Below are 70659 nucleotides of genomic sequence, written 5' to 3' on the forward strand. Positions count from 1 at the left end.
TTTCTAGGGCCTCCCTATAAAACTCCCCACGACGGGAACTCGCCATATTTATAACCTTTGAGCAACTATGAGACACCTTTCCAAATCGACAGCACTGTTCAGATTAAATCTTGCCTCTTATATTTCCACAGCTCGAGGTGGCTCCCAGCTTACAGTCCTCAATACATCTGACAATGTTTAATGTTTTCTGCCTTATAGTTCCCTCACCAGGTCCCAGCTCTTTTCCGTTATGGCTCCGTGGTTAACAAATCTGACTAGGAATCATGAGGTTGCAGGTTCAATCCCTGGCCACGCTCAGTGGGTTGAGGATCTGGCGTGGATGTAAGCTGTGGTGTAGGTGGAAGATGTGGCTCAGATCCCGAGTTGCTGTGGCTGTGGTGTAGGCTGGCAGCTGCAGCTCCAATTAGATCCCTGGCATGGGAACCTCCATATGCTGCAGGTGCAGCCCTAGAAAAGTCAAAAAGACAAAACAAACAAACAAACACAAAAAACCAACACAGATTACTTGGAGTTTCCATCATGGCTCAGCAGTAATGAACCTGACTAGAATCCATGAGGACGGGGGTTTGATCCCTGGCCTCGCTCAGTGAGTTAAGGATCTGGTTTTGCTGTGAGCTGTGGTGTAGATCAGAGACACGGCTCAGATCTGGCGTTGCTGTGGCTGTCGTGTAGGCCGGCAGCTGTAGCTCCAATTCGACCCTGAGCCTGGAAATGTCCATTGCCAGGGGTGTGGCCTGAAAATGAAAAAAAAAAACAAAAACAAAATAGCATCCAAAAAAACAAAACCAAAATTACTGTATCTTAATCAGGTGTCTCCATGTCCTCACATGTAAAACAGAAGAGCTACTGGAACTGAGAGGTAACATCACTGGGAAATCTTTGTCTAATGAAACCGGTTCCTTAGCATCATCTGGGAAAGGGCCTGACTGAAATCATTGGTTAGGAGTGAAACAAGCAAACACTGACGATTTCTCTCTCACACATGTGAAGCGTCAAAATGTGATTTTTTTCTATTCCAATCAGGTTATGTTTATGCATAAAGTATAAGCGCTAGGAAGCAAGAATTGCTGTGTCGCATGAATTTATTTTCTGTTTCCAGGTCTGGTTCTCTTCTGTCAGGGTGCTCGGGTACGAGGGTCTCCAGGACTGAGTCAAGCTCCCATCCGCAGACACCTGTCGTCCCTGCCACGGTCCCCTCGGCACCTGCTGGCGCCTCCTGCGTCTCTTTCATTCGCTTTCACGGACTCCCCAGTCGTGCATTGTGTACGGAATCTTTGATTTTCACTTCCTTTACTAACATTTGCTCTTTGCTCAACCTCTTCTTTTCAATATGTTTTCTTCTTTGCGATCTAATAACTAAAAGGTAAACATAACGTGTTTGAGGTTCTAATCAATGGGGGGTAGAAATGGAGACAAAGGAAGCGAGGAAAGATATGGAAAATGGTTCAATAAAGGGAATTTTCAGGCTGTAATGACTGTTACTTGTCTGATTAGGATGGTGAAAAATTGCATTTTAAAATTACTTTCTCACTTTCTGTTTTCAAGTTTTATAAATAACCAGCTTAAAAAATTTACAATATTGTAAATGAACTCTATTTCAATTTTTTTTTAATTTAGAAAAGTTTGGGGCGCTCCCGTCGTGGCTCAGTGGTTAACAAATCCGACTAGGAACCATGAGGTTGAGGGTTCAATCCCTAACCTTGCTCAGTGGGTTAAGGATCCGGTGTTGCCGGGAGCTGTGGTGTAGGTTGCAGACGTGGCTCGGATCCCGCGTTGCTGTGGCTCTGGCGTAGGCCGGTGGCTATGGCTCCGATTCGACCCCTAGCCTGGGAGCCTCCATATGCCTCGAGAGTGGCCCTAGAAATGACAAAAAGACAAAAAGAAAAAGAAAAGAAAAAAAAAGTTCGGAGCTCCCACTGTGGTGCAACTGGATCAGTGGTGTCTGTGGAGTGCTGGAAGGTAGGTTCCATCCCCGACCCAGCACAGTGGGTTAAGGTCACAACTGCAGCTCGAATCTGATCCCTGATCTGGGAACTCCATATGCTGGGGGGGGGGGGGGCAAAAAAAAAATTAGCAAACTTGTAATTCAATGTAATGACATTGAAATAATATTTGCGAAGGGCTCGAAGGCCATCTGCCTCACTCAGCATCAACTCTCTCTTCTGGTTCTGGCCTCTTGGCCTCTTTCTGTCACTGGGGTTGTTAGAGAGGAGATTCACACCGGGGATGCCTCAAATGAGTTCCCCACCAGGAAATGCCTGCACTCCTCTGGATCCCTGGAACTGCCCTGCAAAAGGAACCCCGCAAGCCCACGTCTGTGTGGCCCTGCGTGTGATCCGACAAGGGCGGCTTCCTTCTGCAGGCGTGGCCGGATCAGTCGTCCCCCGACACCACCCACTCCCACTTAGCTCCGCCTTGGAGACCCAGCCGTCCTTGTCAGCTCAGCTTTCCTGCGACCTCGACCTCGGAGCCGAGGGATAGGGCGGTTGGTGGTCTACCTGACTGAATGAATTTGTCCAGTTCCCTCTCGTTCTCTGGAAGCAGGTGGGTGGACTCTTCCTGGCCTTCCTCCTCGGGGCCCTCCTCTTCCTCGCCTAACACCGGCAGCTTCACATTCTCATAAAGCCAGGCGAGTTGCTGTTTTTCCTCAGCCTGTGCCCATCGACTGGAGAACAAAACAGAGGAATTTCAAGGCACAATTTTGGGAGTTCCTGTTATGGCTCAGCAGTTTAAGGACCCCATGCTGTCTCTGTGAGGACCCGGGTTCCTTTCCTGACCTGGCTCGGTGGGTTAAGGATCCCCGTTTCCCACAAGCTGCTGTGTAGGTCGCAGATGCGGTTCAGATCGGGTGTGGCTGTGGTGCAGGCCAGCAGCTGCAGCTCGATGTGACCCTGGCCCAGGAACTTCCATATGCCTCAGGATCAGCCGTAAAAAGAGAAAAAAATAAAAATAAATAAAAATAAAAGCATAATTTTCACACTAAACCATCACATCTTACTCATCTGAATTTCTTCCTTTCTTCTTTTTTTCTTTTTTCTGCTTTTCAGGGCCACACCTGCTGCATATGGAATTCCCCACGCTAGGGGTCAAGTCAGAGCTGTACCTGCTGGCCTACACAACAGCCACAGCAATACCAAATCCTTAACCTATTAAAAGAGTCCAGGGATGGAACCTGTATCCTTTTTTTGGTGTTGTTTGGAATCTGCATCCTCATGGAGGTTAACTGGATTTGTTACCACTGAGCCACGAGGGGAACTCCACTCAGGTGACTTTCTGACTGCAAAGGAGTCACTGGTACCCGATGGCAGGTGGGGGAGGGAGGCAGAAACAGAGTTACGACAGAGTAATTACAGATCACACATTTGTGCTGACAGGCAAGAAAGGAATAACTGAAGATGCCGAGCGAGGATCAGAGCCAGGACTAGGCTGAGGTGACTGAGACACGCACGTTCAGTCAAAAACTCCGTAATCGAATAAATGACATCAATGCAATAGTTTACCAGAGAAAGATTAATGCTCAGAAATCCATGATGAACAAAACGTCAACTTAACTTATTTATTTTGTCTTTTTAGGGATGCACTCACGGGGCACATGGAGGTTCCCAGCTAGGGGTTGAATCGGAGCCACAGCTGCCTGCCTATAGCCCAGCCATGCAGGATCCAAGCCACGTCTGCAACCTACACCACAGTTCACAGCAATGCTGGATCCTTATGCCACTGAGCGAGGCCAGGAATCGAACCTGTGTCCTCATGGATGCTCGTCAGATTTGTTCCCGCTGAGCTACAATGGGAACTCCAACTTTTTAAATTTTTGCTGTACCCATGGCATGTGGACGTTCCCAGGCCAGGGATCAAACCTATGCCACAGCAGCAACCTGAGCCACTGCAGTGACAACCTACTGAGATCCTTAACCCACTGAGCCACAAAGGAACTGCAAAATGTTCCCATCTTAAGTAAAGATAGTATAGGAGTCCTATGACACAGCAGGTGAAGGATCTGGCATTGCCTCTGTAACAGGACTTCCCTGGGTGTGACCAAGAATCAACTGATTAATTAATTTCTGATTCTTCCTTTTGCCCAGTCTCCACTATGGTTTCCCCCAGCACCACTACCGGTCTTGTATCTAAAATGCTGGTATTTTGGAGTTCCCACCGTGGCCCAACAGGATCGGCAGTATCCTGGGAGTGCTGGGACGAAGGTTCAGTCCTGGCCCGGCACCGTGGGTGGAGGATCCAGCATTGCTGCTGCAGCTGCGGTGAGGATGCGACTACAGCTCAGACCCGATCCCTGGCCCAGGGACTCCACACTCCAGTGGGTGGCCAAAAAGTAAATAAACGCATAAAAGAAAAGGCTGATAGTTTGTTCATCATGGATTTTTTTTCCTTTCTTTCTTTTTTTTTTTTTTTGCTTTTTAGGGCCGAGCATGTAGCATATGGAAGTTCCCAGGCTAGGGTTCAAATTGGAGCTGCAGCAGCTGGCCTACACCACCGCCACATCAACACGGGATCTGAGCCGCATTTCCTGTATCCGCAGGTCATGGCAACGCCCAATCCTTAACCCACTGAGCAAGGCCAGGGATTGAACATGAGTCCTCATGGATCCTGGTTGGGTTCATAACCTGCTGAGCCGCAAAAGGAACTCCAGTCCTGTTTCTTTTTAAACTTTTCATTTGGATCATGAGTCAACATGAATATAGTCCATATTCTAAAAAACACTGTCTGAAAATGTATGAGGATAATAACTGAGTGATTATAATTATCACCGTCATCATCACCGTCACGACCCTCCCCAAAAACAACCTAGGTAACGTTTTCTGTCTTACTTAAGACCAGAAAAAGTCATCTGGCGACACTTACTATATCACGTAGGAAAGCGCGAGCCCACAGATCAGTGCGACACTAAAGGCCACACCTGCGAGTGTAACGACTTGAACAAGAGCAGGTCTGTGAGGAATCAGTGCTGAAATGGAAGGAAAGCAGGTCTCATAAAAGCCCATTTTATCTGCGACTATCAGTCAGTATATGCTATTTTTCAGATTAATGTTTATTTTTTATTGGCTACTTTTTGCAGCATGCTGAAGTTCCAGGGCCAGGGACTGAACACGTGCCGCAGCAGGGACCCAGGCCACAGAAGTGAGAGCGCTGGATCCTTAACCCACTGAGCCAACAGGGAATTCCTCAGTTAGTATATTTGTTAATCATATTGTTTAGGGGGAACAGGAGAGAAAATCGGAAAAAAACCTTAAAAGTGGCATTCTTAATTTTATAATAATACAGAGGCTAGTTTGTACAGCCTGTGTGAACAAATATAATTTGAGTTTTTGTTTTTTGTTTTTTGTGTCTTTTTGTCCTTTTTTTTTTTTTTAGGGCCTCACCCAAGTCCTATGAAGGTTCCCAGGCTAGGGGTTGAATCAGAGCTGTAGCCGCCAGTCTACACCACAGCCACAGCAACGCGGGATCTGAGCCACGTCTGCCACTTACACTACAGCTCACGGCAATGCCGAATCCTTAACCCACTGAGCGAGGCCAGGGCTCGAACCCACAACCTCATGGTTCCTGGTCAGATTCAGTTCCTCTGCACCATGCCGGGAACTCCTTTTTTTGGTTTTTGTTTGTTTGTCTTAACAAATATCATTTGAATTCTCCCCAATCCCTGACTCCCTTTCCCTCTGCCTCTTGGTCCCGGTCAAAGCCTTCACTGCTGTGACTGGGCGCCTCCCTCGGTACCGCAGAACGTGCCACCCCTGCAGCTCACAGGCCGGTTTCACATCTCGATTCACGTGTTGCCCTGAGGGTCTTAGTTTGCGTAGGGCCCTTGTGAAAGCACTTTCAGGGCAACTCCGGACACAGTGACACCAACCTGTGTTCCAGGTGTTGGTGTCTGGGCCCACGGAATGGGTGCTCCGGGTGGGCTCAGGTGTGTCATTTCCCCCACTGTCTGAAATAAAAACAAGCACATAAACAAACGGAACCAAAGAGCAATGGGGTCAGCGCAGGGCTCAGCCGCTTGTGACCTTGACCTCCTGAGGGACAGCTCCTTGCCACCCCCGCCCCGGGCACTGGTACAGGCCGAGGAGGTGCCAAGACATCCTTGGGGTCTCCCAACTCAGCACGAGGTCAGCCTGACGTGTCGAAAAGAACCTGGACCCTAAAGCTCGCACATTAAATGCTGAATCGGAGACGCGCCATGTGGATGCTCAGATGCTCACCCTGTGACTCTCGACGCTTCTGTATGTGGTCAGGTTTTCATAATGAAATACTGCTGAGGCCGTGAGTTCAACACAACAACTACTGCAACCGGCTTGTGGGGAAGGTCCCTGGAGACCTAGGGCCGTGTTATGGAAGTTGGGACAAAACCAGGTTCAAGAGAGAACAGAGGAAAGTAACTGGAGAGAGCAAGTCTGGGAAACTTTTTCTTGGCTGCACCTTCAGCACATGGAAGTTTCTGGGCCAGGGATCCAACCCACACCACAGCAGCGACCTGAGCCACTGCGGTGACAATGCAAGGCCCTTAACCTGCTGAGCCACAAGAGAACTCCTAGAGTAGTCTATTTTTTTTTTTTGTCTTTTTGCTATTTCTTTGGGCCGCTCCTGCGGCATATGGAGGTTCCCAGGCTAGGGGTTGAATTGGAGCTGTAGCCACTGGCCTACGCCAGAGCCACAGCAACGCGGGATCTGAGCCACGTCTGCAACCTACACCACAGCTCACGGCAACGCTGGATCCTTAACCCACTGAACAAGGCCAGGGATCAAACCCGCAACCTCATGGTTCCTAGTCGGATTCATTAACCACTGCGTCATGACGGGAACTCCTGAGTAGTCTATTTTTAAAAAATTTTCCAGGGATGGAATTGTTTGGTGTATTGACCCTATTTTATGGTTTTCTAAATGCTTGATGGTCGAGCATCTGGGGCCTTGATCCTGCAAAAAACCCCCTCTCAGGGATAGCTTTTTATTTTTTTATTTTATTTTTTGGGGGTCTTTTTAGGGCCACACCCATGGCATATGGAGGTTCCCAGGCTAGGGGTCGAATCAGAGCTGTAGCTGCCGGCCTCCACCACAGCCACAGCAACACCAGATCTGAGCTGCATCTGCGACCTACACCACAGCTGATGGCAATGCTAAATCCTTAACCCACTGAGCGAGGCCAGGGATGGAACCCGAATCCTCATGGATGCTAGTTGGGTTCATTTCCCCTGAGCCACAACGGGAACTCCAGGGCTGGCTATTTCCTGGAGACGCCCTTGAGGATCCTCTGATACACAAACCAGCCAGTCCAGAAACCACCCGCCCATCTCCTGTATCCAATCCCACACACACCAGGCCAACATTCCCTCTGCCCTGAATCGCCCTGGTGCCAGGTCCTGGGTAACCGAGAACAACTCTGATAGCCCAGAGCCCGCCAAAATGATTCAAGCCGGGAGTTCCCTTCGTGCCACAAAGGAAAGGAATCCGACTAGGATCCATGGGGATGGAGGTTCGATCCCTGGCCTCGCTCAGTGGGTTAAGGATCTGGCGCTGCCCTGAGCTGCAGCTCTGATTAGCCCCTTCGCCTGGGAACCTCCACATGCTGCAGGTGTTGCCCCAAAAAGACAAAAAAATTATTTGAGCCATCCAGCGCGAGGTTTCCTCAGGGTACCGACCCTGCCTCACCTGCCCCCTTCCTTCAAGAAGGGCACCAGGAGCTGCGGGTCGTGCTCTCCCTGCTCCTCCCTCTGCCTCCCCAGCCCTGCACCGTCCCCGCGGGGCCGCGCCCTCTGTGTCTGGGAACCTTCGGGTTCACCTGCTTCCCTCGTGAGAATCGCTTCTGTGTCTGCGTGTCTGTCTGTACTTGATTAAAGCAAATGCCAGGATGTTTCCACACTTCAGGTCAAAAAGAAAAGGCGTCCTTTTTATAAGAACTTCCAGCTGCTGCCTGTAGACGCTGTGCTCATTCCCAAACTCCAGACAAGACACCAGATCCTACATCCCTACTCCTTTGCCAGTCGAGGTGGTTATGAAAGGAGTTGCCCACTTTTAACGCGACAGCTGGAAACTGGAATCACAGAGGATTTGCAGTGACGAGTAAGAGGTCGCGTCTTCCACATACATAAGAGCTGAGGGTTTCAGGAGAAAGCCAGAGTCTCCAGTGATCTGATTGGAGAAGCAATTCTGTTTTCCGCGTCTGTCTCAGGAACTACACGTGGGACCAGAGGCCCGGGCGGGGCAGGGGTCTCGGTGAGGCCCGAGTGCCATCCCACAAAACAGGCGCGGCAAGGCGGGGCCTTCTGACCGCGTGGCCGAGCGCCCTCTCTGTGCTTTCGAGGCAGTGAGTGGGGACGAGACGTTTCACAGCTAAGCTTTGGTGGAGGACAGGGTGTGTGGGATGCGGGCTGGATTTACTCCTGCGGTTTTCCTTCCTGTCTGTCTTGACGCCTTGACGTGTGTGCTGTGCTCTAATCTGCCCCACGCAGCATCCCAGCGGATCCAACCCTGGGGACCACGGCGAGGGGGGTACCTTTATCTAATCTGCCCAAAGGGGCCACACAGTTTGACCGCCTGGGACGCCCTCAAACCAGAGCTCCCAACAGCTCCAGGAACTTCCCTGGAGCCCCCGCCCCCCAGGTGCCCTGACTTACTAGTCAGCCTCGAGCTGGGCAGTCCCATAGGTGTGGTGCTCGGAGATAGAACGTCATTGAAGGGAGCAGAAAAAACGAGAGGGGTTTAAGACAGATGTGGGAAAATAAGGATTTACCTTGGTATTAGCCAAGGGAGTCTAACATGCAGTTTCCCAACAGTTAGGATGGGACGTGTTCGGGAGTTCCCTGTGTGGCTCATCGGGTTAAGAAACCGAACAGTATCCATGAGGATGTGGGTTCAATCCCTGGCTTCATTCAGTGGTTAAGGATCCAGCATTGCCATGAGCTGTGGTGTGGGTCGCAGATGCGGCTCAGGTCTGGCGATGCTCTGGCTGTGGCATAGGCGCGGCAGCTGCAGCTCCGATTCGACCCGTAGCCTGGGAGCCTCCATGTGCCACACCTGCGGCCCTAAAAAGAAAAGATGCTAAATGTTCTTAACGTTTATTTCAATTCCTGGTAGAAATATGAGGATTAATTTGCAAAAGCACCTGCTCTGTGGCATCCAGTGTCCTCTTTCATGAATAGGGACCATTCAGCACTTGATGCAGCACCCTCCCCCCACACATTGTCTGCTGGCTCAGCGCCTGCCAAAGAGAGGACCTGCGGAAAGAGCCCAGCGTTGAACAGAGCTGTGCTCACATCAGGTCAGGGTCGCACCAGGGAGGGCCTGACAGCCGGGGCCCTATCATCAGCTACAGAGAGAGAAGGGTGTAGGGTTTATTTTTATTTTATTTTTATTTCTTTTGCCTTTTCTAGGGCCGCACCCTCAGCATATGGAGGTTCCCAGCGAGGGGTCCAATCGGAGCTGCGGCTGCCAGCCTACGCCAGAGCAACGCAGGATCCAAGCCGCATGTGCAGCCTACACCCCAGCTCACGGCAACGCCAGATCCTTAACCCACGGAGCGAGGCCAGGGATCGAACCCGCAACCTCGTGGTTCCTAGTCGGATTTGTTAACCAGTGAGCCGCGACAGGAACTCCGGATGTAGGATTTAACTTCTAATTGTACCATTTTACGGGCCATGCCACTACCACACGCGGGGGAAGAGGCACACGGATGCAGCCAACAGGAACGCTGGCTCTCGTTTCAGGGTGCGAGTAACAAAGACTCACCTCCAGGCGCTGAGGGAGCTCCCTGCATCTGGGCTGGTATTTCCTGAGGGAACGGGGTGGTCTGCTCGGTGACGCCTGGGGGTATCTGTGACTGTTGCAAGCCTTGAAAAGAAAATTTGCCGCAGTGAGATGTAATCCCCACCACCCCACCCTCCTGGCATTTCTTCCTTTTCAGCCTCGACCAAGGCGCATGGAAGTTCCTGGGCCCGGGATCGAATCTGAGCCACATTTGTGACCTACGGCACAGCTGCAGCAAGGCTGGGTCCCCAGCCCACTGAGCTTGGCTGGAGATGGAACCCACGCCGCCTCACAGACAATCCCGGGTCCTTAACCTGCTGTGCTACAGCAGGAACTCTGAAATCACCCCTTTTCGCTTCCCCTGAAAAAAGTGAGAACAGGCTGAGCTGCAGTAAGCCTGCTGTTTATCTTATGGGTCTGAACGCACCTGCGTAAGGCAAGCATAAGTGAGGCGGGCATTCCATTAACAACAAAACCAGAAAGCTGAAAGAACCCTGACCCTCGTCCATCGCTCACAAATTGTGCGTTTTTTTCACACAATTTGTGAAATGAGATGAAAGGAAATACTCGGCCGTGGTCCAGCACTGGTCCCGTATGTCTCTGGGGAGCCAACACGCTCTTCTCGCTATAGAATGTCTGGGTTCCGACCTGGAGCCCCCAGTGTGAGGTCAGCTCCAATTGCCACGTGGAATTCTTTCCTGGAACCACGTCAGCCAGTGGGGAGACCAGTGCTGAGAGGGAGCCAGGCTTTGGGGAAGGATCAGAACGAGACCCAGTCCCTGCCCTCGGAAAGCAGCGAGGAGGCAGGAGGCGCCAGTGGTGAGTCCAAGGGACACGTGGTGAGAGGCAGAGACCACAGCAGGGCTCTGCAGTCAAACGCCTCGACTCTGATCCTTAGCACTGGCTTGATCAGGTGAGTTACCCCTCTGAGCACCAGCTTCCTCCTCAGTAAAACAGGAGGATTTAGTGAGGCCTCCTGCACAGGGTTATAGTGGTGGCTGAAGGGTGCAATCCATGCAAAGCTCAAAACAGTGTGGGCCCCGAACATGAGGTCTGGATGCAACAGGGGCAGGAGGATGTTTGTAAAAAAGCTCATTCTGCTCGCGGCACTGCAGACCAACACATCCGGAGACACGCTGCTGGGGCCAAGAGGAAGGACCTTCCCTGGAAAGCCGGCCTGCCGCGAAGGGGGGAGACTCGTGTCTCCAAGAACCGACGTCCCTCGGGCCGAATCCAGTGGAGGGGAGGGGCGCGCGGCGAGGCCTACCCACAGCTGGGCGAGCCCTGTGCCCCTCTTACGACGCGCTCCCAGCCTCTGGGCTACTGGTCAGAAACCTGGACCCAAGGGGCTGCCTCCAAAGTTTCCTTAAAGAAGACAACTGAAATCATCTCAACAGAGGGACATGGGATTGAGAACCAGGTGGCAAAGAAAGCTGCCCCCTGCACCTGTCCCTTGTCCGGCCACCAGTTCACTACACACAAAACAGGCTTTGGGCCTCCTACCAACTACAAGGAGATAACGGGCCAGGCCGTTTGAGATGCTTCCATCGAAGCCCCCAGGGACTGGGAGCTGGTTCCAGAGGCTCAAAGGGCCTCGGTCCTTCCTGAGTGTTCGGCAGATGACCGGGTGGGGGCCCCCCAGGTACATCATGCTGTGGACTGTGACGAAGCCCAGGCTCTATGCTGACCACACTCGATCCCCCTTCTCTCCTCCCATCCTGCTGTGCCTGGGGTGTTCCTGCGAGAGCTCCGTGCCCACCCTCTGAGCCCTGCAAGCTCTGATCCACCCCCGATCAAAACCATCCAATGAGCTCACGGGCCGTCCCTGGGGCTGGAGTCAGACTGCTGGTCTCCCTCTGGCACCGTGACCTTTAGACTGGACTCTGGACAGTGCTGTCTGTGGAGCTGGTTTGAGTGTCACTTCCCACTGGTCACTATGGCCTTGCCCGGTCCTTTCCGAGAGGGCTGTGAACACCTGGCCCTTCCTAGATTTGGTTCTTACGTTCCTCGCACCCCGACAGCTGGAAGCATTGTGCCACTAGGAGTTACTAAGGCCCACAGATGTGCAGCGGGTACGAGGCCAGGCCGTGAGGGTTAGGCCGAGAGACCGAAACTGTTCAATAAATTCCCGTAAATCCAGAGGTGCCAGACCTGTTCTTCTGGCCTTCTCCCACAAAGGGGGTGCCTGGGTGCAAAACCGAGTTCCAAACCTATATCATACGCCTAAGAGGACGAGTTCTTGTTGTCATCTTTTCCAAATTTGCGTTCGTTTGCCACGTTGCCGTCCCAGTCACCTGCAGCATCTCCGCCGCCCAGGTGGCAAGAGTTATCCACTCCGAGTAACTGTTAATGATGCTGGGGCGCTAGCACGGAGGGTACTGCATTTTTTTATTGACATGTAATTGACACGCAGCATCATGTCAGTTTCAGGGGATCTGATATTTGTGCACATTGTGACGTCATCATCATCAGAAGTCTAGTTAACACCTCTCTTGTGTATATTACAACACATACACTTAAAAAGATTTTTTTCTTGAGATGAGGACTTTTCAGATCTATTCTCTGAATAACTTCCTTTTTTGGGGGGCCGGGCCTATGGCATGTGGAAGTTGGGGCCAGGCATGGAACCCTCACCATAGGAGTGACCTGAGCCATAGCAGCGACACTGCCGGATCCTTAAGCCCCTGTGCCACAGGAGGACTCCCCCTTAATAACTTTCAAACATGCCACAAAGTTTTTTTTTTTCTTTTTAGCGTCGATCTCCGCGGCATATGGAGGTTCCCAGGCTAGGGGTCCAATCAGAGCTGCAGCCGCCGGCCTACACCCCAGCCACAGCCACGCCAGATCTGAGCTTCATCTGCAACCTACACCCCAGCCACAGCCACGCCAGGGATTGGACTCACATCTTCACAAATCCAGCCGGGTTCGTTAACCGCTGAGCCACGCAGCACTGTTCACTGCAGCTGCCATGTGGTGATCACGCCCCCATGAGCTCCTGACACTATGACTGGACGTTGGTACCTTTTTACCCCTTTCACCTACTTCACTGTTTTAAAACTTTGTATTTTCCTGCTGCTGCAACTCCCCCGCAAGGGGCTGTGAGCACCCTGCCCAGGTGAGCAGGTGAAGAGGCTGGCCGCTGGGACGCGGGGCCTCCGCTTTGCTCTGCCCTGAACACGACCTCCAAACACTCGAACGTGCCGGTGATGGACACTCAGCCTGCGCCATGGACGCGGCCCTGACCCCTAGGAGAGCCCTTGTTTGGGAAGGTCCTCCCTCTTTGCTCCCCACCCGCCAGGCTCAGCCTGCTCCCGGCGCTGCTCAGAGCAGCCCCTGGCGACTCCGTCTTGCTGGGACCCGTGCCTGGAGTACCCGTCCCTTCCTTCGGGCTCCTCTGCTGGGCCTCCTCCGACGGCTGCATCTGACTGACCGTCGCCCAAAAGCGCACAGTGTATTTATAATAACCCGAAAGTTATCACCAAGCCAACTGTCCGACGGCTGATGAAGGGATAAGCGAAACCTTTACAAGCACCGCTGGCCTGTTACCCACCCTCGAAAGGCACAAAGCACAAGCCGCCACACGGGCAAGCGTGGGAACATGACGGTGCGAGAAGAGGGCAAGAGGAACGTCACGTTCCCTCGCTGCCTTTCCGCCAAGGGCGCGGCTGGGCCCGGCCGGAGTCGCGGTGGAGACGGCCCGCCGCGCAGGGTCCCCGCTGACGGAGGACCTCGTTGGCGGGATGAGCTGCTCCGGACTCGGACACGCTGGTCAAGGCGCGATGCGGTGAAGATGCCAAAAAGCACTTTAAAAGGGTCACGTGCTCCGGCAGGTGGTGGCTCAGGAAAGCCCCTGGTCGTTCAAAGGCGACTTTATGTTTTATGGGGGCTTTACAGTCACAGCAGAGCTCCCGCACACGCACCCCCCCAACACACCCCCATCCCTACCCACACACCCCCCCACGGCCTCCTTCGTTGTCCGCACCCCACCCCAGAGGGGGCATGTGTTGCAGCCGGGGCTACACAGACACATCACCATCCAAGCCCCTGGTCTGAGCAAGGCTCATGCCGGCGGTGCCCACTCCCGGGTTCTGGCAAAGGTGTCACGGTAGCCGGTCCCACGGAATGTCGTGCAGCACAGCGGCCCTGCTGCAAAACCCTCTGAGCCCCGCCACTCACCCCTCGGGCAAACTGCCATTTTTACTGTCCCCAGAGTATTCCCTTTCCTACCGGGTCAGAGAGCTGGACTCACACGGTGTGTGGTGTTTTCAGGGGGGCTTCTCTCCCATCTTTCGGTCCACGCCTGCAGCATATGCAGAAGTTCCCGGACCAGGCACGGAACCGCGCCCCAGCAGTGACGCTGCCCGATCCCCAGCTGGCAGACCACCAGGGAAGGCCTTCTCCCACTTTCCAATATTTATTTCACATGATCCTTAGCAACATGTCTCTCCATGCCCTTTCACGGCTTTACAAAGCTTCAAAGCTTTATTTATTGCCTTGTAGGGCCGCACCTGCGGCATGTGGAGGTTCCCAGGCTAGGGGACAAATCAGAGCTACAGCCGCTGGCCTACACCACAGCCACAGCAACGCCGGATCCCCAACCCACTGAGCAAGGCCAGGGATCTAACCTGCATCCATATGAATTCTAGTCGGATTTGTCTCCCCTGTGCCACAACAGGAACTCCCAAAAGTTTTTTTTTAAATTGAGGTACATACAGAGGTCCCGCTGTGATGCAAGGGGATTGGCAGGTGTCTGTGCAGCCCCAGGACACAGGTTTGGTACCCGGCCTGACACAGTGGGTTAAAGGATCCAGCATTGCTGCAGCTGCGGTGTAGGTCACAACTGCTGTTAGGATCTGATTGCTGGCCCAAGAACTCCACATGCCACGGGGCAGCCGAAAAAAAAAAGAAATAATAAATACACTGAAGTATAGTTGATTTATAATATCACATTAGTTTCAGGTGTACAACATAGTAATTCATATTTAAAAAAATTTTTTTCTTTTTAGGGCTGCACCCACCGCATGTGGAAGCTTCTGGGCCAGGGGCTGAATCGGAGCCGTAGCTGCCGGCCTACACCACAGCCACAGCCATGTGAGGTCTGGCTGCACGGCGACATACACCGCAGCTTGTGGTAATGCTGGATCCTTAACCCACTGAGCGAGGCCTGGGATCAAACCTGCATCCTCATCCTGCATCCTAGTCGGGTTCTTAACCTGCTGAGCCACAAACGAACCTTGGATTCAAATTTTTTGTACTCCATTTGAAGTTATTATCGAACGTTGGCTATATCCCTTGTGACAGGCAGTAAAATCCTTGTATTCACTTACTTCACACCTAGTACCTCATGCCTCTTAATCCCCTCCCCTATCTTGCCCTTCCACAGCTATTATTTTTAAAAAGTGAAAATAAGCCATTGAGTTTGGATGCGCTTTAGTGTAGCCCAAGGACTCCACGTCCCCACCCGCGCATCTCCCAGGTAACCAACCTCCCCATGGGCCTCACCTGGGACAGCTTCCTTCTTGCAAGGACGGATCCCCCACAGTCTCTTCCTGGGCTGGCTGTTCTCCAGTGGCCTCAAGCTGCTTGCTCAAGAGTAGGCGTTGTTACTTATGACCTGTGGGAACACACATCAGGTCCCAGCTTCTCCACCTTGACCTTGACCTCTTCTCTTGGGCCCCGGCACTTCCTCTGTGATAACAGGGGCTCCTTGGGTTCATCTTGCCCTGAAGGCCACCGAGGGCTTTGACTCTGTGCTGAAGCGTCTCATCTCCTCCGCACAACCTCTGCGCCATGTCGGACCAAGGCCGTCTCCTGCCTGAATGACGACAACGGGAGCCTCCAGGCTTGCCCGACGGGGCTAACAACTGCCACGCGGCAGCCGGGGCCTCTGAAAAACAGAAGCGTCTTCCGTCCCTCCTGGTAAAAGTCGCCCAGTGGTTCCCATACGGAAACAGAGCCCTCTGGCACATCTTTGGTCATTCCTCCTGCTGCGGGTTCTGACCAGGCCCAGAACTGGGGCATGGAGACAAATTCTACCCAACGAAAACCACATCGGGCCCAGGTAAGGAAAGACGGCTTTCGGAAAGAGGGTTCCAGTAAGGAGCGGGGCACGGTGGCTGCGGGGAGATGGCGCTGACAGTGAGATCTGCGAGCATCTCAGAGTTTGGGCAGAAAGGAGCTTTCCCGCACAGGGAGGCAGGAACCAGGGGCGCGGGAACCCAGAGTGGGGGTGGGAGACCAGCCTGCGGAGCAGAGGGCCAGTGTTTCCTTGTGCCTTCGAATCCTCACTCAACCTTAGGAGGGAGTCAAAACCAAGGGTCTCTGGGGAGGGAAGACGCTGAACTAGAGGCAGGTGAAGTCAAGTTAAGAGACTTTGTTCGGATCGATGGGCGTGTTCAAGACAAGGGAGAGAAATCTGGAGTCTGGACCTGGCCTCGTCCGTGTAGAAGGGTCACAGAGAGCCCTAGCTGTCCCGTAGCAAAGGACGGTCCTTTGCAGTCAGCCATTCCCGGAACACAAAAGGACGGAGGGGTTAACTGTCTGTTTTCCAGGAGCTGCAGGTAAACTCAACAGTGTCAGCCCTCACTGCCGCGTCTCAGGCCTGCTTTGAAGAGGATCTTGGGGTTGCCGCTCTCGGCCACGTGAAGCCCCCGCTGCCACCTCTCCCCCCGTGCGGTGTCACCGCTGCGTGGGCTCTGCCCAAAGTGGGTCCCCAAGGACCGCGAGCCAAGCCGGCCTCCTTCCTGCGAGGTCCCAGCAGACGTCTGCTCCCAGCTCGACGACGACCTCCAGGGCCCTGGTGGGAAAGTCGGAATTCCGGGGCTCCTGGACTGGGCTTGGGACCGGGGTCCGCCTCTTTCCGAAGCCCCTGAGGGATTTTTAGGACCGGGAGTCTGGGGAGCAAGGCCAAAGCTGGCGATGTCAGGTCAGGCGCCCGCGACGGACCCCGCCTTGAGCCCAGGTGCCCAGTAAACGCCGCCGCGTCCCCACCGCGGAGGGTCCGTCTGTGACGTCACGAGGGGGCGTGGCCGGTGCCACCCGCCGGCGGCGAGGATTCCCGACCCCCCCCCCCTCCCCGGCGCGGCCCAGTTTCCCGTCCGCCTGGTCCCGCCGCCCTGCGGCTCCTCGCCTCCCCCCCCCCGGCCTGGCCCGTGGGCGAGCTTCTGACGCGTCCCCGTCCCCACGCCGGGGTCTCCGACCGGCCGCCTGACCTGCCAAGCCCCTCTCCGCGGCCCCACCGCCGCTCTCCGAGGTCCGGAGACCCGGGGCGAGAACTCGCGGCCCGCGCCCAGGCTGCTGGGACGCAAACACCCGCCCGACGGGCGGGTCCACGCACGCTCGGGTCTCGGTCGCAGGGACACTACGCTGAACCGGGGGAAACCTCGGCCCCGAGAGGAAGACAAGCAGCAAAAAGAAAGGCGAGGCGCTCCCGCTGCGGCTCAGCAGGTGCGGGTGGGAACTTGCACCTGTGGCGCGTGGCGAGCGAGTTTGGGCACACGGTGTGCCCAGGGCAAGGGAACCGAGGCCGGGGGCGCTGCGGTCCTGGCCGTGGGCCCCCTGTGGCGTGTGCTGCTTCTGAGAACTGGGACAGGCGCGGCGACACGGCCCCACCTACCTTCCCGCAGACCTCACGCAGAGCCAATCTCTCCAGAAGACTCACAGCCACGGAGTTTCCGGTCCGGTCCCGGATCCTCCAAGCCAGCTCCAACGCAGGCACCTACCTGAGATGAGCCCCGGCGTAACCTAGGAGGCAACGGGGGAGGGGACACCAGGGCCTCAGAAAGAGCTGCCTGACAGCTGCTTTGGACCAGAGGGCAGGGCCGGCTGGCTGGGGCGGGAGGCAGCACACAGCTCCGCGCTGAGAACAAAGCCCTACAGCTCTTGTGGAGGTGGTCCTTGCTTCTGCCCTGCCTGTGCCTTGGGACAGATACTGTTCCCGCAGCAGCAGCAGCAGCAGCAGCAGCAGCAGCAGCAGCAGCAGCAATGCAGCCTCTGGTCCAGGCTTCCTGACAAGTGGAATCAAGGCAGGGCCATAGCCTGTGCTTCTGGAGTAGCAGAGGAACAGGCAGAAACCCCCTTCCATCAGGCATGTGTTTCTTACCCTGCCTCCTCAAAGTCCCGGGCTAGCGAATCACATTTCAGAGCTATCCTGGGAAGTGGGAAGTCATTGCCTGCCTTTCTGATGCCTTCTCCTCCCAGCCCTCAGGCCCCATCCTCCCACCCAGAGTCGATGGCATTTATAGGGACCAGGATCTGATCCTGTCCCACATAAACATAAAATGATGTAGTTTTATGGAGTAGCTGATGATCCCAAGAGAAATAAACGTGCTTACCAGCCAAGGAAACAAGCAATTTTCTGAGCACAACTGTTTCAAAAGAAAAACAACGCACTGCATTACGGCTTCCATCACAAGCACATACATTAGAATAGGCGGGCCAGGATTTTAGTCACTTAAGCACATGCAAAGAAATACAGCATGGTAACAGCAATAGGAAATGAGAATAACGACACACACACAAGAACCAGGTAGAAATATGAGCTATGTAAAATAGTTGCTGAAATTATGACACAATAAAAGAAATAAGTAGCAAAACAGACAGCTAAGAAATCAGTTAGAGAACACACCCTCACACCATGCACAAAAATAAACTCAAAATGGCTGAAAGACTTAAATATATGACAGGACACCATCAAACTCCTAGAAGAAAACATAGGCAAAACACTCTCTGACATCAACATCATGAATAGTTTCTCAGGTCAGTCTCCCAAAGCAATAGAAATTAGAGCAAAAATAAACCCATGGGACCTCATCAAACTGAAAAGCTTTTGCACAGCAAAGGAAACCCAAAAGAAAACAAAAAGACAACTTTCAGAATGGGAGAAAGTAGTTTCAAATGATGCAACCGACAAGGGCTTAATCTCTAGAACATATAAACAACTTATACAACCCAACAGCAAAAAAGCCAATCAATCAATGGAAAAATGGGCAAAAGACCTGAATAGACATTTCTCCAAAGAAGATATACAGATGGCCAACAAACACATGAAAAAATGCTCAACATCGCTGGTTATAAGAGAAATGCAAATCAAAACCACCATGAGATACCACCTCACACCAGTCAGAATGGCCATCATTCATAAATCCACAAATAACAAGTGCTGGAGGGGCTGTGGAGAAAAGGGAACCCTCCTACACTGTTGGTGGGAATGTAAACTGGTACAGCCACTACGGAGAACAGTTTGAAGATACCTTAGAAATCTATACATAGAACTTCCATATGACCCCGCAATCCCACTCTTGGGCATCTATCCGGACAAAACTCTACTTAAAAGAGACACATGCACCCGCATGTTCATTGCAGCACTATTCACAATAGCCAGGACATGGAAACAACCCAAATGTCCATCGACAGAGGATTGGATTCGGAAGATGTGGTCTATATACACAATGGAATACTACTCAGCCATAAAAAAGAATGACATAATGCCATTTGCAGCAACATGGCTGGAACTAGAGAATCTCATCCTAAGTGAAATGAGCCAGAAAGACAAAGACAAATACCATATGATATCACTTATAACTGGAATCTAATATCCAGCACAAATGAACATCTCCTCAGAAAAGAAAATCATGGACTTGGAGAAGAGACTTGTGGCTGCCTGATGGGAGGGGGAGGGAGTGGGAGGGATCAGGAGCTTGGGCTTATCAGACACAACTTAGAATAGATTTATAAGGAGATCCTGCTGAATAGCATTGAGAACTTTGTCTAGATACTCATGTTGCAACAGAACAAAGGGTGGGGGAAAAATGTAATTGTAATGTATACATGTAAGGATAACCTGACCCCCTTGCTGTACAGTGGGAAAATTAAAAAAAAAAAAAAAGAAATCAGTTAGCAAACTGGAGTAGCAAACTGAGGAAGTGTCCACACGAAAGGAAGAAAGGCAAGGGAACTAGAAAACATAATAGGGTGAGAAGGTAAGAGATACGAACAACAGACACAGACATGCTAACATCTAAGTACCAGGAGTCCTGCAGAGAGAAGAAATTTAAGTGGAAAGGATGAAATATTTAAAAATAGGAGACAGCATTTTCAGACTATAAAACAGATAAAGACATCAGATTATAGCAATGAGATCCTGCTGTGCAGCACTGGGACCCATGTCTAGTCACTTAGGACAGAGCCTGATCATGTGCAAAAACAGAATGTGTACATGTGTGTAACTGGGTCACCACGCTGCACAGCAGAGAAAAAACTGTATTGGGGAAATAACTATTAAAAAAAAAAAAGAATAAAAGCTGAGACAATGATGAGAAAAAGACATCAGATTAAAAGGCCCACATGGCATGACACTGTAAATCAACTATACTGTAATAAAAAAGCTGAACCAACAACAACAAAAAAAAACAAAAAAGGCCCATAAATGTGTCTCATGAGGCGAAACATATATTTATCATACAGCCTAGTGATTCCGCTCCTAGGGTTTTACCCGAGATAAATGAAAACCTGCCACCCAAAGAGCCCTGCAGAAGAGTGTCCTGAGCAGCTGTCTTTCCAACAGCCCAGAACTGGGAACGAGCCCACGTCGGGAACATGAGGAGGACTGCGGCACATCCAGAGGACAAAGGCGTGAGCTAACGCTACTGATTCGAGCTGCAGCACAGGTGAGGCTCAACGCCTGCAGAGCAGAAGGATCTGGACCCGCGGGAGCGCAGGAGCAGAGTCCCGTGCGATTCTCCTCTGAGAAAACTCTCCAACGCGACTGTGACACGAAGTGACAAAGCAAACGTGAGGCTGCCCAGGTCTTGGGGCAGGGTGGGGACTAACCGAGAAGAGACAGCGGGAACTTTCTGGAGAGGTGCGAATATTCTCTCTTTGTAGTATCGTGGTGGTTACAAAGCCCAGCAAACCTGTCGCCTTAAGGGGACAGTCATCAGCACAGGCAGTGACCACAGGGCCTCAGACTGAGACCAAAGGAAGCGGGACCAAAGGAAACGGGAAACGCGCTGCCCGACAGCCAGAGGTAAAGGGGCCTGACATGAAGACCAGAGAGGTCCGTCCCCAAGGCCAGGGGAATGCGTTCCAAGGAGGAACCGATCCGGATCAGGTCATGGAAGGAAACAAAACCGACGTCAGGACCTCGCAGTGCGGAGGTCACCTGGCAGCAAGGTGGGTTTCGGGGGGGCGGGGGCTCAAGGGAGGGAAGCGGAGACACCATGCACAGGCAACCTGGGCTACTTTGCTTCCCGGAGCAAAGCAGAGAATCATATGGGAACTAGAGGGGTTTTTTTAAGTATGTTTGCATGTCCATGGGAATCATCCAACCATCCAGTACATACAGAAAACATACAGAGAGAAGGGACGCTTGCTAGAACCGTGGGCACAAGACACACTCTGGCACCAAGGCAGCCAGTTCATGTTCAGGCCCCGGCGGGAGGTGGAGAGAGGAGGAGAGGCGTCATGCAAGACGGGAGCCGGGAGCCCCGGGAAGCAGAGTCCCAGGCTGGAGGGAGCAGGAGGCAAGGCTCAGTCAAGGGACTGCGGGAACCTCTACCGAACAGGCACCGGCTCAGGAGAGACTCACGCTTGAAACACACGGTGGGTGGGGGATTCCGGTCACTGGTAATGCACGGTCGTTGGGATGAAAAGGGCATGACTGGGGGTGGCAGGGTGGGTGACAAAACCACGAGCAGAGAGGTCAAACAACTGCGAGGTCAGGACGACACGGAATCAGGACATCTGACGAGGGGACTGGTTTTGGATGCAATACGGCAAGAGCCAAACCTCTGTGGACAAGGGACCCGTTAATAAAATGACGGCAACAAAAGGAAGCGGAAGTGATGGGACAGCCTGGTACCCATGAGAGTCAGCACCGAGTCTGAGAGGGGAGGGAGGGAGGGAGAACCATCGAGAAGCATCAAAAGAAGAAGAGTGGAGAGAAGGCAGTCACTCCTCGGAAGGAGCCACTGGGCGGAGCGGAAGCCCCAGTCTCAGTCGCAGCAGGAAGCTGGATGGAGAGTTGCGCCCAGGCCCAGCAGGTGTCAGAAGAAGCGGGCAGTGCGGAACGGGGTGGGGGTGGGGGTCAGAGGGCAACAAGCGGACCTGAAGATGGAGGCACGGGGGACCTGGGAGTCCTGGACAGACATACGGCTGTGTGACAGGGCTGGTGGGGAGCTTCTGCGAGGAAGCAGAAGTCTGGGGCATTCGTAGAAGGACCCTTCAGAACTCCAGGAGGCCCTTCTGGAAATGTTTTTAAAAGATAACGTAGGCTTTGTAACAGTTACGGAACTTGCCAGGCTGCTTATGGAATATTGTATGTGACTTACGAAATCTTTTGGAGTCCCTAAATAAACGAATCAGGGTTCACTCAAAGTGTGTTACTTTGGATATTACAACACAATACCCACATCTTGGCGGGAAGATACATTAGGCTGCTTTCTCACACCGAGAGAGTACTCCTGAATCTGCCTTCTCCAAGGGTCTTTGCACGAATCACATGGGAAATCCAATTCATTTACTCCTGCAACATTTACCGAGTGACCACCATGCATGAGGGTAGGGAGCAGACGCTGCGTACCTACGAAAGCGCCGGCTCCAGGACGCAGACAGTGAACACAGCGCCCACGACGCCAGTAAGCCACTGCTTCTCAGCGCCTGGAACATCATGGACCCTTTGAGACCAAGACGAACCTTTGAGACCCTGGACTTCTAATCCGTACCCCTGAGGCCTGTCCAGGAAGGACTGTGGGCCCCTAATTATAGCCCTACTGCAGGGACGTACAGGGAGTATTTGTGAGCTGAAAAGAAGCCACCGAGTCCTCCTGCCCATCTTAGCGCTGCTCCCTCTGAGCTCTCCAGCTCCAGAGAAGCGGCCTCACTTTATGCGACGGACTGACCACATCCCTTCCCTTCTGGATCCTCCCTGCCTGATAAAGCAACCTTTCCACACGGTGAAGGTAAAGAAAGTATAAACCCTGAATTCAGGGGATACCCTGAGAAGTGGTGCCCCCAAGTGCAGAGGAGTCTCTTCTGCTCTGCACATCAAGGGCATTCCTCTGACTTGCCCCAACCTCCACTGAGTCCTTTGGCCCTGCTCTGCTCGAATCCTCAGGGTTGCAGGTGGAGAAATTCTAGGGAACCCAGGTCCCTGAAAATGCAGTGATTCTGAGGGCCCAATCCAGACTTCCCATTCCAAAGGGAGCTTAGCTCTCATGTTACCAGAAATCCATCAGGACAGAGAGCCAGGTAACTTTACTTCTCATTGTTTATGAATCTGACTTTTATTACCAAATATCTACTATAAAAACACTGAACAAATTTTTTAAAAATGAAGGAAAAAAATCACTGCAGAGGCAGCGTAACACAGTGGTTAAAAACATGAACTCTGGAAGCAAACAATCTCTCTACTCCTAACTAGCTGTGTATACTTAGGGAGATTTCTCATTACCTCTGCCTCGGTTTCTCAATTTGTAAAACTGGGATAATAACAGTACCTATCTCATAGATTTGAGGGGACTGAACAAGTTAATATTTGAAAAGCATTTAAAACAAACTCCAGCACATGGTAAGTGCCATATGTGTTTGTAAAACTTAAAAAAAAAAAAAAACTTAAATTAACTGGGTTAATTTATCCACGGGTCTTTCCAGTGCTTATTCACATACACTTTTTAGATGTTACTGTAGCTAGGTATATACAATTTTGTGTCCTTTTTATGCCTTCATGTTATGTATATTTATGCAGTATCCATAATTATAGTGATTGCCTAAAACAGACAAACTAATCATCCAACAATGCAGTAAGGAGTAAACTATGGACACTGACACACTGGCTTCTTAACTATCACCATTTGGTCCAACGGTATCAGTCTCAGCACTTCCGGGCAAGGGCCTTTCCATCATTAGTCTTCTCACTTACTAATCTTTTGTAAGGTTAATCTGGATCAACGGTAAATACGGCATTCAATACCATTTTTTTTTTCTTAAATTCAGGTTTAGTATTCTGTATTCTATTCCTTAAAGGGCACCCAGACCCTCCCCTTATAATAGCAAAATATGTGTTTTCACAATGACATACAAAGTATTATTGTAAAACGTCCATCCAATATTCCAGCTTGATGCAAAAGAGTGTATTTCTAGTTGGAACACTTTTCCTAGGATAAAGTTTTGCTTTTAACAATGCACTCTGATCCACAAAGAGCTGAGGTCGCTTCCTACAAGACGTCTCCTTCCCTACGTTCATGGTCCTCAAAGAGAATTTCCGGTGGATCATGAGGGGAGTCTGGAATCCTCTTCACAGTAGTTATTGGATCTTAAATAAGGGCTACATTAACGGTGGAAGGCCGTTGCCTCTTCTTTTCATTCACAGGTTTCTTCTATGAAGATAATTCTACTGATTAATAAAGGGAGAAGTCTTAGTGAATTCTCACTAAAAATTTCCCCTCTTGATTATATGATAGGGTTTTTCCCATGTGTTTATCAAAGGTACAATAAAAGAAAAAAATCTCTCATCAATTCAATTCACAGAGTTTCTCTTCACTATGACTTCTCCGGTGCTGAAGTAGCGCTGAGTGGCCACTAAAGGCTTTTCCGCAGTCGTTGCATATAAAGCGTTTCTCTCCACTATGCATTCTCTGATGAATAATAAGAGAAGAATTCTTACAGAAAGCTTTCTCACAATGATTACATTTGTAGGGTTTTTCTCCAGTATGGTTTCTCAGGTGCACAATAAGGGAAGAACTCTCATTAAACGCTTTCCCACATTCATTACATCTATATGGTTTCTCTCCAGTATGAGTTCTCCGGTGTGCAATAAGATGAGAACTACAATTAAAGGATCGTTCGCATTGGTTACACTTGTAGGGTTTCTCACCAGTGTGAATTCTCCGATGAGCAACAAGATGACAGCTCTGGCTGAAGGATTTTCCACATTTATTGCATTCATAGGGCTTTTCTCCAGTATGAGTCCTTTGATGTCTAACAAGGTGAGCCATCTGGCTGCAGGACTTTCCACATTTATTACACTCATAGGGTTTAATTCCAGAATGAATTATTTCATGTTTAGTGAGGGCTGAACGTTCTCTGAATGCTTTACCACATTCCTGGCAGTTGTAGGGCTTTTCTCCTGTGTGAGTTCTCTGATGGGCAATAAGGTGGGAGCTCCAGCTGAAGGATTTTCCACATTCAGTACATTTATACGGTTTCGCTCCAGAGTGAGTTCTTTCATGTTTACTAAGGGCTGAGTAATCCCTAAAAGCTTTTTCACATTCATCACATTTAAAGGGCTTTTCTCCAGTATGCATTCTCATGTGGGCAATAAGATGAGAGCTCCAGCTGAAAGATTTCCCACATTCAGTACATTCAAAAGGTTTCTCTCCAGTATGAGTTCTCTGATGTCCAATAAGATGGGAGTTCCAGTTGAAAGACTTCCCACATTCATTACATACGTAAGGTTTCTCTCCCGTATGAATTCTCTTGTGTACAATAAGATGAGAATTCCAGCTAAAGGCTTTCCCACATTTATTACATTCATAGGGTTTTATTCCAGTGTGAGTCCGTTCATGTTTAGTAAGGGCTGAACGATTCCTAAAAACTTTTCCACATTTATCACATTCATAGGGTTTCTCTCCAGTATGAGTTTTCTTATGCTGGATAAGGTAAGAGCTCCAGATGAAAGACGTCCCACATTCATTATATTCATAAGGTTTCTCTGCAGTGTAAGTGCTTGTGTGTTGCGTAAGGAATGAGTCGTACCCAAAGACTTTCTCCCATTCATTGTATTTATATGCTTTCTCTACAGTACCAATTTTCTGATGCTCCATAAAGGATGAGAAATAAAAGATATTCTCATATTCCTTGTAGTCATACTGGTTTCCTCCAATATGAAGTCTGGGATGTTCACTAAATGATGGGCTCTGGTTAAAGATTTGGTGGCATTCCTTATATTCATAGAGTTTCTCTCCTGTATGCATTCCCATGTGATCACCAAAATGCAGTATATGATTGAAAGACGTAACAGCATCAGTGCACTTGAAAATATTATCTCCAGTGTGCCCTCTTGCAGGGTGAACAGGTTGCACAGACTGGTAGAAGGCTTTGTCATACTCACTATGTTCACAGGTAAGCTTATCTGCATACATTATGGCTGAGTTACATCTCCAACTTTCAGCATTTGTATCAGGCTTATAAAAGTGTTCTATCTGAGAGACTTTCTGAGACGGAACAATGTTTAAGCTCTGGCTACATCCTGTCCCAAGTTCACAGAACTCAGAGCCTCTTTGAGACAGTACTTGCTTTTGCATGAAGACCATCTGCCTCATAGCTGTGCTCTGGTTCATGCGACACACTTCTAATTGGTCTTTACATCCCAAAACTTCTAACCTGGAGAACCAAGGATCATCCCATATGTATCGCTCCAACTTCATGCTATGGGACTGTTCCTCCTCAAAAATGCTTCGTGTTGGGATCAACGCTTTGCTTTCAAGATTTCTCATCCATTCTGAAATAAACAGAAAAAAATCCATGAGAGCATAAAGAAAGAACTTCTAAGAGTAGAGTGGGAAAAATAAGATTTTTTTATTGTTCATATTAATGAAAAAGCAAGGGTGAACTTGTTTCCAAATAAACTTATAACCTGGAGAAAGATCATAACAGGGAAGGGAAGAACAGTAAAAAGTGAACAAATGCAGTCAACCAGAATAAAAGTGTGTACTGAATACTAACGAAACCCATTTAGGAGTATTTTCCCATGTAAAGGAGGACCAGAATAAGGGTGTGCAGCACAGAGTTAACTACACACTTGAGTTGCTCGAACTTTGCCCATTCCCTTGGAGTTCCTGTTGTGGCTCAGTGGGTGAAGAAACCAACTAGTATCCATAAGGATGCAGGTTTGATTCTTGGCCTCCATCAGTGGGTTAAGGATCCAGCATTGCCACAGCTGTGGCATAAGTGGCAGATACGGCTCAGATCTGGCATTGCTGTCACAGAGGCCAGCGGCTGCATGTACCTAGCAGGTGCCACACTTAAAAAAAAAAAAACACCAACCCCCCCCCCAACTTTGCCCATTCCCAAGAAGGTCTGTTTCATGACTGGCTTGTGGCCACCTCCTAGAAATTAAGATCCTGGAATGTTCTTAACTCATAAGAGTGTTGTGCATGTTTGAGGCCTTGAAGCAAGGTGTCAATTTCTCTAGATATTTGCACAAACAACATAATTTATGGTGAACACATGCTTTCCTTCTGGGGTTCTGGAACTTCCGTGATTACAGTCAATTACGTGTGCCTAAGTGACCAACCCCCAGTAAACACCCTGGACCCCCAGGCTCAGGCAGGCTTCCTTGGTAGTTGACACGTCACACAACTCACTGCTGAAGGAATAAAGTATATCCTTTGCAACTGTACTGGGAAAGGACTACTGAAAACTTGCACTTGGTTTCTTCTGGACCTCGATCCATGCACCTGCGGCCTTTGCCGATGTGACTCTGTGTCCTTTCCTTTGAATAAACCACTACCGTGAGTTTAATGCCTTTTGAGTACAGTGAGTCCTTTTAGTCAATCACTGAATCTGGGAGTCTCAGTCTGGAGGATCCTGACACAGTTAATACTATGAGGGTGAAAAAATAATAACTGGCTTAACAAAAGACAGATGAACACCCAGCCCCTCAGCAACTAATGTTTAAAAAAGTGTGCTAACTCATTATGTTACAATGTCCTTAATGCTCCCCTAGTTTTATGCCTGCCACAAAAAGTAGGGGGTGGGGTGAAGAGAAAGTATCGTCAATAAAGGCTTCAAGTTACCACATTATTTCCTATTCCAGAGACTTCAGGCAATAACACAAAATTCACCTGCCCAAAGCAAAAATCACGTGATTTAAGGATACTCCTAAATTTCTTCTAACACCACAGAAACATCTATAGAGCAACAATACAAGAGACAGATGTGAAAGAGCACACTGCAATGAAACAGGTACAGAGTTACAGTCTGATAATCTGTAAATAATTCAGCTCATATCTGGTGTTGCTGTGGCTGTGGTGTAGGCCTGCAGCTGCAGCTCCAATTCGACTCCTAGCCTGAGAACTTCCATGTGTCACAGGTGTGGCCCTAAAAAAAGAGAGAGAGAGAGAGTGAGAGAGAGAAGAACTGGCATTTATTACCAATTTCAAACTTAGCTCCTTAAAGTTAGGGAATGATCTTCAAATAGCATTCAAATTCTTCCAGTAAAAACTAAAAAATGGCAAATGACCAAGTAATACAGTAAATAAACAGTTCCTGTGCAGACTCAATACTTTCGGCCTGAATGTGTCTTCCACCTACAAGTTATAATCTATGTGCTAAGAGGACAATCTAAAGTTGTGAACAATACACACAACATACCACTGAGAGACTGTGGGGCTGCAGATGCTAAGTGGGTGTGAGGTCAGAAAAGGAAGCCAGTACGACAGAAGCAATCAAGGAAGGCTTCACCCAAGAGGAACGACATGAGCTCAGCCTTCCAGCATGGCTCAGGTACAGACAGACAGCAAGGAGGGCATGAGCACAGGCACATGTGATGTGACTGGAATATAAGGAGGGTCTTAAGGAGGCCAGCTGAGTAAACTGTAGGAACTAGTCAGGAAATAAAAAAAAATTATAAAGAAAATTGGAAGGTCTTGAAATCTGGTCACAGTTATTTTAAAAGGCAACTGAAGTCACTATGGGTTTACTGGCAGAGACCTCAGAGAAGACTACTTAGGGATATAAATCTAGAAATAAGGGGTAATAATATAAAAATTTACTCATCAGGAGTTCCCGTCGTGGCGCAGTGGTTAACGAATCCGACTAGGAACCATGAGGTTGTGGGTTCGGTCCCTGCCTTTGCTCAGTGGGTTAACGATCCGGCGTTGCCATGAGCTGTGGTGTAGGTTGCAGACGCGGCTCGGATCCTGCGTTGCTGTGGCTCTGGCGTAGGCTGGTGGCTACAGCTCCGATTCAACCCCTAGCCTGGGAACCTCCATATGCCTCGGGAGTGGCCCAAGAAATAGCAACAACAACAACAGACAAAAGACAAAAGACAAAAAAAAATAAAAAATAAAAAATAAATTTACTCATCAACTTGAGCTGGAACTTTTATTTTTTTAGCTTTTTTAGGGCCACACCCACAGCATATGGAACTTCCCGGGCTACCAGTCAAATCAGAGCTATAGCTGCTGGCCTAAACCACAGCCACGGCAAGACCAGATCCAAGCTGCGTCTGCAACCTACACCACAGCTCACAGCAATACTGGATCCTTAAGCCACCAAGTGAGGCCAGGGATTGAACCCACCTCCTCATGGATACTAGTCAGATTTGTTACTGCTGAGCCACGATGGGAACTCCCTGAGCTGGAATTTTATGAGGGGGGGCACCTGAGGGTAACGTTGGTGGAAGCTGAATGGCACACCTGACATTTTAGAGGAAGAAAGTCTCAGAAGTCAGGAGATCACTTCTTAAAGAGAAAAGAGCAGGAAGCCAATTTCCAGCTAAGGGGACTCACAGAAGGCCAATACCAGGAATATACATCAGGAAGACAGGGAAACAGCCTAGAAGGAAGAGCTGAGACTCCTGGTTCTACTGAGAACAGGACACAGTTGAGATTATTTGCAAGAAAGCAGACCTCTAAGGAAGGAGGTCGTGGACTCACAGGGTTTGGTCCGCAAGAGTACAGTCAAAGATACTGGAATTCACGAGCCCTGGGAAGGTTTTATTTTCTTTGGCTTTTATCTTTTTAGGGCCACACCCGCAGGATATGGAGGTTCCCAGGCTAGGGGCTGAACCAGAGCTAGAGGTGCTGGCCTACACCAGAGCCACAACAACGCTGGATCCGAGTCGCATCTGCGACCTACACCACAGCTCAGGGCAACGCCAGATCCTTAACCCACTGAGCAAGGCCAGAGATCGGACCTGCAACCTCATGGTTCCTAGTCGGATTCGTTTCCACTGCACCACGACAGGAACTCCCACGGGAAGATTTTAGATCTGAATATCAGGTCAACTGGTAAGACTCCCAAAAAAAGGCCCCTTTCATTAGAGTGGATACGAAGATGCCCACCTTCAGGATTCAACAAGAGACCACGGCACTGCCAAACAAAGAACAGCAAGATACAGAACAACGTGTATTGTGTCCTACTTGGTCAAGGTGAAAAGTAACTACATATATACCTTATGCTCATGGTTGCATAAAGAAACTCTGAAACAAACAACAGAAATCACTGAAAGTAACTGAGCTGGGCCAGACATCAGCAAAAGCAGTGAAATAAGGCTCTCTAAAATTTCGCCCTCCGTAAAAGCAACCACTGAACTGCAAGCACCTGACGGAAGGAATTTCTTCAAAGTTCTATGTATTAACAAAGTCTCGCAGCAACCCAGGGAGAGTTTATTCAAGGGAAATGGCTCAATTTTGATAATAACAGGAGTTCTCTGGCATTTGCACTTACTCTACTCCCATCTCTGACTCCTCAACTCATGCGGAGATAAACAGCCTGTACTTCTGGTGCCAGAGTGAACAGAACCAAGTGGAGCTTTTTCAAAGCCTCATTCCCAAAGAACAGTCATTATTTGACCTGTCTGTTGGTTCCCTGGAAGACCATACTCAAATGGCTTGTTGGGAACCTCCATGGTGCTAAGAACTTCTAGAAAATAGGTATCTGTCAAATATCACAGGCACTGTCTTAAAGGTTCCTGCCGGAGACGAGGGAAACAGGTGGGGCAAACGACGCGCAGACCAACAAAACTGGAAGGAAAAGCTGAGGACTGGAAGCTCCACAGGACCTTCGAAAACACACTCCTGGGACTCGAGAAGGCCACGTGCAAACACACTGTAATTCAGCTTCCAAAGGTGAATGCAGAACCCTAAAAGCCGCAGGAGAGAAGCAAGTCATCACACACGAGGGGCCGTCAACGAGAGCGACAGCTTGTTTCTCTTTAGAAACCACAGAGGCCAGAAAGAACCAACTGCGTCAAGCACAAATCCTCTATCTGGCAAAACCACCCTTTGAAAACGGAGAAGTGAAGGCGTTCCTGCTGGGGCACAACAGGATCGGGGGTGTCTCTTGAGCACCGGAACGCAGGTTCGATCCCCAGCTTGGCACAGCGGGTGAAGGATCTGGCACTGCCACAGCTACAGTGTAGGCTGTAACTGCGGCTTGGATCTGATCCCTGGCTGGGGACCCCATATGCCTTGGGGTGGCCAAAAAAGTTAAAAACAAAAACAAAAACCCGGCATTCCCAGATAAACAAAAGCTAGTTAAGAGTTTGCTGCTGGGAAAGCTGCCCTACAAGCAATGCTAAAAGGAGTTGTTTAGGTTGAAAGGAAAGGACACTAGACAGTAACTCAAAATACAAACCACCAGCAAAGGTAGCTACACAGGTAGGAGTTCCCTTCGTGGCTCAGTGGTTAACAAACCCGACTAGCATCCAAGAGGACGAGGGTTCAATCCTTGGCCTCGCTTAGTGGGTTAAGGACCTGGTGTTGCCATGAGCTGTGGTCTAGGTCATAGACGCGGCTCAGATCTGGCGTGGCTGTGGCACAGGCCAGTGGCTACGGTTCCAATTGGACCCCTAGCCTCACAACCTCCATATGCTGAGGGTGCAGCCTTAAAAAGACCAAAAAAAATAAAAAATATATATAAAGGTAACTACACAGGTAAATACAAGACCATCCAAGTGCATATTTTGTTTGATTCTTATCTGGTTTAAAAGATAACTACAGGAGTTCCTATTGTGGCTCAATGGAAACGCATCTGACTAGTATCCGTAAGAACGCAGGTTCAATCCCTGGCCTCGCTCAGTGGGGTAAGGTTCTGGTGTTGCCGTGAGCTGTGGCATGGGGTGCAGACGCAGCTCGGATCTGGCGTTGCTGTGGCTCTGGTGTAGGCCGGCAGCTATAGCTCCGATTTGACTCTTAGCCTGAGAACCTCCATACACTGTGGATGCGGCCCTAGAAAGACAAAAGACCGCAATTATTAAATCAATCAATAACAAAAGATAACTACATGCAGCAATCATCATAAATCTATGTTGAGGGAAACTCAAAGTGCAGATGTGAATTTGTGACAATAACAGCACATTTTAAAAATAATAATAGCACTTTAAAAAGGGGAGGACGGAGCTATACAGAAGCAAAGCTTTTTATACTTTCAAAATTAAATTGATAGCAATCCAAACTAGACTGTTAAAGATTAAGATGTTAATTATAATTCCCAGGGCAACTCCTAATAAAATAACATTTACAATAAAAGAAAAGCGGTTTCCTCTGTGTGCTCGCGTGTGTGTGTGTGTGTCTGTGTGTGTGTGTGTGTATGTGCATGTCTTTGGCGGATGAGAGTAATATGGATGAGATGAGGAACATGAGTGAGAGTTTTTGTGGGTGCATGTCCTTTGTAGGGCCGCACGTGCGGCACCCGGAAGTTCCCAGGCCAGAGGTCAAATGAGAGCTGCCTACAGGTACGGGTCACCTGCCTACACCACAGCTACGCCAGATCTGTGTCTGTGACCTACACCACAGCTCTTGGCAATGCCAGATATTTAACCTGAGCCAGGCCAGGGATCGAACCCACCTCCTCGTGGATACTAGCCAGGTTCTTTACCCGCTGAGCCACAGTGAGAACTCCAAAAAACGAGATTTTTTTCAGCTTACACCTTTTATACAGTTTTGAGGTTTTTGAACCATGTGAATTCATTATCTACATTAAAAAAATTTTGTTTTGTTTTGTTTTTTTAAAGTGTCCCTGACTAGAGGCTACAAGTTTGTCAATAAAAAAATAAAAGCAGGTAGGAGTACCTATCGTGGCTGGATGGGTGACAAATTCGACTAGGAACCATGAGGTTGCGGGTTCGATCCCTGGCTTTCCTCAGTGGGTTAAGGATCTGGCGTTGCCGTGAGCTGTGGTGTTGGTTGCAGATGCAGCTCAGGTCCCGCGTTGCTGTGGCTCTGGTACAGGCCGGCAGCTCCGATTCGACCCCTAGCCTGGGAACCCCACATGCTGCGGGAGCCGCCCTAGAAATGGCCAAAAATAAATAAATAAAATAAATAAATAAAAGCAGGTAAACGAATGAGAAGTCACCTTCGAGAAAGGGACAGCAGAGACTATGAGAGGCATCTGGAGAGGGGATGCCGAGAAGGGAAACCGCCGGCACGTTAAAAGGGTGGGCATCTTTGCTCTGAATCAACAGCAGCAAAAACGTCCAGCACGGGATACAGCTCCTTGGAAGGAAGTGGGACTGTCTCTGAGCAGGTGCACCCCTCACGGCCCCTGCCCACTTCTCAAACAAGGGGGGATTGGAGGAGGGCTACCTCCCCCACCCCGGGTCCGCTCTCACCTGGACAGGTGCCTGGAGGAGGATACAGCTGCTCCGTGGACCACGGCTCTTCTCCCTGCTCCAAGAGGGAGATGACCTCGGGCTTGGCCATCTGATGCCCTACGAGCGGAGGACAAACGCAGACTTCAGCCGCCACGCAACCCTGCCCTGCCCGCTCCTCGTAAATGACTACGCCTCATGCTTGATGAGCTCAAGGATTTCGACTTGAACCTGGGGGCTCAAGGTCACCTCAGCCCTTCTGAGGCTTGTAAACACGCAGCAGCAGAGGCACTGCGAGGGAGGCCGCTTCACTTACTTGGGCAGCGCCCACCTTACCCACAGAGAGCAGGTGCCCATAGGTCTCCAGCATCACGTCACGGTACAGGGTCCTCTGAACCGGGTCCAGCTGCCCCCACTCCTCCTGGGTGAAGTCCACGGCCACGTCCTTGAAGGTCACTGGTTCCTAAAAAGGCGCCCATGTTCCTCCTCGGCCCAGGGAGGAGGAAGGACACAGGCACAGACCCGGCCGTGCGCAACATTCGGACTCTGTGGTCAGGCCTGGGGTCACGATCACCCCGCAAAGGCGAGCAGGTCCCTCCCGAGAGTCCTGCCCCGTGCGGGGGACGCTGGCTGGACCGGACAGGCCTCCCGCCTGAGCAACGCCCCTGCTTCTCTGGAGCCGCAGGAAGACTGGGACCAGGGCTGGGGGGGATGCAGCCACAGGCCAGAAAGCCGGGGCGAGAGGCTCCCCCACACGGGGACCTCCGGGCGTCTCACCCTCGGGGACCGTCCCCGTGCCGCAGCAGAGCTGCTTCCGCTCCGGGACTGCCTCTAACCCAGGGACTGCAGGTCCGAGGAGACAGGACTGAGCAGAGCCGCCCACACCCGCCAGGAGCGCTTACAGCGGCTGCCAAGGCGCTCGGAGTCCTCGCGAGTTTAAACTGATGTTTAACTGATTGGGGAAAAGTGGGAGCAGGAATACCCGCTGGACAACTAAAGGGAAGCCTGACTTTAGCAACGAATGCGCCCCTCCCAGTCCCTGGAAACCGCCACCGCGAGGTCGGGTGTCTGGGCATCCTTGGGGCGCGGTGGGGGGGGGGGGGCACACCTCCCCGCGGCGATGGCGCCACCTGTGCATCAAACCCCGCGGCCCCTGCTCCTCGCGAGCCACCACCACCCCCCCCCCGCCCCGTCCCCTGTCCGGGCACCACGGTCCTCCCCTCAGCGCGGACTCGCCAGGGAGAAATATCCGCCGCAGGGCGTCCAGCGCCCCTCTAGCCACTCCCTCACAGGCCGCTGCTCGCCAGTCTCCCACCTGCACACCCCCTCCTCTGTCACTGCGAGCCGGGCTTAGGGACTTACCAAGGCGCCAGCCCTGGTGCTGGGTCCCCGCCGCATGAACTGCTCCCCGCTCCCGTCCCACGACAGGCTCGAAACACAGACCGGCCTCTGCTCCCCCGACTGCCCCGCTCCCAGAGCATCTACAACCGCCGACCACACCGCCCCGCGCTGAGCCACACCCCCCACCTTGGTCTCCTTGATACCAACGCTGCGTTTCCCGCCCACAGACCTGCCCAGGCCTAGCGTCCCGGATGCCGGCTGCTGCCACATTCCCCGGGGATGTAAATTTTTTTTACTAAAATCAAACAGCGGGGGAGTTCCTGCCGCGGTGCAGTGGGTTAAAGGATCCCGCGTGGCCGCAGCTGGGGCTCGGATTCAATCCCTGGCCCAGGAACTTCCATGTACCACAGGGGCGGCCCTCAAAAAAAAAAAGGATTATTTCCGTAGAGAAGTGATAAAGCCACGTGGGCACAGAGCATGACCTCAACAGCTTTCAGAGTGACCACACCGGGGCCCAGCTGGGAGGCCCGCATGCCGCCAGGGCACTCCTGCTGTGCGCGCCTCACCCTGCCCACTCTCTCAGGCAGGTGGCATCCACTTCCATGGCGTCGAAGTTCACTAATCAGTAAGGTCCAAACCCATGCCCTGGCGGCTGTCAAAAGACGGTGGCCTGAGCCACAACCCACCCCTCCCAAGACCCCAAGAGACCCCCCCACACATTTAAAAAGGCACAGAGAACCACATCTGACAGACGCAGAAGGAATGAAGTCACGAGAGATTCCACGGCCCCCACAAAACCGAGGACGCCGGCTGTGGTCACTGATGACTGCAAGACCACAGGCCAAAGGCCAACAGAGACGCTCATGACACAGGGCAGGGCTGGCAACACTGGCCCCCCTGAATGCGTCGCATCACCCGGAAGGGGACAAGCAGAAACCTGTGCCCCCTGAGGCAACTTGGCGGGAAGGGCCCCACACCCTGTAGCAAGCACTCGTGCCCCAAAGCACCCAGCCTGAATCCGCCCCAGCCTCCACCCAACCACCAGTCCGAAGGAGACCGAGGATGGAGAAGCTCAACCGAGGCCATCGCAAGGGTCGCACATCAGGCGAACCAACAACAGGCCATCTGGTTTCTTCGGCACGAGGCACCTGCCACGCGGGGCCCCTGTTTGGATTCTGATCTGAATAAACTGCAAGAGAGCCTCTGGGGACGAGTGGGGAAAACTGAGCACGGACTTGGTATTAACACGAAGGAATTATTGTTTTCGCTCTGGGGCATGTGACAGAGGTGCCATGTGCATCCTTTGAAAGGTAGGCACATTTCAGACACGTGCACAGACGTGCGCAGAGGTGAAGCAACATCTGAGGTTTGCTCTAAAATACTCAAGCGTTAAAAGAAAAGGTTCTGTCGGAATAGACGAAGAGCAAGAAAGCCGAGGTGACAGCTGCTGAGGCTGGTGAAGGGGGAAGTCTGCATCGTGGCCCTGGAGACAGTGGAACAACGGCCCTGCCGAGGACGCCCGCATCCTGCGTTACCGGGGGAGGGGGGGCGCAGTGTTACCACAGGGGTCCTTACAAGCAAAGACGCAGGACGGCCTGCGGCAGAGCAACCGCCACCCTGGAGGGATGCACACTGGAGGTGCAGGAAGGGGCCCGAGCCCAGGCCGCCTCTAGAGCACGTCGAGCAAGGAAGCACACGCCCCGAGCCCCGAGAGGGAACACGCCCTGGAGCCCCATCCTAGACTCTGAGCTCCACAGCAAGAGCGTAAATTCTTGCTGTTCTTAGCCGTCAAGCGAGGCCATCTGCTATAGCAGCAACAGGAAACTAAGAGGGTTAAAAGACCTCCTAAGAGAGTAGAAGGCGAAACGAGTCAGCGAAAAGAGGCCGTCAGCGTGTGCAGCTCCCTGTCCTCCTGCCAGAGGGGGGACCGGTGAGCGTGGCTGACCGAGGAAGCAGAGCAGAGGAGGCCGCAGCCCTGGGCGTCAGAGGGGCTGAGGAGGAAGCGGGGGCCCAGGAGAGGCTCCGGACCCTGAGTGCACATGACACTGCAGGCAGCAGTAGGGATCTGGCTAGAAGGTCTACACTCGGGACAGCTTTGCAGCTGCCCCGCCTCCCTGCCAGCCACTCCACCTGTCCGCAAGACTCCTGAGACCCTTCTCAGATGGAAGGTGTGGGAGCGCCTCGGGCTGCCCGGGGAAGTTACCCTGGAGCTGAGACCTCGTCAGCCCAACAGGGGTGACGGGAGGGGTCCGTGACCTGAGAGCCAGCCGTGTACCCAGGGGACTGGAAGCAGAACTGAGCAGGTGGCGATCTCAGCCTCCCCAGACCCAGGGAGTCCGGAGTGAGACTTGAGAGGGACACAGGGAGCAGGACTGTCACACACAGGCTCGCAGCTCTTCTCTGGTAAACAGGCAGGGGGGCGGGTCCCTGCACACACGGGGCACCCGCTGCAAAGCTGGGGCCAGAACTTGGCAGCCAAGAGGTCGGACATGCAGGCAACAGGCACAGCCGATGTTCTGTCTTCTGCCTTTTCTAGGGCTGCACCCGCAGCACGTGGAGGGTCCCAGGCTAGGGATCCAATCAGAGCTGCAGCCACAGCCACAGCCACGCCAGATCCAAGCCGCATCTGGGATCCACACAACAGCTCACGGCAACACCGGATCCTTAGCCCACTGAAGGAGGCCAGGAATCAAACCCGCAACCTCATGGTTCCTCGTCGGATTCGTTTCTACTTGGCAGCCGATTGTCAATGAGCTGTAAATCTAATTCCCAGATTGGAGAGTTTTGGTATGAAACAGGACAGGATGATACAAAAGACACAGGGAATGGGAAAGGATTCATAAATTAAGACATAAAATGCAGCAATCACGCCAGGAGGCCAAGTAAGAGACAACCTCAGACAGAGACTATAAAAAGGACAGGGGGGGATTTTTTTTTTTAATATGGGACTTCTTTTAAAAAGTCACGAAACAGTAGCCATAAACAAAGACAGATATATTTGATAAAAATATACCCCCCAAAATTTCAATGATAGGAGACACTATAAAGTTAGGACAAGGTCAACTATAATGGAAAAAATAGGAGTTCCCATCGTGGCGCAGTGGTTAATGAATCCGACTAGGAACCATGAGGTTGCGGGTTCGATCCCTGCCCTTGCTCAGTGGGTTAACGATTCGGCGTTGCCATGAGCTGTGGTGTAGGTCTCAGACGCAGCTTGGATCCCGCGTTGCTGTGGCTCTGGTGTAGGCCAGCAGCTACAGCTCCGATTAGACCCCTAGCCTGGGAACCTCCATATGCCGTGGGAGTGGCCCAAAGAAATAGCAAAAAAAAAAGACGACAAAAAAAAGACAAAATAAAAATCATTATAAAAAATTAAAAATAAATAAATATGCCGGACAAAAATAATAAAGTGGAGACAAGCTGCAGGTTGGGATAATCCATACACAGCAAAGACTCAGGATGCAGAAAGCATAAAATGTCTACATATCCCTAAGTCAGAGTCCACAGAAATCCAGAGATGCGAGGCGTTCTCACTGCAGCGCAGTGGGTTAAGAATCCAACTGCAGCAACTCAGCTTGCTGTGGACATGGAGATTCAACCCCCGGCCCGGCACAGTGGGTTAAAGGATCTGGCACTGCCCGCAGCCCTGGCACAGGTCACAGCTATTACTTGGATTCAATCCCTGGCTTGGGAACTTCCGTGCGCCATGGGTGTGGCTATTAAAAAAAAACCAAGGGATGTAAGAGGCACAGAGGATGTACAGACAGCCAATAACAACATTACAGACGCTCAACCCCACCAGCAATCAAGGACATGCACATTTAAGCAACACGATGTACCCTTCTGGTCTTGAGGTAAGCAGACACTCAAAGATCCAGTATGATTACTGTCAAGCGGCAGCAAAGACACAGGGAAACAGGCACCTTCTCCCAGGGTGACAAGATCGAGAAGGGGCCTCGCCCCTGCAGACACACGCAGCAGTGTCGTCACCGTAAAAACACACCCTCCCTAAAACTCAGCAGGATTCCGCTTCTGGGGGGTAGGCGCGCAAACCCACCTGCGTGTGGCACAACGTTCAGCTACAAAAGCCTTCACACGGCTGTTGGCAACAGGAGAGATGGCGGGGAGGAAAGGCTTATAAGTTGGTCCAAGAAGAGAACAGGGACTAGGCTGTGCTGACGGGTAAGAGCAACATACCTGACCTTTAAAAAATGACCTGGAGGAGCTCCCATCGTGGCTCAGTGGTTAACGAGCCCGACTAGCATCCATGAGGACCCAGGTTAGATCCCTGGCCTCACTCAGTGGGTTAAGGATTCAGCGGGGCTGTGGCTGTGGGGTAGGCCAGCAGCTGTAGCTCCAATTGGACCCCCAGCCTGGGAACCTCCACATGCCGCAGGAACAGCCCTAAAAAAAATAAAACAAGCTATGTGTAGAAAAAGCGTTGCTGATGTAGCAAGTCAAATCAACTGCTACAGTAAGAAATTTTCATAAAAAAGCACTGTTAAAAGAATAGATTACTAAGGGGAAAAAAAAAAGAGAATAGATTACTGGAGTTCCCATCGTGGCGCAGTGGTTGATGAATCCAACTAGGAACCATGAGGTTGCGGGCTCAGTCCCTGCCCTTGCTCAGTGGGTTAACGATTCGGCGTTGCCGTGAGCTGTGGTGCAGGTTGCAGACACAGCTTGGATCCCACATTGCTGTGGCTCTGGCGTAGGCCGGCGGCTACAGCTGCGATTCGACCCCTAGCCTGAGAACCTCCATGTGCCGTGGGAAGCGGCCCTAGAAAAGGCCAAAAAAAAAAAGATGACTTTACACCGACAGGGTTCATTACGCACACAGGGGCGTGAGAATGGGTCAAGTGCACTCGTATCTCGAGCAGCGTCCTAAGGAGGTGGGAAGAGGGCTGCAGGCTAACAGCAGAGCAAAGCATATATGGCAATACACGGCCAACTGTCCCTTTGGAGCGACGGGGCCTCCTTAATAATTTTTTATACTTTTCTGAAATTGGTAATTTGACTAAATAAAAATTTAAATTAAAAAAATTTCCGGAATGGAAAGACGTCATCAAAGCTGGAGAGACCCATGGACTGTCAAATAGGAAAAAATAACAGGCCCAGCAGCATCTGCCCGCCAGGGCCCACGTTTCACAGCAGCCTCAGGGGTGCAGAGGAAAATGCAAAACCGAGGCAGCAAGGCAGCGATGGCGGAAGAGAGGCTCCTTATCTCACAGCCATGGCCACCAGAGCTGGGGTCGGGAGAGGACGTGCAGATCTCACTGATGACTGGCGGAGGGGGAGGGACAGAAGGGCCACCCCCGCGGGCAGGAGCCAGCCCTCCACCTCGTAGGTAACCCTTACCTGAGCTTCCACTTCCCAAATATCATCTTCAACAATGACTCGCAAAGGTGTCTCGCCCAACTTCTTGCAAGCATTTCTGGATATACTGTTTTGTACACACGTCTAAGTGTTGCATCTGAGCCTTCTAAAGCACGTTATGAAATCTGCTGACCTGCAGGCCACACGTTTAAACCATGGGGGTTTAAGGGTGGACACAGACGGTGCCGAGCTGGCTCTTAGCGCGTGTCCGACAGGGTCTCATCTGACCCCCCGCTGCGTGACCTGAACGCCCTGACACGTGACCTCTTCATGGAACCTGGGGAGGCTCAGATGGACTCTTTTGACACCTTCAGAATTCCATTATTTATTAATATTTTCGAGCAACCTCTTTGCAGAATAAGACAATCTAACTAGACTGTGCTCATCCTCAAGACAACCAAGGCTGGGAGTAAAGTGTTCAATTATTGGTGTTCTATGGGAATATGCTTACTGTGTAGAAATCTTTGGCGGACTGCTATAGAGATTTGAGAGTTTCCATATTGGGGGAGGCTGGCTGAGGTTTTTATATGGGCTAGGATATTATTTCCCCTAATAATAAAAATAATGTGATCTGGGCTCCCACTAGATCAAACTGCAACATTCAACATTTCTAAGAGCAGACTATTCAGGTAACAAGGGATGACAGCATTTGATGTTTTCGCCAGGCGAATGCTTTATTTCAAAAAATATTTAATTTGGAGTGAACAACAGACGGATAAGGGGCTCTTGTTTGTGTTCTTGAAGATCTCACTTTATATGAAACTCATAGGTAAGCCTTGAATTTCCCACAGGGAAAGACCCAGACTGAGTGTGGGGAGGGGGCCAGGAGCATGTGCTCAGAAATCACAACTCTTCAGACACTGAAGGGTGGTGTTATTTTAATTCTCCATTTTATTTTCTTGGCATTAGCTCTAGTAATTCTCAGAAAGCCTCAATAAATTGACAGCAGAGTGCAGCACAGTGGTTATTAGAACTTCTTCACGGCATTTCCCTACAGCTCACTTCTGTTCCCAAGCAGCTGATCAGGGCCCACCTTTCAGCCCGGTCTAGCTTCACTGTCAATTGTGTTACAGAAGCTAATCGTTAACAGCAGCCAACACCACAGTCGCCCAGGTTCTGATAACAGACAACCACCAGCCTGCATCACGTGATTCAGGCCACTGCGCCTCCCTGAGACAGCAGAGCTGCCAGGTGGGGACGGTACACTTGGGACACACTTCACCAGTCGGCTTTCAAACTGGGAGGTTTCGTTAATTTTTTCCTTTCTTTTTTTGTTTCTTATCACGGCCACACCCGCAGCATATGCTCCCAGGCTAGGGGTCCAATCAGAACCGCAGCTGCCAGCCTACACCACAGCCACAGCAACATGGGATCCAAGCTGCATCTGCGACCTACATCACAGCTCAGGGCAATGCTGGATCCCTGACCCACTGAGCAAGGCCAGGGATCGAACCTGCATTGTTATGGATCCTAGTGGGGTTCTTTACCACTGAGCCATCATGGGAACTCCAATTTTTTTGCTTAACTTGGAGGGAGGAGTAAAGTTAAGCAAAGATGTTATTAACATTTTTGTATCATAGTATCTCACATTTGCTTCATTCATTACTTTAACTTAGAGACAAAAACTTAAATACAGTAATGAAACTATTTTTGTCTTCCAAAGAATCATTAGAGTGTATGTAAATTCAGTGAATTAAGATAAAAATCACTCATTTAGAAATAACCCTAAGAAACTGAAAGAGTAGGTTAAAAATGGCTAATTCCAGTCATGAAAAGAAATAAAATACTGATACATGATACAACGTAGATGACCCTTAAAGACATACTAAATAACAGAGGCCAGACACAAGAGGCCATGTATCACCTGACTCCCTTTCTATGAAACGTCCAGAAGGGGCAAATACAGAAAGCATATCAGTGGTTACCAGGAGCTAGGGGTTGGTGAAACAGGCAATACATGGTAATGAGTATAGGATTTCTTTTTGGTTTTTGTTGTTTTTTGTTTTTGTCTTTTTGCCATTTCTTGGCCGCTCCCGCGGCACATGGAGGTTCCCAGGCTAGGATCGGAGCTGCAGCCACCGGCCTACACCACAGCCACAGCAACGCGGGATCCGAGCCGTGTCTTCAACCTACACCACAGCTCACAGGAACACTGGATCCTTAACCCACTGAGCAAGGCCAGGGATTGAACCCGCAACCTCTTGGTTCATGGTGGGATTCGTTAACCACTGCGCCACGATGGGAACTCCCCTAGGACTTCTTTTTGGAGTGAGCTACAGTTAGATACTGGTGGTGGCTGCACAGTTCTGTGTATATGCTGAAATCCACCCAACTTTAAAAGGTGGGGCTTTATGGTATATGAAGAATATTTTAATAAAGCTGTTTATCTACAATTTTTTGTTTCCCTAAGTGGCTGCCCCTCGTAAGGGGCTGGGCAGGAGGGGAGGGTGATGACATCTCTGCAACTTTATCAACCCTGCTGCACGACTTCTCTCGGGAGCCACCCTTGTGCCCTCACAGTCACTCAGCCTTCCTGCTTCGACGCCCTCATGCCTCGGATCTTGCTTGCGGGGGCCGGTCGCACCGAAGCCTGAAAAACCATCCTGCCTCCCACAGCCCCCACTTTCCACTCCCCCGCCAGGGGCATCTTTCCAGCCACATTCTAGACTCTAGTGGCTCCTGCTCCCAACACTTCTAAGGCTCCCTGTCATCAGAATGGAGCCCTGGCTCTGCGGCAAGCATCCAAGACCCGGCGGGGTTTGTCCTGGCCTCTTTGGCCTAAGCTCTCGTTGTGGTTGGCATTCACCCAGATGCTGGCATGCAGCGCGCACCCACGGTGCTACAGGAGGCCAGACGCCTGCTCACCAGAATGTGCCCATCCAGCTCATGTGTCCCTTTTACTTCTTGGCTCAGAGGAGTTGAGTCTCCCAGGCAGCCTCCCTCTACACAGCAAGATGACCCCAGCGGCTCAGGGCCCCATGGCCTCTATGCAGACTGTCCTGCTCCCAAGGCATCTGCTGTGCTCAGCTCCTCCAGGGCCCAGGGCCTCTCTAAGCACCTTTGGCTTATGTCCTGAGCCACATATGCAGCACCAGGCAGACCTCGAGGCCCCAGCAGCTGACGAGACCACCCTAGAAAGGGGCTTGGGAGCTCCTCGGGACAGGTCCTTGTTCCCCTCCTAGCACGGCGCTCACGCTCACCAGACAGCATTGACCTGAGTCAGGCACTGAGCACGTGAGTGGAGGTGGGAGGGGAGAAGGGGGGCCTCTAGCCAAAAGGGGCTGTCCCTTATGTAGCAAACAGGCCACAGTCCTGCCGGGGCTCCGAACTCTGAACAGGCTGGTTGACTGGGAGGCTCGTTCCCCTACCTGAGCTCAGTAATCAATATGCCCCTGGCGGATTCCTCCCGAACCCAAACCCTCACTGTGGTAAACCAGGAACCACATCAAGTGGCCTGGCCGGGAAGACCCGAACACACTGGGAAGTGGGGTAACCACTCAGGAAAAAGCAGAAGCCCCAACTCACCCGCGCCTGAGCTGATGGGAGCCCGGGGCCCCTCCTCCTCTCCTCAGGGGTCTCCTCCACGCGCCAGGCAGGGTCCTGAGGACACAGAGCTGGGGGAGGAAAGTGAGGTCACAGAGGCAGCTCTCCCGTCAGAAGTGTGCCCACAGGAGACCTACCTCCAGGCTCCGCCCTCCCCTTTGGGCAAAGGAAGAGACTCAGCTCCTCACATTCTAGATGGAGGAAAAGGGGCCCGAAGAAGTGAAACAATGTGCTTAAAACACACGAAGCACCGACCATCTCCTTTGGCTCTGAAGCACTGTCTCAGAGAAACAGCGTCTGTTCACAGCCTTTCTGGGCCTGAGCCTTAAACGGCCACACACTCACTCCCATGCATCCTGCCTGGAGGTGCCATCACCCTGCATCCTCCAGTGGAGTGTTCTGATTCCGCCCTCATCCAGCTCTGCACAGACAGATCTGGACCAGACCCCAGCCCTGCCCCCAGCAATGGCAGATTACTGCTGAGAGAGAGAACAAAATGGGAGCTAATGTGGCTGATGGAGACACAGGTTCTTGACTCACCCCAGGAGGCCCACGGATCAACAGCCGCTATCCCCCAGGAGTGGTCCGTAAGGATACCTGCACCAGAGGATCAGGTTAGGACAAGGAAAGGACTGTGGCACCAATCCTAGCGACAAAAAGGCAACAATGTGGAAAAAGAGACCTGATGTGCCCTAACAAAATTCCATAAACAGACCCCAAAGACATGTAAAAAAAAAAAAACAAAAAAAACAATGTAACCTAGATTTATAGCAGTAATGCGCAGGTGGGTCACTTTCAGGACGTTTGCCGACATGACAGAGCGACAGAACAATTAAAACAGAATCCCTTAAGTGGCTGGAGAGGTATCTGACAAAGTTTAACACTACTTAAATTTTTTATGGCCATGCCCACGGCATGTGGAAGTTCCCAGGCCAGGGATCTAACTCGAGCGACAGAAGTGACCCGAGCCACTGCAGTGACAGTGCTTGACCCTTAACTCACTGTGCAACAAGTGAACTCCTAACATTACATAATTTTAAAAAGTATTAGTAGAAAGATAAACGAAATCTCACTTTAAGATAAAACATACCACTAAAACTCTAAGGTTGTTCTTAGATTATAAACCAAGGCTAAATAAGTGGAAAACTAAAAATAAAAGTCGAAAATATGGGAATAGTAGAGAAATTTTGGTTGTATGTATGACACTCTTCCAAGAAATCACACAAATCACCAGAAAACTTCTTGGTACTAATGCGACTTCTCAGGAGATGACTATAAAATACACAAAAATTAGTGTCTTTTACACAAACAGCAAATTAAAAAACAAAACAAACAAACAAAAAACCTCACTCAGTTCTAATTTTGTACCAAGACAGAGAGACCCCCTTCAAGGCCCAAAAGCCCTCGGCCCCTCTCCAACTCTAACCCCTGAGCACAGCAGGCCGCTGCTGGGGAGGCCCAGAAGAAATGGGATTTGTACTCACCCCAGGAGGCCCAAGGGTTGATGGCTGCCATCCTGCAGGATTAATATACCAGGAGCTTGCCCAGGAAGAACGGATGCGGGTGATTACGGAAAGCAACTTCAATACCCACCTACAGACAAAAGTGGAAAAACACAAAAGCGGTCCTTACAGAAGATCCAGTGGGAATAAAAAGAACAGATCCACAGAAGCAACAAAAGACTCCTATGGAGTTTTATTAAAAAACAGAATTCCCATGTCAAAAACATAAGAGAATTGCTGAAGAGAAATGGAGGGTGACGAATTAGCTGAGAAAAGGGAGCAGTTCAGGATGGGAGGGCAGAAATTTGTCACTGCTTCCCAAGAGACAGCCACTGACAAGGAAGAGGTAACTTTTCTGTGATTTAACAGACATTACTGTAAAATCTACCTATAATCTTCATGCATAGTGGGTGCCCAGAGCTGAGGCGAAGGAGGAATGAGGGAGGGGCTGCTTAAAGGGTTCAGAATGTGGGGGGGGGGGGCGGTGAAGAAAATGTTCTGAATCATATGGTGGTGAAAATTGCACAACATTCTGAACATACAACAAAATCACCAACTTCACTTAAATGGTTAATTTTTTTTAACGTAAATATTATCTTAAAAAAAAAAATCCTACTGTACTAAGGAGGCAATTGCAGCACTATATATGACAGCCATGACACGGAAACAACCTAAGTGTCCATCGACAGAGGAGTGGATCAAGAAGATGTGGTACATAGACACAATGGAACATTACTCGGCCGTTAAAAGAAAAGAATTAACGGCATTTGCAGCAACATGGATGGAACTAGAAATTATGCTAAGTGAAGTCAGTCAGACAATGAGACACTACCATCAAATGCTATCACTGACATGTGGAATCTAAAAAAAAGGACACAATGAACTTTGCAGAACAGATACTGACACACAGACTTTGAAAAACTTCTGTTTTCCAAAGGAGACAGGTTGGGGGTGGAGGGATGCACTGGGGGTTTGGGATGGAAATGCTATAAAATGTGGTTGTGATGATAGTTGTGCAACTATAAACGTAATAAAATGCACTGAGTAATTTAAAAAAAATCCACCTGGAAGACCTACCAGGCCCAAGCCCATCTGTCTTTCTTAGTGCAGAGGCCAACAGAAAGCCAGGTTTGGATCCCATACCGCCCCCTGGTTTCTAGGTCTTTGTGCAAGTCCCCCGACCTCTCTGAGGAACCAACGCCAACTGGCAGAGCAACCCGGATTCCTGGAAGCGTGTACAAATCACCGCGACACCCTCTGGGCTTCGGGAGCACCCGGATCTGCGCCCAAACTCCTGGTCGGCGCATTGAGTATTCTGCACTGCTGTCTGCAACTTGACCAAGTCCTCCGGTCACGGTGCATTTAAAGGAGCCCCGAGCTGTTCCCACCCACTTTTGACTTCCCTCCGCGCCACAAGAGGACCAGCCTTCCGGGGCAGAGAAAGGGACTCCCCCCTCGAGGGCGCTCTCACACCTGCTTCCCGACCTCCCGCCCAGATCTCCTCCGCAGCCCCGACGCGGATGCGATGCTCCCGGGTCGTCCCGTGAGCGGCTGGCCTCACCTGGTCCCTGCGGGACAACGGAAGCTCCGCTCACTGCGCCAGGGGCGCCGGGCTTTTGCTCGGCTCCGACGTTCCGCCAGGGGGACAAAGGCCCGACGCGCAGGGCTCAGCCGGGTCCGCCCAGTTGGTCCAGGGAGGCCCGGAGGTGAGCCGAGGGACTCGCCCTGGCGCAGCGCCCACCGCGACTCGAGGCACCGCCTCTCCCTGCCAGTTCTCCCGACCTTCCCGGCCGGCGGCGGTGGCAGGGGCACCCTCAACGCCGGGGGCACAGACTCACCTCCTACGCGGACAATGGCGGCCGCTCCCCCGGCGTCGACCGGGACGCGCCGCGTGGGCTGCTGGGAGTGGTAGTTTCTGCGGCGCGCTTCCGGCTGCACCGGAAGCGCCACCACCGCAAGTTCCCGGAGCCGCTCCACCGCCGAGGGCTTTCCCCCGGCTGCGGCGAGGCGCGCGGTGGTGCCCCTTCCGCGGACCGCGCTCCCCCGCCGCCGCTGCCCGGACGTGGGGGGACCTGGGCAAATCGCGGCCCGGCGAGCCTCAGCTTGGCCGTCCGTGAAATGGGGGCTCGCGGTTGCCGCACTTTTTAAGTGGGAACGCAGTTGAGGACCAAACGCTCTCCTTTTCATTTAATAGTTACAAGAGTGTAAGGACGTGGCTGTGATGAGAACCTTTTTCAGATGAGGCGCCTAATTTTGAGCCTCCCTTCACATAGGAAGCCATGCTACTTGTTACCAAGTCTAATTTGACTCCGCTAGGCCAAAGCCGCCTTCCCACCCTTGGGCGGAGGCTTGCCCAGAGCTTCCCGGCCTCCCGGCCCCTCCTCCGTGCTCCTCAGGCGCCAGGCCTGCTCATTTGTCCACCTTGGTTTCGACTGTCCGGTTGGAGGAACAGCACCGGGGTCAGAGCGAATGAGCGGCCTGTCGCGGGCACACGCATGGCTCTGGCTGCAAGTGACGGGTGAGCCACGGCATCTGAGAAAAGCGGTAGTGGGCTCCGGCCTCATCGCAAGATCAGTCTGGCTTCTCGGTGGAGAATACTGAGGAGGGTGAGGGAAGGACCAGAGGGACCTATGAACCAATGCGGTAATCAAGGTGAGTGGTCGCCGGTCAGGTTGTGGACATACTAGTCCAGCCTGAAATATCCAGAACAAGGCAGGGAGTAGAGGCGGCCTCTCAATGCGGAGCTGTTCACCCAGAGTGAGGATACCGCTTTGCTCTTACTCAGACCCTCTTCTTCCTACTTCAGTTACCCCAGCTTGCTGGATGGTACCCTCTTCTCTGTGTGCTATGAGGTGGCAAAGTCTGGGCGGAAGAACCATCTTGGATGCCCCCGTTATGGGGGGCTGAGCTGTGTCTGAGCTGTTACGGGGACTTCTGAGTGGGCAAAGACCAGAGCAATGGGAGAATCTAGGTTCTCTGTGGACCTGCTCTTCTGAGAGACGCCCCAGGCCACAGGAAGGGCTCCAGCTGGTTCCATTTCCTCAATAGCCAGATGAGAATGAAAGGAGAAGGGAGGGGGAGTCAAGGACACCGTACTTGGAGCAAGTAGGGAATTTTGCCAACTAGCTTTACTTACAGTCATCAATAGTAAAATAACTACCACAAGGCAGCTAGACTGGAAGTTACGTTATGCTCTCAAATCCTAGGGTTTACGTTCTCCAGCTAAAAGTCCAAGAGTCACTAAGGTTAACACTCTGTGTGCGGTTCTGAGCCCCCACATGGAAGTCAGGATGCTTCTCAACTGCCGGTGACCATGTAGAAACGCCCGGTGCCACAGGTCTCCTTTGCCACCAGCTCAGCTTTCAGCCTCCTTTTTCTTACATCCCTAGGGGTTAATGTTAGCAGTATGCTGGTTTTTCTCTTAAGAAAAATTTGTAAAACATAATGAACTTGTAAGAAATTCAGCAACAACCTGTGAAAATGGAGAAAAAAAAGAAAAAAGAACATCACTCCACAGGTTGAAGTGTCCCCCTCTCCAATAGCCAACCTCCTCCTTCCTCCAGAGGCAGTCACTACCCTGAATGAGATTGGGATTACTCCAAGTGTTCCCCGAAATTTTACCACGAAATCTGTACTCCAGAGCAATACGAAGCATGTTTTGCATTCATATAAATGCATAAGATTTAGGAGTTCCCTTGTGGCTTAGCAGGTTAAACATCTCACGTTGTCACTGCTATGGCTCGGGTTCAATCCATAACCCAGGGAACTACCATATGCTGGGGGCAAGGCCAAAAAAAAAAAGGCAAGAGATTTCATCTGCAGCTTGCATTTTTTTCTCCATGAATTTACCAAGATTTATCCTTTTTGATATATGAAGCTTTATTTCACTTACCTTCACTGTTGTACAGTTTGCCATTAAATGAATATACCACCATTTATCCTGTCTTTTTTTTTTTTTTTTTTTTGACGGCTTTGTGGCACATTAAGTTCCTGGACCAGAGCAATTGGGACCTACCCCCAGCTGTGGCAACATGAGATCCTTAACCCACTGCGTCCAGCCAGGGATGAACATACATCCCAGGGCTCCAGAGACGCTACTGATTCCACTGCGCCACAGTGACACCTACTGTCTACTTTTTTTTTCTTTTTTTTTTTGTATGTTTTGGGCTGCATCCGTGGCAAATGAAAGTTCCCAGCCTAGGGGTCAAATCAGAGCTGTAGCTGCCAGATTACACCACAGCCACAGGCACGCAGAATCCAAGCCGCGTCTGCAACCTACACCACAGCTCACAGCAACACCAGATCCTTAACCCACTGAGTAAGGCCACGGATGGAACCTGCATCCTCACAGATATTAGTGGGGTTCGTTACCACTGAGTCATGATGGGAACTCCCTATCTGCCTACCTTTGACAGCCGCTTATATTCATTCAAAATTCTCCTTAAAGCAAGGAACTGGGAGTAAAAATCAAAAAACTATTGCCCTCATGGAGCTTACACTCTAGAGAGGAACATGCAATATAAAAACATGTAGAATATGTAACAGGCCAGATGGGGGTAAAGGCTAAAAGCAAAGTAGGAACAGCGAGAGGGGCTGCTGGAGAGGCTGAGCTTCCGTTGGAGGATCAGGGAAGGGCTTACAGAGAAGGTAACTATGCAAAGCAAAGATCCGAGAGCAGAGAGGAAGCCGGCCATTCAGACATCGCGGGGCAGCGCACTACAAGCAAAGGGCCTCCAGTTTCTGCTACCACATTCACATACCGGCCCCCTTACGGACGTATGCAGGCTTTCTGCGCTGTCACCCCTCCCAGTGGGACTGACAGGTCATAGGGTAGGAATATGTCCCAAACTGGTAGAAATGTCACCCTGTTTCCAAAGAGATGGCACGTTTTTATACTTTCACGAGCACTGGCTAGGCGTTCCCCTGCTCCACATTCTCACCAATGCTTGGCAGTGACAGATGTGTAAATATTTGCCAACTGGATGGAGAAAAAAATTGTGTGTCATTGTGAAATGTGTGCACTTAATTAATGAGAGCATTTTTTCCATAGATTTTAGATGTTTTTGTCTTTTGATTACCTTCTCATTTCCTTCATGCATTTTTCTATTGGGTTGTTTGTCTTTTTCTTACTGGTTTATAGAATTCCTTTACATAAATTTAACATTCATCTTGTATTAGTAATATATACTTTCCAAGTTGGAACTTACTTTTTACCTTGTTTATGATGTCTTCTGAAGAAAAAGATTTTTTAAAAATGTTCCCATGGAGTTCCTGTTGTGGCTCAGTGGTTAACAACCGACTAGCATCCATGAGGACTCGGGTTTGATCCCTGGCTTCGCTCAGTGGGTTCAGGATCCCGTGTTGCCGTGAGCTGTGGCGTAGGTCGCAGACACTGCTCAGATCCTGCGTTGCTGTGGCTCTGGCGTAGGCTGGTGGCTATAGCTCCCACTGGACCCCTAGCCTGGGAACCTCCATATGCCTCAGGTGCAGCCCTAAACAGACAAAAGAAGAAAAAAAGAGTTCCTGCTGTAGTGCGACAGGTCCAGTGGCGGCACCCTGGTAGTGCTAGGACACAGGTTCAATCCCTGGCCCAGTGGGTTAAGGATCCAGCCTTTCCAAAGCTGCAGTGCAGGTCACAACCGCAGCTCAGATCTAATTCCTGGTGGGAGCTCCATATGCTGTGGGGCGACCAAAAAGGAAAAATTAAAACAACATTAAAACTTTTTTTTCATTGTTTGTGTTTTATGCCTTCACTTCAAAATCTCAACTATAGGAGTTCCCGGTGTGGCTCTGTGGGTTAAGATTCTAACATAGTATCCAAGAGGATGCCGGGTCCATCCCTGGCCTCGGTCATTGGGTTAAGGATCTGGCCTCGCCACAATCTGAGGCATAGGTCGAAGATGCGGCTTGGATCCGGTGTTCCGGTGGTCGTGTTTACAGTAGCTGCAGCTCTGAATTGGCCCCTAGCCTGGGAACTCCCATATGCCGCATTCCTGCAGTAAAAACAAAACAAAACTCAACTACATTTGGGACCTAAAAATAGCATCCTATATTTTCTCCTAAAAGAGGGTTTTTTTTTGTTTGTTTGTTTGTTTGTTTTTTTTGTCTTTTTGCCATTTCTAGGGCCACTCCTGAGGCATATGGAGGTTCCCAGGCTAGGGATCTAATTGGAGCCATAGCCACCGGCCTACGCCAGAGCCACAGCAACGAGGGATCTGAGCCGCGTCTGCAACCTACACCACAGCTCCCGGCAATGCCGGATCCTGAACCCACTGAGCAAGGCCAGGGATCGAACCCACAACTGCAGATTTGTGAACCACTGAGCCATGACGAGAACTCCCTAAAAGATTTTTTTAATCAGCTTAATAATTGCAGTATAACTGACACATAATAAACTGCATATTTAAAGTGTACAATTTTACAAGCTTTGACATGTTTAAACCCATGAAACCACCACCATCATCAGAAGAAGGAACAGAACCATCATCCCCCCAAGTTTCTTCACGCCCCTTGAAGTCCATCCCTCCCATCTCTCCACACGCTTCCCCGTTCCTCTACTCCCAGGTAACCACAGGCCTGCTATTACTGTAGATTAGATTGAATTTTCTAGAGTCAGTATATAAATGGAATGACAAGTTGCCTACTCTTTTCTTGGGTGGGTTGGGAGTAATCTGGCTGCTTTTACTCAGCATAATTATTTTGATGATGATGATGATTATTATTTTTTTTTTTTGCTTTTTAGGGCTGCACATGCAGCATATGGAAGTTCCCAGGCTAGGGGTCGAATCAGAGCAGCAGCTGCCGACCTACACCACAGCAACACAGAACCCGAGCTGTGTCTGCAACCTACACCAGAGCTCACGGCGATGCCAGATCCTTAACCCACTGAGTGAGGTCAGGGATCGAACCTGTATCCTCACAGATACCAGTCAGGTTCCTTAACCGCTGAGCCACAACCAGGACTCCAGCGTAATTATTTTGAGATCGACTCATGTTGTTGCATGTATTGATAGATCACAGCATTTTTTTTGCTGAGTAGTGTCCCATTTTACGGATCTACCACCATTTGCTTGTCCAGTCATCAAGCAATGGACACTTAGGTTGTTTCCAGTATGGGGCTATTACACCGAAAGCTGCTGTGAACACTAGCATAGGTACAAGTCCTCGTAGGGACGTATCTTTCCTTTGGGGTAAATGTCCAGGAGTAGAACGGCTGGATCCTCCTGCAGGTGTAAGTTCGGTATTTTAAGAAACTGCCCTTTCGCTTTGCAGCGTGGTTGCATCATTTGACATCCCTGAGCACTGCGTGAGAATTCCAGCCCCGCCACACCCTCATCATTCTTTGGTACCGTCAGTCTTTCTGGTTTTTGCAGCCCCGGTAGATGTGTATTGGATTCTCACTGCAGTTTCGGGGGGGGGGGTTGTTTATTTCTATGGCTGCACCACAGCATATGGAGGTTCCCAGGCTAAGGGTCTAATCCAGGCTACAGCCACTGCCTCCACCACAGCCACAGCAACATCAGATCCGAGCCATGTGTGCAACAGACACCACAGCAGACAAACCGGCTAAGAAATTGCTTATTCTGGGGACTGTGTTGAATAAGGAAGCCTCATGACTTTATTTCTGCCTTGAAAGTTCACTGTTCCTGCTGAGGTGAAGAGTGGGCACCAATGAGAAGGGCACCCTGGAGAGACGATGGCAACGTGGCCCAGGCAGGTGGCAGTGGAGGAAGGACTCACTGAACGGACAGATGTGTCGGCAGTTGGAAATCGCAGCGCTTGTGGATGGACTGTATGCGCCGTGAGCCTGAACACTGTATCCAGATGGGTGTATGCAGCTCAGGTACAGGGATAAAGGATCAGCATCTTACTGGAATGGAAATTTTCTTTGAAGCTGGGTAAACTGCGAATTTGGAGAGAACTTTAAAGGTTGTACTTTAGCTGAATCCTGATCTTGTCCATTAGGTTTCTGTCCTGAACACCTGTGGATGGAGAGGGACATTTTTACTTTTCACAAATGAGGGGACACATCGATCGCCCATGCCCACACCTCTGGCTCAGAGAGCCAGTCCTTTTCCGCCAGAGCCCAGGATGTGGCACTTGCCTTCTGGCAGGACTGCTGAAGCCCCCGCAGCTGGCCTTTGAGAACCAAGTGTGTTACCTTGTGGACACATCTTTATTTCATTTTATTTTATTTATTTTTTGCCGTTTCTAGGGCCGCTCCCGCGGCATATGGAGGTTCCCAGGCTAGGGGTCTAATCGGAGCTATAGCCGCCTGCCTACGCCAGAGCCACAGCAACGCGGGATCCTACACCACAGCTCACAGCAATACCGGATCCTTAATCCACTTAATTCGAGGCCAGGAATCGAACCTGCCACTTCATGGTTCCTAGTTGGATTCATTAACCATTGAGCCACGACGGGAACTCCGATATTTTTTGTTAGGGCCACACGTGTGGTATATGGAAGTTGCCAGGTAAGGTGCTGAATTGGAGCTGGAGCCAACAGCCTGCATCACAGCCACATCAATGCCAGATCCAAGTTGGGTCTACGACCTACACTGCAGCTCACAGCAACGCTGGGTCCTTACCCACTGGGCTAGGACGGGGATGGAACCCACATCCTCATGGATACTACTTGGGTTTATTCCCACGGAGCCACAACGGGAACTCCCCTGTGGACACAGCTTTTAATTTCTCTTGCTGTCTCTGTATCTCTCACATGCATACATGCTGGTTCCTACACAGCAGGGTAACCTTCCACGGTAACAGTAATGACCGTGCCTCTGGCTACACACATCAATGACCTGTATTCTACTTCCCAGCCAGGAACACGTGATAATGAGAACTTTGGACTCCATCATCTTAATATTCATGGATAGAAGAAACTCTGACTTTAACTCAATGATGCACATTCAATGTGAACAGAATCATTTAGGAAAAGGTAGAGCCAATATTGCTTCCAAGTCCCATCAGCCGCAAATAATCGAGATCAACGTACCAGTGACATTCCTCCACAGAGTCCAGGGGAGAGACACGGGTTCCACAGAGTTGGGGTCATCTTTGTTGTTAAAAATCTAATTTTGTCTCTCAAAAATACGTCGTTTAATTTCTGTACCATAATTACTTAAACATTCTCCTACTGGCGAGCATTTCTTATTTCTGTTCTTACAAACCGCGCTGTAATGAAGGTCCTACTTACTCCCACCTGCTTTCATACCTGGGCAGTTATTCCCATGAGGGAATCACAAAGCTAAGTTTGCTGATTCAACTCACGAGCATACTTTTTTTTTTTTTTTTGGCTCCACCTATGGCAGGCACATGTTCTTGGGCCAGGCATCAAATCCACACCACAAGTGACCTGAGCCGCGGCAGTGACACCTGATCTTTAATCCTCTGGGCCACAAGGGAACTCGCCATGAGCATACTTTACATTTGGATAGTTCTAACCTGAGGGTTACACTCCTATAACCACCCACAGGGGCTTAATAACAAGATCCGTTTCTCCACTAATTTTGCCTACATCCAACATAGTATTTTTAAAAAATCTTTGCCAAACTTTTCCTATCAGTTACCATCTTTGGACTACATTTTCTGCAGCTGAAACACACCTCCCTAACTAGGATTTTTATCTAAGTTTTTCAAGTGTATTAAAACAAAAATGTAAGTCTTTTGATATAATTTTCTGTTTATTTCTCTCTTCATTCTCAATGCTGCAATTCTGCTGTGTTTTTCTTGATCATATTAATTTGGAATTTATAGTTTGTTTTTCTCATAGTCACTTTTACCATATGTTTTCTGTTTTTATGTTTATTACATCCTATTTTATGCTTTGATTAGAAATATTTTCCAGAAGTTCCGATTGTGGCTCAGTGGTTAACGAATATGGCTGGGAACCATGAGGTTGCGGGTTCGATCCCTGCCCTTGCTCAGTGGGTTAAGGATCCGGCGTTGCTGTGAGCTGTGGTATAGGTCACAGATGCGGCTCGGATCCCGAGTTGCTGTGGCTCTGGCGTAGGCCGGTGGCTATGGCTCCGATTAGACCCCTAGCCTGGGAATCTCCATATGCCGACGGTGAGGCCCTAAAAAGATTTTAAAAAAGAGAAAAAGAAATATTTCCTCTTCCTGACTTCTTGTATTGACCACTAACTTTATTTCCATTTCTTCTTGTTTTTGCTACTTCAGTGCACCCATGATTCAGACTGCTATCGGACCTACTCTCTCCTTGTTGTTTTATTTATTGTAAAACTGTAGCAATTCCTAGAGAAACACAAAAAGTCAGTGTTCCAACACTCTGTCAACTTAGCTGTGTTCAGTTTTGTTCCCTCCCAAGCCTTTCACAGATGCCCACACAGCGCAACACAGCTTTTCCCAATTCGTACTTCTCAGGACACGCTCTAGGTGTTTTCCAGATTTCTCCACAGTGCTAGTGAGTAGTTTATGGTGACTTCCTGAAACAAATCAGAAGTAGCCTAACTTTCCAGCACTGAGGGAACAAAGAAGTAAATAACAGCATTCTGGCTCTTTGAAATAGTACCTTCAGTCATTTAGTCAAATTGCATCAACCTATTTTGACTTTTCAGCAACAGCCTTTCCCACACGTATTGATTTTATTAAGTGGTATTATCCACGGGAGTTTGATCGTACCAATTATTTCTCATCGGCAATTTCACCAGGTATCAAATGCCACCCATGTTCAACGCTCATCTGGGAATAGTTTTTAAAAAAATCTACATGTCTTTGACAGCTTTTGTGACTTAAAATGAAATGTGTCATTTCCTCCCCTCGGTATGATTTTAGGTTAGAACCCTGATTGAAAGCTTTCCCACATCGATAAGATGTATGCGGTTTCTCTCCAGCGTGTGTTCTCTTACGTCGAGCGAAGGACAAAGGACAACCGAAAGTTTTCCCACATTCATTACATTCGTGTGATTTCTCACCCACACGGAGTCTCTTGGGAACTGCCAGGGGCGATCCGTGGCTGGAGGCTTTTCCGCAGCCATCACATTTGCGCGGCTTCTCCCTGCCTGAGTCCTTTCCTGCTGTGTCTACGCTGAGCGGTTGCTAAAGGTTTTCCCACAATCTTTACATTCATAGGGCTTTTCTCCCGTGTGTGTTCTCTTGTGCACATTAAGGTTAGAACTGCCACTGATGGACTTTCCACAGTCACCACATTTATAGGTTTCTCTCCAGTATGAGTTCCCTGATCTACAGTAGGGTAACCGCTTCAGCTCCAACGAAAAGATTGTCCACATTCATTCCACTCAGAAGGCTTCTCACCAGTGTGAATTCTCTGGTGCGAAACGAGGTGAAGTCTCTGCCAGAGAGATTTCCCACATTCACAGACATTTTTTCCTACTGTAATTTCTCAGATGGTGGGAAGGAAACGAAAGCTTCTTAAAGGCTTTCCCACATTCATTACCTTCATCGTTTCTCCCCGCTGTGAGCTCTCGTGACCTGAGAGAGGCGCTATGAGTAAAAAAATCCCACTGTCCTTACATCCATAAAATTTCTCCCCTGTATCATCTCATGCGTAGAAAGCCTTCTGCTCTTGGGAGTTCCCATTGTGGCACAGTGGTTAACGAACCTGACTAGGAACCGTAAGGTTGCAGGTTCGATCCCTGGCCTTGCTCAGCGGGTAAAGGATCCGGCATTGCCGCAAGCTGTGGCTTGGACCCCGAGGTGCTGTGACTGTGGCATAGGCCGGTAGCTACAGCTCCGATTCGACCCCTAGCCTGGGAACCTCCATATACCATGGGAAAAGGCAAAAAGACCGAAAAAAAAAAAAAAAAAAAGGCATACGCTCTGGCTGGTGCATGTACTGTGCTCACTCAATGGACATAGTTTTTCCAAGACCTTTCCACATGGGCCACCTCTACAAGACTTCTTCTCTACCAAGATTTCACGAGGATTCTGTAAAAGAAAATAACGATGAAAGCTCTGCCCTCCCGAGTCAACGTGGTCAGAATGTTCTTTGTTCAGAGACCTCAGGGAAGAAGCCACGTTTGAGCTGCAGCTGCATCTTCCCGCATTTCTCAGCCTCTTCCACACCCCTCGGGTCACTGCCTGCCCTTGTCTCTACTCCGCTGGCACCACACTGCCATCGCTTGTCTTCTGCTTCTCTGATTTATCCGGAGATTTCCAGGCATCAGCTATGGCAGAAAGCCAGGAGTCACCCGTCGTGGATCTTTCCGGGTGCTCGCTGCTGGGGAATTTCTTGCCAGCCACGGCCTCTGCTGACAGAGACTCCTGGATCTCAGGTCTGTTCTTACAGACTGGAAGGAAAGGACAACTGGTTTGGGTGCTTGCAAAAAAACTCCCAGCGTGAGAATGATGAGGTAAAAGCAACGAGATGTGCACAGACGAGCAGATGTTTTGAAATATCAGCTAAGGGTGGTCTCGTGATTAAGGATCTGGCATTGTCACTGCTGTGATGTGGGTTCAATTCCTGGCCTGGGAACTTTTGTGTGCCGCAGGCACGGCAAAAAAAAAAAAAAGAAAAAATCAACTAAGGGAAGAGCAGAAACTTTGAGAGAAGAAGCCACTAAGTGTACACCGGGAACAAGAGGAATCCACAGGAAGACTCATCAGCTAAGTGGGGAGGGGATGATATCAGAGGGGAAAGAGCATGGAAGGAGCACACAGTTCCGATGATAAAAACCTCAGTACAGCCACCTCTCTGTAATGCCCAGGTAAGCCCAATTCCCCTCCAGCTTCCTCCTTAATATCCATTCCTCCTACAACTGATGGCTTATTAAGCCTTCTAACAAACCAGTCTCACAACACCAAGAGGACGCCTCTGTAGACCTATAGCTCCCCAAGAACCCAGAGTCAGGGTCAAATTGCCACAGCTCCCCCCGTTCCTTTTTCTCCCGGCTTCTTTCGTTCTCACTGCACATGACCACTTCCCCACGAACACACAGTTCCTGTCCGCCTGAGAGGCGGCTTCCGAAGCCCACGTTCTCAGGTTACAGCAACTCTTCCCCTTTCCTCATCATTCAGGTCCCCACTCCCAGGTAATCTCTGAGAGAGCTCCGGTCTCCCCTCCAATGAGTTCCTCCTCCTCTTCCCCCTCGCTGCCGCTTTGTCTGCTGCTTAGCGCTGTTTAATACTATTTACTGTCGCCTGGTTCTTTTGGTCCTGTGTTGACCGTCCCTGGACACCACATGGTGGAGGCTTTAGGGTCCACAGGGGTAGGGACTTCATCAGTCTGCTCACGCTGCTGCCCGGCGCCCAGCACAGCCATGTAGCACGGGGGGTGCCTGGGACAGGTCTGATGTGGACAGACCAGACTCACAACCATGCTCCCTGCAGCCTGACCCCTGTCGGGCGGGGAAACTCAGCCCCTGACGGTGGGAAAGAAGTTACGGAACTAACTGTGAGGAGGGCTTTGCAGTATCAAGCAGGACAAAAGAGGGACCCAGAAACCCACCAAGGGCTTCTCTCTGATTCTTTTGCTGGACCCTAACTTCAAATGCAGAGGAAGAGGCTCCCTAAGCCGAGGCAAAGAACAGCTGCTGGGGTCCTGCGAGGTAACACAGCGTGGAAGACCTGAGTTCTGACACAGCTCAGGCTTCAGTAAGCACCCCAGGCATTCAGCCAAAACCTTCGAAAGCTACGCCCCAGAGGAAAGACCACGTCTAAGAATAAGGGCCACATCCAAAGACTAAAGCAAGATCAAAGTAACCCTACCTTAGTCACTCCTAAACCAAGCCCCACCAGGATTAGGGCACTTTGTAATGACTTCACTGCCCACCAGCACAAAACTCACACTTGTCCGTAGAAGATGACAACCTACAGTCCCTACAACGCGTTATCCACAGTGTCCAATACACATACACACACACACGTGACGAGACATGTAAGAATCTGAATAAGGTGACACAACAAGAAAAACAAAGTCCATGGGGAACTATATCTAGTCATTTATGATGGAGCGTGACGGAGGATAACGTGACAAGTGTGTATCCATGTACGTGTGACTGGGCCACCTTGTTGTGCAGCGGAAAATTGACACAACACTGCAAATCAGCTGTAAAGGAAAAAATAAAAATCTTTTATTATTTTTTAAAAAGATAAATCAGAAAAAAGAAAAAAAAGTCAACAAAAACAGCATACCAAATGTTAGAAGCAGCAGGAAAAGATTTTAAAATAACTGCTATAAACATGTTCAAGAATTTCATAGATAAAAACTGAAAAAAGAACCAAATAACAATTCTAGAATTAAATAAAAATATAGTATCTGAAATAAACCATGAACAGATTTAACCTCGGACTGGACACAGGAGAAGACAAGACTACGAATTCAAGGCAGGAAAGTGGAAACGTCACGATGATGCCGAAGGAGGGAGAAGAAGGCAAAAGCGGAGCACTGGACAAGTGGGCTAACCCGCAGCTGGAGTTACAGCAAAAGAGAGAAAACGGCAGAGGGCATTTTTGGGGAGACAGGAGGAGAGCTTTCCTACACCGATTGAGGGCAACATCCCATGGATCCAAGAAGCTCAGCAAACTCCAAGCAGAATCATTCCGAGTAAGACCTTCGCCTAAGACATCATAACCTGTGAAAGCTGAATACAAAGCAGAACCTTTAGGGAGTTCCTGCTGGGGCTCAGCAGGTTCCAAAACCGACTAGTATCCTCGAGGATGCAGGTCTGATCCCAGGCCTCACCCAGTGGGCACTGCTGTGAGCTGTGGTATAGATCACAGATGAGGCTTGGATCTGGCGTTGCTGGGGCTGCGGTATAGGCCAGCAGCTGCAGCTCCGACTGGACCCCTAGCCTGGAAACTTCCACATGCTGCAGATGCAGCCCTAAAAAGCAAAAACTTTAAAAGTAATCAGAGGGAGTTCCCACCGTGGCGCAGAGGAAATGATCTGACCGGGAACCACGAGGTTGAGGGTTCCATCCCTGGCCTCGCTCCGTGGGTTAAGGAACCGGTGTTGCCGTGAGCTGAGATGTAGGCTGCAGACATGGCTTGGATCCCGCGTGGTTGTGGCTGTGGTGTAGGCCAGCGACTGCGGCTCCGATTGAACCCCCAGCCTGGGAACCTCCATATGCTGCGGGAGCGGCCCTAGAAAGGGGGAAAAGACATAATAACACCAACCGTAATAGCAGGAGCAATAGCAGGAGTAAGAACATGTATGTGTATTTCCTGGCAAATGTTCTATCCCTAAGGTCTGAGATTGTTAACATTCACTTTTTCGTTTGTTAGTTTTTTAGGGGTGGAATCTGAGCTACAGATGCCAGCCTACGCCACAGCCACAGCCACGCCAGATCCCCAACCTGCTGGGCAAAGCCAAGGATGGCACCCGCATCCTCATGGATACTAGTCAGATTCGTTTCCACTTTGCCACAAGGGGAACTCCTAACAGTCACCTTTAAACTAACTACCACTCAAAAAGGATCCAACCGGTTCTCACCTCAACTGTCATCAAGGTTACCTTTCACCTGCTGCTGATCACCTATGGCGACAGAAGGCCAACCTCACAACTCGAGAATAGGGTGTCCTCAGAGAGTCAGCGGAGAAAAATCAACAAACAATGATTGAGACGGATCGCCTGTGTAAATAAATGTCAATTATTGTAAACATCCACCTCAAGCTCAATGTGGGTGAGGGCGGCCTGATCTTGGGGAGAAAACACTGAAATGTGAGGTTAAGAAAGGAAGTCAGAACCTCATCAGTAGAAAAACGATCACAGTAAGAAGTAACTTGGATGGCGGCCTTTGCAAAACACTGGCCTCTGACGCGTTCCTTCTGTTGGGAAGGTGACTTGGTCGGTACCCTGGACTGACAGCAGAGACATCAGACGCCCTGATGCCGGAGCCCGCGTCCTGACGGGCGCTCGCCGTGCAAGGGCAGCAGCCTGCAGGGAGCATCTCAGGTTCTGGGCGCTTGGCAGCGCATCTTTCAGCTCCTCGTCACCGCCCCCCCCCCGAACGTGCACAGGCAGCTGGTAGGGTCATTCTAAAGGATACGCGTGACAACTCAGTTTCTGCTTTGTTTTTTTCTTTTTAGGGCCCCGCCTGTGGCAGCTGGATGTTCCTCGGCTCAGGGCTGAATCGGAGCCGCAGCCGCAGCAACGCCAGATCCGAGCCGCATCTGCGACCTACACCGCAGCTTGTGCAGCGCCGGATCCTTATTCCACTGAATGCGGCAGGGATCGAACCTGTGTCCTCATGGATACTAGTCGGACTGTCAACCAGCTGAGCCACAGCAGGAACTCCAAGCTTCCACTTTTTCATGTAACATTTTATTGAGTCCATATTAAAGACTTAACAAGACAGAATAAAAAAGTGAAAAGTGACAGGCAGTGTGGGTTTAAACTTTAAAGCAGGGACACAGAAACGGAATCATCAATTCTCATTTCATTAACTTTTCCCCTGTACATCCACTCCACTCTCCAAGAACACTTCAGGAATGACACCCGACTTCCAGAGACAACCACAACACGCACGGAAGCCTCATCCAGGCCAGAATGACAGAAACAGGAGCCAGGAATTTAAAATGATGACAGACTCTATCTGAAAGCTCCACTGGGTACAGCATGTTTTTTAGACTATATGGAAATGATCAAGGAAGCCTGGATCTGCAGAAAGGAATGAAAAGCAACCCTAAAACTAATGAATTAGGAAAAATGACTGTACGAAACTACATTTAAAATAATAACGCCCCTGCAAAGCAAGAATAACAACATATAATCAGGCTTATACAATATGTAGAAGTGATACAAATACAACAACAGGGAAAATTGCAGCTATACCAATATGTAAGTTTTTACACTGCACATTAAGTGGCATAATCATAATTTCAGGTGGACTATGGTAAGTTAATATTTGTACTGTTAACCTTAGAGCAAATAAGACATGAGACTATACAATATTACAAAGACATAAAGCTAAGAAGGGATAAAAGGAGATGAAATGGAATAAATACCCAATTAATCCAAAAGAAGGCAGACCGGAAAAACAAAGGTACAAAGACCAGATGAGACACGCAGAATAACGAGGTGGTAGACGTTAACCTGCGCACGTCAGTAACTACACAATAAATTCAAATTTACTGAACAGTCAAATTAAAAAATAAGATGGCGGAGTTCCCGTCGTGGCGCAGTGGTTAACGAATCTGACTAGGAACCATGAGGTTGCGGGTTCGGTCCCTGCCCTTGCTCAGTGGGTTAACGATCCGGTGTTGCCGTGAACTGTGGTGTAGGTTGCAGACGTGGCTTGGATCCTGAGTTGCTGTGGCTCTGGCATAGGCCAGTGGCTACAGCTCCGATTAGACCCCTAGCCTGGGAACCTCCATATGCCTCGGGAGCGGCCCAAAGAAATAGCAAAAAGACAAAAAAAAAAAAAAAGATGGCTAAATGGATTACAAAGAAAACCCAATTAAGCACTGTTCACAAGACACTCACTTCAGCATTTCAACATGTGAGTTGAAAGTAAAAATAAAAAGACATGCAGGAGTTCCCATCGTGGCTCAGCAGTCAACAAACCTGACTAGGATCCATGAAGATGAGGGTTTGACCCCTGGCCTCGCTCAGTGGGTTAAGGATCCGACATTGCCGTGAGCTGTGGTGTGGGTCACAGATGTGGCTCAGATCCCGCGTTGCTGTGGCTCTGGCGTAGGCCTGGGGCTACAGCTCTGATTAGACCCCTAGCCTGGGAACCTCCAAATGCTGAGGGTGCAGCCCTAGAAAAGATGAAAAGACAAAAAAAAAAAAAAGACATGTAATGGAGTCTACTGACTACAAGAAAGCCAGCTGGCTATATTAAGATCAAGCATAAAAGGCATTACCAGAGGAAAAGGACATTTTGCAGTGATAAGAGGGTATGTGCAACAGGAAGACCAAACAATCTGATCTGTCCGTAAGCCCAGCAACTTATCTTTAAAATACATGAAGCAAAAATTGATAAAAAACATCCAGAGATACAAACTACTACGTATACAATAGATAAGCAAAAGGATATACTGCACAGCACAGGGAAATACAGCCACTGCTTTGTAATAACTCTGAATGGAATATAACCTATAAAAATACTGAACCACTATGCTGTACACCTGAAACTAAGAAAATTTTGTAAATCAACTGTAATTCAATAAAAAAATAAAGTTATGCTAGTTTCATAAAAATTATTTTTCAGTTTTCATCACAAGAGATAAAAATTACAGCTACATGGTGATAGGTGTTAACTAAACTTATTTGGTGATCATTTCACCACACACGTCTATCAAAACATAACGTCGTAGATCTTAATGTAACACGATTTTGTATGTTGATTGTACCTCAGTAAAACTAGAAAAAAACTGATTGAAAAAGAGAAACAGATCCAATTATGGTTGGAAATTTATTTATTTTTTTATTGTTTTTTAAGGGCTGCACCTGCCACAGCATATGTAGGTTCCCAGGCGAGGGGTCAAACTGGACGGGAACGCCCATGGTTGGAAATTTAATACTCTTCTGCCAGTAACTGACAGAATAAGCAAACAAGAAAATGCACAAGAGGCATTCCTGTTGTGGTTCAATGGTTGATGAACCTGACTAGCATCCATGAAGACGTGGGTTCGATCCCTGGCCTCGCTCAGTGGGTTGAGGATCCGGCGTTGCTGTGAGCTGTGGCGTAGGTCACAGATGTGGCTCGGATCCTGCGTTGCTGTGGCTGTGGTGTAGGCTGGCATCTATAGCTCTGATTAGACCCCTAGCCTGAGAACCTCCATATGCCACGGGAGCGGCCCTAAAAAAAACAAAAAAAAAAGAAGAAAGAAAGAAAGAAAAGAAAATGCACAAGAATAAAGTGTCTGCAACACAACCAAGCTATTTGATTTAACTGACATTTATCAAACACTGTGCCCAACAAGAGCAGACTGTACATTCACTAAGACAGACCATTCAATAAACTTAAAAGGACTCAATTCATACAGAATATTTTCTTTGACCACAGTGGAATTAACCTAGCCATCAATAAAAAAAACTCATCATACTAAGAAATACAGTATATTTTACAAACTAAAGAAGTCAGTTTCACATATGCAAAGACATGAGCAGTAGCGAAAATATAACAGATGAAAATGTGCAGGATGCAGTTGAAACAAAGCTTAAAGGCAAATGTGTAGCTATACGTGCAAGCATTCAAAAGGAAGGATTACGATGAATGACCTAAGCTTCCATCTCAAGAAGTCAGGAAAACCAAAGTAAACTGAGCAAAGGAAGGAAATAATAAAGTGGGGAAACCAATGGAACAAAGGAGAAAAAATACAGTCATGACAACATACGCATGCAGAGCATTTAATAAAAACACCCATCATGATAAAGGCTCAGCAAACCAAGAAGAGAGTAGCTTCAATCAGATATTAGTTTTAGGTATGATTTCTACTGTTCCTTAATTTCATTTTCTAATTATTTGTTGCAAGTCCATCTTCAACCTACACACGGCTTGTGGCAACGCCAGATCCTTAACCCACTGAGCAAGGCCAGGGATGGAACCTGCATCCTCGTGGATACTAGCTGGGTTCTTAAGCCACTAAGCCACAACAGGAACTCTTAAAAGGAACGTTTTTTTCCTATGAAATGGTAACAGACAACTGGATAGTTATAAGAAAAAATAAATCCTGGAGTTCCCATTGTGGCGCAGGGGAAACAAGTCTGACTAATATCCTTGAGGAAAGGGGTTCGATCCCTGGCCTTGCTCAGTGGGACAGGGATCCAGGATTGCTCTGAGCTGTGGTGAAGGTCACAGGCTCAGATCCCGCGTGGCTGTGGTGTAGGCTGGCAGCTGTAGCTCTTGTTTGACCCCTAGCCTGGGGATTTCCATATGCGGTTGGTATGGCTGTACAATGCAAAAAATAAATAAACAAATGAATAAATAAATACACAAATCCCTTGTCTACTACCTCACACTTACATAAAAATTAAATCAAGGTGGAGATTACATTTTCATGTAAAAGCAAAAACTGTACAACTACCAAGAGGAAACAGGAGAATATATTTGGAGTTTTGGCACAGTCAAAGATTTCTCTGAACATTTAAGAAAAAAGGAAAGAAAGGAGTTTCCGTTGTGGCGCAGTGGTTAACGAATCCGACTAGGAACCATGAGATTGCGGGTTCAATCCCTGGCCTCGCTCAGTGGGTTAAGGAACCAGCGTTGCCGTGAGCTGTGGTGTAGGCTGCAGATGAGGCTCGATTCCCACATCACTGTGGCTGTGGTGTAGGCTGGCAGCTACAGCTCCGATTAGACCCCTAGCCTGGGAACCTCCACACGCCACGGGAGCAGCCCAAGAAAAGGCAAAAAGACAAAAATAAATAAATAAATAAATAAAAGTTTTTTTAAAAAGGAAAGAAAGAAAACACAAAACGCATAACCATAAAAGAAAAAAATAATAAAATCGGACCTTAGTAATCCATGACCCAGAAATTTCACCCCTATTTTTGCAAGAGCGATAAAAACACAGGTCCACTCAAAGCTCTGTATAAGAATGTTCACAGCAGCATCAGTCACAACAGCCCCAAACTAGAGCAAAGCTCAACGTTCATCAACAGGAGAACAGATAAACTGCTGCTCATTCAAAAACTGAAATACTACTCAACAGGGTAATTCCAAAATGAAGATTAAATAATAGCAGTATCAGGCAAACACAAAGTGGGGGAATTCTGTCACTGCGAAATAAATGACAAAGCGAGCTCTTTAGGCAAGAGGAAAATAAGCCTGGGAAGAATTATGCAAGTGCCAGAGGAGTGAAGAGCAGGACAAAGGGTAGATACGAAGGAAATTATAAACAGGCTATAAAGATCCTGTCCCCATCCAACCCGGACAGCATCTTGGGAGAGGCCTCTGTCCATCACCCATGGCTCTACCGCGGGTTCTAGCTGGGCACCGAGAGTTGGCTTGGGGATCCAGGGCCCTGTCCAAGGGAGCGATCAGGCTGTGAGGCTTTGGAAGAGAAACCTCCTCCGGTTCACTGATCCCGCGCGCCCGGCCAGGTCACACCCGCTCTGCTGAGACCCCAAGCAGAAGTCGACGCAAGGCACAGCCCCGCCCCGTGACCAGATGCCCAAAGGTCTCCAGCACACGTCTCAGTGCAGCCATGTCCTCGAAGGTTACCTGCCCCCGAGATGTCACCCCCGTGTGCGCTCAAACAAGACCCTTTTCTTTGCAAAGCTCCCAAAAGGTCAGGGAGGGGCCACAAGAGGACGCGAGGAAGGACTCTGGTGGACAGAGATGTCCTGAACGCTCTGGCTTCCGAGGGGTACCTGAGGCTTTCCGGGGGCGCTGCGGGTGTGCCGCAGCCATTTGGAGGGGTGCCTCCGTACTACCGAAACCTTTACCCCCTAAGAATCTCATTCACTTCTCGGGAAACGAGGGATCCTCCCCAAGTTCCGAAGGTACAGTCGCCTTTGGGATTCCTCTTCCTCTTGGTGCCACCAGGTATAAAACGCCGACCACGTTACGAACGGCTGATGACGTTAACATCCGCCAGGGGTTCTCCGGGCTTGGGCGCAATACCGAGTCTCAGACAGAAACACCCGTAAACCTCGAAAGAGCCTAAGAGAGCAGCTGCTACTTCCTGCGGTGCTTTTAGTCTTTCCACGAGAGCCGGGGCTCAGAAAGCGCTCAGGTTTTGGAACACAGGTTACCTGCTTCAACAGAACCGAGGAGACATGCGCCCTCTTTGGGCAAATCTTTCCAGGCGATGAAAAGACCGAAACCGCGCGTCGCTTGAATGGGTGGACGCTCCACGCGGGTCACGCGTTTTCACGCTGACACCTTCATGCCGCGGACACACTCGCGGACTGCAGACCAGGCGGCGTCCTCTACGTCCCTTCAGCCCTTCTCGGCCACGACGACAGGCGGAGGGTCCCCGGTTGGGGGAGACACGCCCTCCGGCCCTGGGTTCAGACCCCGTGGGTCAGGAGGGAGGGCGCGGCCACGCACCGGGAGCCGGGCTGCCAGGAGCCCCGCGGCCGAGGTCGCGACCAAGTCAGGGCAAGAAGCGAGGGGGCAGCGTCGAGGGCGGCCAGGTGCTCTCACGGGGGAGGAGCCGGGGCCGAGATGCCGGCCGGCCCCGCGGCCCTCCGGAGGGGTACTCGGGACCCCAGGCCGCAGCGGCCGTCGGCGGGAACTACCACGGCCGGGAGGCCCCGCGGCGCCACCGCCGGACGTACGCCAGGGCGCCGCCGCCGCCGCCGCCCGGGAGAGGCCCGCGAGGGCGCCGGCGGACGGAGTCCACGTCCCAGCAGCCCCCGCGGCGCGGCGTCCCGGCCCACGCGAGCGCACGCGAGGGACGCCGGTGCGTGGGGTCGCCGCTGCGCTCGGCCTCCCAGGGGCTGTAGTGCTACGGCCGGACCGCCACCCGAGGGCGCCCGAGAGCCCGATGACATCTTCCAGACGGCACGGCGATAGGCGCGACCCCCAAAATGAGTGTGCGCGGCCGGACCTTGGCTGGAAATGGAACCTTCCGGCATTCGGTCCAGGTTCCCGGGCCAGGGCTAGACCACACTTAGACCAGTTTCTCCTGCTGTAGGACACGGAAGCGACACTTGGGCGGGCGTCCACCACAGTCTGCGCGGCCCGAAGATGAGCGTTCTGGGACTCAAATTCACATTAGCCTTGTCCGCCAGGCGGCGTGCGTGAGTACTTAGAGCTTCTGACTACATCTCCCAGGGCGCTCCGCGATGCCAGTGGGTGGCTCCAGTCTGCGGCCCCTAGGCGCGAGGCATTTCGGGAATTGTAGTCCATTGTCTCCAGGCTTCGGGAGGCCGCTGACGACAGCCTGGTCTCCACACAAGCGGTGGACCATGGTGGAACCTCAGGAGAGTTCCCTTGTGGTGCATGAAGGGAGTCCGGTGCTTGGGTGGCCGCCGTGCTGGTTCTTCTGGCAATTATGACCCGGCTACGGGCGGGGGCAGGGCCGGGGGTCCAGAAACCTGACTACATTTCCCAGAAGGACGCGTGCGTGGCCTCCCCACCCACGTGAGTGCCCGCGGGAGCCCCCAGTGGGTGGGGTCACTGCTGTGCTTGGCCTCCTGGGAGCTGTAGTCCTCAATCTTGACCACAGACCGGGGGGGGGGGGGGGGGGGGGGGGGGGGGGGGGGGCGGTCCGCAGAGCCAGGCCACCTTTCCCCAAAGGACTGCCTATCGCGTCGTCCACACCTGAGAAATTCTTCCCTACCCCCACCCCCAAAAAGATGCTACCTTCAAAAATATACCTTAGTAGGGACAAAATAAATGTCACCTTGTTTGTTTTATAGGAGACATAGATTTACTTATCTGCCTTTTTTGGGCCACACCCATGGCATATAGAGGTTCCCAGGCTAGGGATTGAATGGGAGCTGCAGATGCCGGCCTACAGCACAGCCACAGCAATGAGGGATCCAAGCCGCATCTGCAACCTGCACCACAGCTCACAGCAACGTCAGATTGTTACTCCACTGAGTGAGGCCAGGGATGGAACCTGTGTCCTCACGGATGCTAGTCAGATTCATTTCCGCTGATCCACGACAGGAACTCCTAGATGTGTTTATTCATTTTTTGGCTGGGCCTGTGGCATGTGGAAGTTCCCAGGCCAGGGATCGAACCTGTGCAACAGCAGCTACCTGCACCATTGCAGTGACAATGCTGGATCCTTAACCACCAGGCCGCCAGGGAATTCCTGGTTTTTTTTGGTTTTGTTTTGTTTTTTTAATTTATTTATTATTTTTGCTTTTTAGGGCCGCACCTGTGGCATATGGAGGTTGTCAGGCTAGAGGTTAAATCAGAGCTACAGCTGCCGGCCTATGCTACAGCCACAGCAATTTAGGATCCAAGCCACCTCTGCGACCTACATCACAGCTCACGGTGATGCCAGATTTTTAACCCACTGAGCGAGGCCAGGGATCGAACGCACAACTTCATGATTCCTGAGGGCACAGCGATTCATTTCCACTGCATGAGGAGGGGAACTCCCCTGTTATTTTTTAATGGTTAAAATTTTTCCCAACTAGCAGCAGTGACTGTTATTAGCAATGATTGTGGGCTGAGTTAGAGTCCCCTCAAAATTCACATGTTGAAGCCCAACCCCCAGTATCTTAGGAAGCATCTATATTTGAAGGTTAATAAATAGGAAATGAGTAATTAAGGTACAAAAATGTCAAAAGGGTGGGCCCTGATCCAATCTGACGGGTGTCCCCATAGGAAGAGATGAGTAGGACACACACACAGGACACAGCCTCGCGGACTTGCCCAGAGGGATGACCACACGAGGACAGAGGGAGAGGGCAGCCACCTGCAAGCCAATGAGAGGCCTCAGAAGGAGGCAATGCTGTCAGTACCTTGCTCTTGAATGTCCAGCCTCCAAAACTGGGAGAAAAGTAGGGTCTGCTCTTTCAGGCATCTGTCTGGGAGTTGTGTTGCGGTGGCCCTGGCCACCTGAGACGACAGTCACCACCCTTTCTACCACCCCTGCCTTTGACGATTAAATTGCTGCTCTGAACCACAGTGGGCACCACCCCCCCAAGTGGAAAGACCCAGGAACCCACGGTTGGTGAGGGTGCGTTCGGTGCTCCCGCCCTAAGCCCGGCCCTTGTGGACACGTTACCTCTCCCGGCAGGAGGGACTTTTCCGATGTGATTAAGGGAAGACTTTTGATGCGAGAAGCTGCTCCCGTATTAACCAGAAGGATTCAAAGCCATCAGGTGAGCCCACATAAGTGAGAAGGAAAAGAAGAGAAGGCTGAAATGCGGCGGCAAACGCAAAAAGACTTGGAGTGGGGGTGGGGGGAGGGCCGCCTTGGAAGATGGAAGGAGACCCTGGGGCAGGGGTGCAGCAGCTTCTAGAAGACTGGAGGGCCCCTGGCTGACAACCCGCAAGGAAACAGGGTCTTCGATCCTACCACTGCAAGGAGCTGAATTCCGCTGACAACCTCCATGTCCTGCGGGACAACCTACAGGACTAGGTCCTTGCCCTGAACAATTAGCAAAGGATACAGCCCTCCCGACACACTGATTTTAGCCTCTTGAGACCCGAGATGGAGGCCTGGCTGAGACGTGCTATACACGGAACTTCAACCAACAGAAGCATTTGGAGATAATAAATGTGTGGGCTTTTTGTCTTTTGTGGGGTTTTCTTGGTGGGTTTTTTTGGTCTTTTTAGGATCACACCCACAGCACATGGAAGTTCCCAGGCTAGGGGCTGAATCGGAGTTGTAGCTGTCGGCCTGCACCACAGCCACAGCAACACAGGTTCTGAGCCACATCTGTGAGCTACACTGCAGCTCCCCGCAATGCTGGATCCTTAGCCCACTGATCAGGCCAGAGATCGAACCTACATCCTCATGAGGTTCTTAACCTGCTGAGCCACAGTGGGAACTCTTGCAATCAGATTCTTAATCTGCTTAATCCCAGTGGGAACTCCAGTCCATTTTATAAATAGCGAAAAGCAACCACAATTTCGAGGGCCCACTAGGTACCAGCTGGCCCTGCCCTAAGAGAGTTACACAGACAGAGTCATTTAGTCCCCACGTCAAGTCTAGAAATGCACAGTGGCCCAACACCCGTTTTACAGATGGGGAAACGGGGGCTCAGAGGGAGGAAGCCAGGCATGGATCAAATGCTTCAGGTCTCCAGGAATCTCCAAACTTTATCATTCTCAGTCATTGCAGGGTATTATTTATTATTATTTGCTTCTTAGAGAAAGTTCCCAGGCTAGGGGTCGAACAGGAGCTACAGCTATCAGCCTACGCCACAGCCACAGCAACGCGGGATCCGAGCCGAGTCTGCGACCTACACCACAGCTCACGGCAACGCAGGATCCTTAACCCACTGAGTGAGGCCAGGGATCAAACTCAGGTCCTCATGGATACCAGTCAG

General features: G+C 50.3%; 2 protein-coding genes and 1 long non-coding RNA gene across 5 annotated transcripts; all 3 read right to left on the minus strand.

Moving 5' to 3' along the window:
- Positions 1-1064: 1064 nt before the first annotated feature.
- Positions 1065-16763, minus strand: C8H19orf18 (chromosome 8 C19orf18 homolog). Its single transcript, XM_047790956.1, has 6 exons — positions 15250-16763; positions 9730-9831; positions 5861-5938; positions 4858-4960; positions 2499-2665; positions 1065-1356 (listed from the first exon to the last, which is right to left on the minus strand). The coding sequence occupies exons 2-6, from the start codon at positions 9755-9757 to the stop codon at positions 1238-1240; spliced, it is 495 nt and encodes a 164-aa protein (XP_047646912.1). The 5' UTR covers positions 9758-9831; positions 15250-16763; the 3' UTR covers positions 1065-1237.
- A 6247-nt stretch (positions 16764-23010) lies between these two features.
- ZNF606 (zinc finger protein 606) lies at positions 23011-46720 on the minus strand. 3 transcript variants are annotated; one of them, XM_047790899.1, is made up of 7 exons: positions 46662-46720; positions 44806-44914; positions 43862-43918; positions 43304-43392; positions 33398-33524; positions 33083-33181; positions 23011-26245 (listed from the first exon to the last, which is right to left on the minus strand). In XM_047790899.1, exons 2-7 carry the CDS (start codon positions 44834-44836, stop codon positions 24258-24260), a joined length of 2391 nt encoding a protein of 796 aa, XP_047646855.1. In that variant the 5' UTR covers positions 44837-44914; positions 46662-46720; the 3' UTR covers positions 23011-24257. The 3 variants fall into 3 exon arrangements, with proteins under 3 accessions (XP_047646855.1, XP_047646854.1, XP_047646856.1); XM_047790898.1 differs by having other exon boundaries at positions 46385-46713; XM_047790900.1 differs by lacking the exons at positions 33083-33181; positions 33398-33524; positions 44806-44914; positions 46662-46720 and having other exon boundaries at positions 43304-43918.
- A 5698-nt stretch (positions 46721-52418) lies between these two features.
- Positions 52419-66958, minus strand: LOC125133007 (uncharacterized). Its single transcript, XR_007136389.1, has 2 exons — positions 66451-66958; positions 52419-52805 (listed from the first exon to the last, which is right to left on the minus strand). It is a non-coding gene; the product is annotated as an uncharacterized LOC125133007 (long non-coding RNA).
- Positions 66959-70659: the final 3701 nt, after the last annotated feature.

This window comes from Phacochoerus africanus, chromosome 8 (assembly GCF_016906955.1).
Source record: "Phacochoerus africanus isolate WHEZ1 chromosome 8, ROS_Pafr_v1, whole genome shotgun sequence".
NCBI classification, from domain to species: Eukaryota; Metazoa; Chordata; class Mammalia; order Artiodactyla; family Suidae; genus Phacochoerus; species Phacochoerus africanus.

Bases quoted from the DNA above. Each gene is read 5' to 3' on its own strand.
- C8H19orf18 (XM_047790956.1), bottom strand. From the start codon at position 9,757: ATGCAGGGAGCTCCCTCAGCGCCTGGAG. The intron at 5,939-9,729 runs GTGAGTCTTTGT...TTTTTATTTCAG, and splicing joins AGCTCCCTCAGCGCCTGGAG to ACAGTGGGGGAAATGACACA. The intron at 4,961-5,860 runs GTTGGTGTCACT...CTTCCATTTCAG, and splicing joins CACCAACACCTGGAACACAG to CACTGATTCCTCACAGACCT.
- ZNF606 (XM_047790899.1), bottom strand. From the start codon at position 44,836: ATGGCAGCCATCAACCCTTGGGCCTCCTGGG. The intron at 33,182-33,397 runs GTAAGGTGGGCG...CTCCGCTCGTAG, and splicing joins TGGGCACCTGCTCTCTGTGG to GGCATCAGATGGCCAAGCCC. The intron at 26,246-33,082 runs GTGAGAGCGGAC...TGTTTATTTCAG, and splicing joins TCCTCCAGGCACCTGTCCAG to AATGGATGAGAAATCTTGAA.